Source organism: Wolffia australiana, chromosome 1, assembly GCF_029677425.1.
Source record: "Wolffia australiana isolate 7733 chromosome 1, ASM2967742v1".
In the NCBI taxonomy this organism is placed as follows: Eukaryota; Viridiplantae; Streptophyta; class Magnoliopsida; order Alismatales; family Araceae; genus Wolffia; species Wolffia australiana.
In genome coordinates, this window is record NC_135835.1 from 23,879,081 (window position 1) to 23,951,169 (window position 72,089).

General features: G+C 39.9%; 2 protein-coding genes across 2 annotated transcripts; one reads left to right on the forward strand and one right to left on the reverse strand.

Annotated features, from left to right (window-relative positions):
- The first annotated feature begins 10,953 nt into the window (after nucleotides 1–10,953).
- On the forward strand, nucleotides 10,954–40,416 carry CHR5 (chromatin remodeling 5). The gene is made up of 31 exons (XM_078585737.1): nucleotides 10,954–11,282; nucleotides 11,719–12,402; nucleotides 13,003–13,055; nucleotides 14,656–15,099; nucleotides 16,057–16,290; nucleotides 16,431–16,514; nucleotides 23,841–23,900; nucleotides 23,987–24,090; nucleotides 24,659–24,710; nucleotides 25,537–25,600; nucleotides 27,559–27,652; nucleotides 27,745–27,832; nucleotides 27,908–28,042; nucleotides 28,890–29,081; nucleotides 29,161–29,228; nucleotides 29,762–29,855; nucleotides 33,145–33,269; nucleotides 33,366–33,429; nucleotides 36,225–36,437; nucleotides 36,562–36,804; nucleotides 36,914–37,024; nucleotides 37,119–37,208; nucleotides 37,305–37,487; nucleotides 37,564–37,644; nucleotides 37,756–37,995; nucleotides 38,081–38,230; nucleotides 38,310–38,487; nucleotides 38,592–38,773; nucleotides 39,384–39,722; nucleotides 39,799–39,889; nucleotides 39,950–40,416. Exons 2-31 carry the CDS (start codon nucleotides 11,790–11,792, stop codon nucleotides 40,324–40,326), a joined length of 5,046 nt encoding a protein of 1,681 aa, XP_078441863.1. The 5' UTR covers nucleotides 10,954–11,282; nucleotides 11,719–11,789; the 3' UTR covers nucleotides 40,327–40,416.
- A 985-nt stretch (nucleotides 40,417–41,401) lies between these two features.
- AGT (alanine:glyoxylate aminotransferase) lies at nucleotides 41,402–47,277 on the reverse strand. The gene is made up of 6 exons (XM_078585749.1): nucleotides 47,138–47,277; nucleotides 45,856–46,066; nucleotides 44,650–44,934; nucleotides 43,191–43,557; nucleotides 42,257–42,467; nucleotides 41,402–41,689 (listed from the first exon to the last, which is right to left on the reverse strand). Exons 2-6 carry the CDS (start codon nucleotides 46,058–46,060, stop codon nucleotides 41,552–41,554), a joined length of 1,206 nt encoding a protein of 401 aa, XP_078441875.1. The 5' UTR covers nucleotides 46,061–46,066; nucleotides 47,138–47,277; the 3' UTR covers nucleotides 41,402–41,551.
- Nucleotides 47,278–72,089: the final 24,812 nt, after the last annotated feature.

Sequence of the window (72,089 nt, forward strand, 5' to 3'; positions counted from 1 at the left end):
AACAAATACAAGGAAAGAGAAAAAAAGGTCAAGTAGGGTCATTTGTAAAATAATTCCATGTAATTATTCTTTTCCTCTCTATTTTTTTGTTATTCTGAATATGCTCTTGCATTGGCTAGACAGAAAAGTAAGAAACTAAGATTTAGCTTATTTCACCTGCTTAATGTAAATTTTCTGAAGTTAAATTTCAATATCTTCTTTGGTTGGATTGAAAAATGTCTGATCCTGGTGAAGTATTAGGGTCCACACTTAACATGAATCATTGAGGGCTCATTAAATAATCATTAACGTTGTAGGAGCATAGCTGTATAGTTTCCCCCTCCCTTTTATTTGTTTTCTCTTTCATCCCATCATCATGCCTCTCTAAAGGCTTGTTCCCCATATTTATATCTCTAAAACATTAGTTTATATCCCTAAATTTTCATAAAAATTCAACCACTTCCATCTTCATCATTGCCTTTAGTACTTCTTCTTTCTTAATCTATCTCTTTAATTCCCCTAGTCTCGTTCAAATACAATCCATCGTATCTCGTTTTGGACTGCCTCCCTATCCCTCGTTTTCCTTTGTAAAAATCATCAAAATATCATTACTCTAATCCCCAAACCCTAATTCTATCCTCATTCTCTATGGCCCACGCTAAAGGAGGCTGCACACCTAGCCTTGTGGTGTCAGGCATGGCCCCGTGAACCGACTGAAACGGAAGGCCAAACAATAGTAAGTATAAAAATGGGGTGATTTAATATGAAGTTAAACCTATTGTTTATGGTTAAAAATGCAAAATTATATGTAATCTTAAATTTATTAATTTATGAAAACTATAGTATGAGACATAGGTCAGTCCATAGTAACTCAGTCGTAAAACTCTAAATTGATATTCAGTTATAAAGAAGTTGTGGAAAGAAATGTTTCTAGGGACATTTTCAGGATTTTCAAAGCGATAATATCTTTTATAGTTTTATTTGATACCAAAAGATCAAATATGCACTTTATATATGATAATTATGTCCCCGCCATTGATCAGACGTAGACTGTACGATGTTGGGTACAACGCATTTACAGTCGCATGAGAAATTGGGGAAGGAATTGCCCATCAAATAGAAAAAAGTAGGACTAAGCAAAATTTTGGTGCAGTCCAGAGATAATCCTTAGAACAAAATGCGATCTATTGTGAATAATTTTTTTTTAATTTGGGAGATGAAAATTTGAACCAAGAGAAAGAGATAAGTTCTACAATAAGAGAGAGAAAATATAGAAATTGATGTAATGAAAGAAAGTGGATAAATATTGGCCAAAGTATTTTCTTACAACAATTTGAGATGTATCTAAGAATATAAGATATGGATCTTCTTAAAAAGCATGATGGAGTAAATTTTCTCCTTTTAATATTTTTTTAAGATGAAGTGCGATGTGCCCTAACTATCAAGATCTTGCAATACCATGTACCTGTTGCTATGCCTTAGCATTTTGAAAAAAGTCCAATAAATAAATAAATAAATAAATTAGAAACTTACAAAATCGCATCAAAATATAGGAAAAGTTTAACTCTAGCAGTAAATTGTATCCTTCATGGGTAATTCATATAGTTATTTGATAATATTGTCTAATATCTGTTATTAGATAACTAAAGTTATTAATTAAACTGATACCTAAGCCTAAAGGGTCACATAAGATCTATGGGTGTTGTGAATATACTTAAGTTATAAAGAATTTATTAAAAGTTTTGGGTTTTGAGCTTGTGTTTGAGACAAAACATGGATGATTTGTGAAAACACGTAATCAAATATTAATGTCTCTCTAAAACCAATGATCAAATCACCTTGTCTCAATTCTTTGAGTGAGACATTTTTATGTGACCCTTTAAATTCACGCAATCACGCATTTTTATGTCTCTCTAAAACGTTGTCTCAATTCATCCACGCAATTTTTATTTATTTTTCAATTAAATTCTCTCCTTCATCTTGGTGATCTCTATTATTGGTCCAGCGTAATCATTACATCATTACAATTGCATCGTGAGTGGATAGGAGACAATGGGAGAAGAGAGAAGAAAAGGAGAACCTGAAAATTATATCCTATATGTTTTATGGGATTTTGTAATCAATAGCCATAACCTGCTAATGCAATGGACAGTCAACTTCTACATTATCGGTGCTAGATAAATGATGCTAAACTGAAATGTCTATTTGAGAATGATAAAAATATCTATATGATTTTTTAAGCAATCAATGCATGTAGTTAAATCAGAAACAGCTCATACTAGTTGTTTAATTCGCATATCAGGCTCTATAGTGCTTACGTCAAGCATCACACCTCTCTTAGAATTTGCATTTCTCTAATTACAATTAATAGCATCATAATAGACGTCATTTTCTGCTAACAAGTCCAAAATTCCAATTACTCGATCTAAATATTTATGCATAAATGTACCTCCGATTGTTGCGTCTATCGTCATTCTGACCTGATACCTCTGTCATGAATAAAACTTTTGAATATTTTCCCAATATTCTATCCCATGGCGTGGTTTTTTTCGTGTTAACTCATTTAACCTCTCCCATACTTCACCTAGGGATTCGTTGGGTCGTTGACAAAATTCTCTTATCACTCGTTGATATGAATTTGTTTTTCCAAAGGAATAATTTTTTAAGGAATGTGATTTCCATTTCCTTCCATGAATCACAGTCTAAAAATAGAGATATAAACCAACTTCTAGCGTTATCTCTAAAACTGAAGGAAAATAATCACTTTTTTATAGCCTCATTCATAATATTACGAAAGTGAAACATTTGAAAAATCAAAGTAATTTATTGAAAATGTTTGTATGGCTCTTCTTGACATAAACCATTTAAGCTAGGAAGAGACTGAATCATATGGTGATCAAATTTGAAATATGTGCCCCCATATATACAAGCGTCAATCTTACTAAGTGGCTCATACCCTGGATGAGTAGAATATTCATTTAATCTTCATCATCTATTTCCTTCTTTTTAAAAATAAAAAAATCTTCAGGATGATCATTTGTATTATGTGAAGCCTCCCCTTTATCTTCTTCACTTTCATTTTTTTGCTTAAGTGATTGTCTACCATTCATGATGTGATATGTTCTAAAATGCATAACGATTAAAGAATGTTGGAGATGAAAATCATACATTCTCTTCATATCTCCCTAGTCTTGTGGAGTTGATGTTGGGTTCTAGAGGTCTTGATTTGGATGAACACGATGATTACATCCAGTGAAAGACTTTAATGGAATCGCAAAGGCATCAACAAAATCAAGAAATTAATCACTTGTACAAGGATCGTATATGTGATTTCTTGGATCCCGGAGTGAGACAGGTCGAGATGCTCAAATGTGAAGCCTCTAGACGTTTTCACGTGATCCTCGACTCGTTAGATCTCCTCCTTCTCATTGTCTAGCCCCGTTCAACCTCCGTCATTGTCATAACGCCGTCCCAATCACATCTAGAGTGGAGAGGAGGTTTTGAGATAAGAGAAAAGAAGGGAAAGGCCCCTAAAAAATTTTCATCTAGGTGAATTTCATTTAGGGCCTTTCCCTATTTATACTTATTGTGTATTTTTCATAAAAACTCTCAAAACTTAAGTATATCTTCCAAGTCTAAAAGATCATTTGTGTGTGACCTTCTACTCTGATGTATCAGTCTAGTTAATGACTCGAGCAGCCCAACAATCTTTATTGACCTTCCAAATTAATTAAGTTTATCATCATATAAAATAATTAATTCTGGATCAATTTAACCAAAGAGATAGGTTGAGTCTCCAACACGTGGGTGCCAAGCTACACCTCGTGCTCTAAAAGATACAAAGGAATATGTATCGACACACTCATTGAACATGATTGTCATCGGTTATTGTGTATGTTTAGTCCCTTATCCACTTGACACTCGAAGCAGGACTTAAGGTATGGGCAACTATCTAATCCTAATCGATCATGCAAGTTAGTACTAATGCGTTTGGAAATCATCAGAAAATTCTTATATGAAATTTCACTACATTGGCCAAGTACTTCATCTCATCCTCTTCCTTGAGTTGTCACCTCTTATACGGAGGGAGGACGATCCCATCTTGACCACTCAATCATCTTCGTGAACTTCTTGATGCACATGGACTAAGACTATTTAAAATCCCACGATTAGGACTTATAAGTCATAGTCAAAGTACAACTATCCGTCCACAATACGTCTTTGGTGCCTCAGGTCTAAGGACTACTAACACAACCGTGAAAAGAATCAATTTGATTGTGAGTTCGGTATAATATTATTCAGAGATTCATACGAATCAATTCAGAGAACTCTTTCTATTAAAGAGCACCCACTTTTTACCCTTAATGTCTCCACACTAATGGCTAGGGGACTAGCCATACTCGTCACATGAGTGAGGCTAGATAGTGCTATTCTATCCAGATACTTTGATGCCCATCATATAGAAACCATGCCTAAAGACTAGTGATCTCTGTATTATAAGTCTGATCATTTATTCGTGGACTTCATTATAAGAAACACACGTGCACTATAATGTATATGTTCTATTAATGAACATGGAACGAGATATATAATGTGTGATTGGCTTTTCGACCACACATATTTCCATCAAAACCTTGGTGGTACCCCATTTATTACATTATTATCAAGCCAGTCCATTCCTTGGTGAGACTTCATGGTGAGAATATCAAATAGATCTTCAAGGAGATTGGGTGTAGCAAAAGAAAATATCCAACTTCATAGTTATCACCTGGATAGGTCTAGAGGCCTAGCATGTAAGTGGCTGGAAAAATGCTTTCATGGGCCAACTTAAAGCTAGAATCAATTACGCATTGGGTGATAAGATCATTTCTGAATTCTATTTCAACATGACATGATTTATATTGATTCCACCCCATTTTTTGTTTAAATAATCAATCATAGCCTAAGAAAACCCAACAAAAGAAAGAGGCTAAACCTATATTAATTAAATGGATTTTATTTTTACATTAGTTTGACATAGGAAAAGAGATATGAAGCAATGTGAGTTATAGCCGATAACCTATCTAGGATAAATGTCTTGATTTTTTTACCTATTGAAAAATGAATTTTCTAATTACAATTACTAACCATTCATGTGAGGAATTTTCCTTGGATTGTATGCGTTTTCAATTTTCTTGTGGCAGGTCAAATTCCTCATCAATGAAAGTTCAATAAGAGGAAGAAGTTTCTAAAGCTTATTTGATTCTAGTATCTATCATAACATGAACAGTTATATAGGGACTCACTAAAATGCTAAGGATATGTTCTAGAGTTGTCATTCATGTCCAAGTGTAGACCATTTTCTTCCAAGATTGCTGCACGTAAGGTACTTGAATGTGGATGGAATTAACCTTCAAGTTTTTAAGGATATTTGTGATAGCTATGTTAATGCCTTTCATTTCATGAATCCTTAAACACAGGGATGAGATATCATGTCTGATGGGTTTGGTACATTCTCATGGCTATAGATTATGCCTCCAAGTGGGTAAAGATCATAGCCACTAGTGTCAAAAATTTTTAATCAAGATGAATCCAGACATCATCAGAATTGAATGGCATACATTATTCATTTTATTGAGGGCTATACATAACATGGCCCTCATGTATCATTCCACAAACCCAACATTAGTAAAATATTGAAATTGACTCAGACCAATATTACTCAGATCTTGGCATGCCAATTTTCTAGCATGTTTTACATGCTCTAGACACCCCCCTAGTTTTCTCTCCAAGACTTTTCACCCACTCCTACCAGCTTGCTAAGGTTCACATTATTTACTAACATAAAACCACCTTCATTTCCTTGCCTTGGGCCTAATACACAAATCTCATGTGCCCTTCATTCCTAAACATAAAATTATCATTAAAGTATTTATTATATATTAGTTATATCATTTGTTTATAAAATAAAATTAGGAAAATCTGGAAATAAGGGAAATTTATAATAACCAAGGGAAATCCAAAGTAATTTTGGGATTCATATTTTCCACTAAGGTTTCTAAAGTAGTAGAGAATTGATAACCAGAATCTTGCTGCATAAATAATTACAATATGTATAAAATAAATGATAGGTGGGTTATTTAATCTTGATAGATAATCCAAAATCATTTTCATACTGAGAATAAGGTGAAATGAAACAAATTCAACAAAAAAACCAAGCGTTATTTTATCACCTTGTGAAGAAAAGATTTTGGTGTAAAATTGTTCCTTCGACAAGTTTCTTCAAGCCATTCATATGTCCTGCCTCTAGATGTATCCATGCAATCTATTGAACATTGGATATCCTCTTGATCTTTTTGAACACCTCTTGAAATTTTAGCAAATATTATCACCATAGAGTTATTCTTGAGAGGGTAAAGTTTTCGAGAGGGAGAATAAGAGGCGGGTGTCCTAGCTTGGATTGCATGGGATCCTGAAATTTCTGGCTCTGCTTATATAATTCATAGAAGTTCTTATAATTTGGAACATATCTACCACCATCCATAGATCTCATGTGTGCAACTCTTTGGGCTCATGTATTTGTCTAGTTAACAACTTTAATGAAGTAATAAAATTTATAATTAATAACTAACTATACTGACATTTATGTCAATTAATTAATGATGAACTTGACCCAATCATTAGGTTTAGTTTCCACCTGTGAGGTACCAAGCTAACACCTTGTGTTCTAGAATATACATTACAGGAAATCTGATGCAGGATGACTATGAGGCAGGATGACTAGGGGAGACGGATGCAGGATGACGAGGGGAAACTGGGTACTAGGACGATTTAAGGTTAGGGTAGGATAAAACAGACCACGAATCACACAATCAAACTTGAGGATTTAAATCCGGTGAAAATAATGATGGTGCAGCCCCTTTCCTCGTCGAGGGGGGGAGTACTGTCTTACAACCACCGCGGTGAAATAAAGCACCAAGGTCAATAAATTTGAACGGATGATCGCGAGAAGATTCAAAGGCCTATCAGTCTATTCGCTTGAAGATTCAAAATCCAAAACTAATCCGGTGGGAGTTGATAAACACTCGAAGAATACTGGATGAAGAACATGATAACCAAAGAGAGCAGAAAATACCTCTGCACCAGAGTAGTGCGTCGTGGCGATGCTGGAAATATAAGCGCGTTGTTGGCGGGGGTGATTGACGTGTGCTTTGACAGGGTGTCGCAGATCCAACTGCACGGTTAGTTGGCACGGGGTCAAGGGGGGAGTAACCCCCTTGCGAGGTTCGGGGCAGCGCCCCAAAACCTAAATGATAAACGGGGCATGCACTTGCAGAATGAAGGATTTGAAGCTGGGGATGCTGATTTTAGGGATCGTGTGGGCGCAAGGTGGCTGCGTGGCTGAGCGGCTGTGCGCTGCGGCCGTGAAGGGCGGGCGGCTGCATGCGGGCGGCCTACGTGTGGGCGGGCGACCTATGTGCGAGCGGGCGGCCTGCATGGAGGGAGGCTTGCGCGTGCGAGTGGCTTGTGCGTAGAGGCGCACTCTAGTCGTCCTGCCTACGGGCGACGTGCAGATGTTCATCAATAAGATTAGGGTAGTGGCAGTGGCAGCAGTAGTGGCGGCGGCAGCAGTAGTGGCGGCGGCAGCTTGGAAGGGGAGAAGATTAGGGTAAATTTCTCAATAAGAAAACTTCAACTCTTGAAATGAAATTCACCGAGTGTTTCAAGCAACTTTGGCCTATGTATAGGCCTTGGAGGAAAGAGAAAGTAAGAGTAAAAAAGACAAAAATAGACAACGTATCACATCAAAGGGCAGTTCTGGAGTTTGCATTGATGACGTGTCATGACATGGGATGTGTTGTGTGGAGGTGGAGGCACGTCTGGTTCCAATGTGCAGCCGTGGTCGCCACCAAAATCAACTCTCTCAGTGACTCTTTATCATCAACTATGCATCGGTAAACTTCATATTTGCAATGATCCTAAATGAATCAGGGTATGATTCGATGGAAAGATATATGGCCAACAAGCCAATTCCACATTCCATTTCTTGTTTAATGTTCACTGATAAATTATATGCATGTGTGATGCTTATAATGAAGTCTAAGAACAAATAATATAACTAAGAAAATTGTTTGTCTCTAAACATATTTCAAAATATTCCTATTCATTGGACACTTGAGAAGGACATCACAATATCTAGATAAAATTACATAATCTAATACAACTTTTGTGATGATCATGGGATATCACATAATCCTTAGTATGAAGACACTTAATATAGATAGTGGGTGTTATTTTTGAGAAAGAGTTCATCAAAAATTCGTCCATATAAACCCCTGAATGCTTTTATACAAAACTGTCAATCAGGTTGGTTCACATCATGATTGTGTAAGTGGTTCTTAGATATGGGACACTAAAGACATCATGTACATGTATGGTTGAATTTTGTCTGTGACTTATTAGTCCCTAATCAAAGGATTCCAAAAGCTACTTTACTGGGATCACTCTTTTATAATACCATGTTAATTAAATTTCTTAATCAATGAATTCATCATTAACATCACAAGAGAATGATAATGAGTGAATTGTTATTCCAATGAATTTAAATGATACATAAAAATGTGATTGTTTTGAAGGCCATGTAAAGTACATAACTGATGGTATGCACTATTCTATTAATTTATTTGCATCAAATTAACCAAAATGACTTATAACTGCATGCACGATATGCATATTTTCAAGATTCAACCAACATAAAACTGGATTGGCACATGTGAGAATCTAATTAAACATTTCGCTATGGGCACAAAACACCAAATAACACTAGTCGAATCACCAAAGATAGAATATAGTCAGTTCATCATTTATGTTGGAACAATAGTCTAAAATGTATCAGAATTTCATTTTGCATTTTATTTCATCAGAATTATTATTTATTATATTACAAAATGAAGCTTTTTAGAAATATGTGAGCAGAGTCTCTATAAGAACTAGGAGAAAATGGCATACTAAATCATGCTTATAGTCTTCATGTCTTCCCATAAGCCTAAGAATGATTTAATACTATTAGAAATCATGATTTATGTTTTCATTACTATATGATTATCTTATTTTTGAACATTTCTTGAACAGTTTCTGAATTTTTTGATGATCAAACTAAGAATGGTGGGGGGCTCAAGGTGGTTGGAAGGTATGGGATGATGGGGGAGAATGACAGAAAGAGGGAGAGGTATGAAAATGTAGAGATGAGTGGGGAGAGTGAGGGGAATGGGCGAGAGGATGATGATATTATGGGGCAGGAGAGTAAGGGGGATGGGAGGAGGTGGTGGGCTTTATGGCAGTTAAAGAAATATAAAAAGGTTTGCATAGAAAAAATTAAAAGCAATTGTATATAAATATTTGAAACTGGATAAAAGACATGAGGTTTGAATCACATTGCACATAATAAAATCTGAAATCATTTTATTGCCCCTGAATGAGTTTACATGATCAGCTCGTGTCTAGTTTAAAGGAGAAGGGACAATGAGAGAAGGGGTTCAAAAAAGAAGACTTGGATGGGTATTTCTCAGTTCTGACTTTTGGTTTTATTCCAATTTGATTTTTTTATAAAAAATACATTACACTTTATATCCTTTGATATCGTATACAGCTCATGTTTTTGAACCTCCAAACACGTGTACTAGTGTACTTAATAACTCCATGACCCACATATATGTTTACTGTTTTTGCCGACCCATGGACTACTTCATCATGGGTCAATGCAATCCAATGGACTGCTTTGGAAGGCACAACATAATTTAGTTGACACTTTCATAGAACATGTTTATCACTGATAACCATGTATGTATGATACCTCAATTATAATGACTTTAGGCACGATCAAATATCAGACATTTATTGGTCATCATAACTTAGGAATGACGCAATGGAAAATCATCAAAAAATCTTTTTATCCTTAGAATAATTAAAATGTTGATTGGGGGGACAATGATGACTGGTCTAATGATGTCAACAGGGGAGGGCACAATGGCATACTTTTTGTTGAAGAGATGTCCAATTAAATATGACAATTTACTTTTCTAGATTGTGATCAAATTATTTAGTGGGCACAAAATTACCTGGTCTACAAGTGGAAGAATAATATTTCTGTAATCATATATAGTTCCACAAATGTCATTTTGAGGAGAAGGGGATAATGTTCCACATCAACTTTCGTCTCATGCTGTTGGTATTTGCTATAACAAGGGTGTTCAAATAAATGACACAAGAATACACTTCTGTAATTACCATTGTAATTGCTAACTCGAATCTGTAATTTTTTAGATTCCCATATTTATTGGATATGTAATAATATAGCGCATATAGAAATATAAATTTGATATATAAAATTATGCTCGTAAGAATAAAAATATTAATGAATATACAAGTACATCCAAAGATAAACTGCCAATTGGCTATGTTTACAAGTAAATCATGCGGATGCCTCTCTTTCTACATAAATTACTTCGATTTGTAATTTTGTGCCTGATGAATCAATTTCAAACTACAAATAACATGCAAAATTTTATATACTATTTCATGTCCACTATAGTCTAGAGATATGCATACAAATTATCGATTTTAAACTACAAATAACGTACATATCAAATATATATCAGTATCTATACACATTCATAAAAGTGATCTTATTGAACCAAAACTTGGTCATCCCTTCCTCACGTGTCTGGCATCCGTCGCCGAGGGTCACACGTGCGAAGATAATCTAAAGCGCAAACCCTGGTCAAAACAGAAATTTACCGAAATAGCCTCGCACGGGGTACGTGGCCGAATAAAAAGGCGCTTAAGAAATTTACCCCTTTCACGGAACAAGAAAAATAGCCGACGTGGCGCGTTCATCGTCAGCCACGGTACCGCTCCGAGAACCGAGTCAGGAGCGATTCCGACTCGTTAAAAAAACTCTATTTTACCCGCCCAACGCAGAAAAAACATCCCTAAATTTTCACGAAGCCGGAAAAACAGCAAAAGCTCAGCGTTAGCCTCTCTTTCTCCCCTTCTCTCTCTTCTCTCTCTCTTCTTTCTCTCTCTTCTTTCTCTCTCTTCGGCCTGGAGCAGTCTCCGCCGGCGCCTGGCCAGGTCCATGCCCAGGCGTTGAATCTCCACTGCATACGATTGCCGGAGGGAAGTTGAATCTTCAATCTCGGTTTTTGCTTCGGTTTTCTCGCTTCGCCGCTGACTGTCTCAGTTGCCGCCGTCAGCGCCGCCAATCGTCCGAGTTCCGTCGTGGGTCGCGCCGCCGCCGACGCGCTGGTTCTTCGATCATCTAGGCATGATTTTACTTTGCCGGTTGCCGAGTTTTGGTTGAAATTCTGCTGCTGGGTTGAGTTTTAAAGCTTTTTTTTTTGGGTTTTGCGTTTGTTCCTCGCTTCATCTCTTGCAAGTAGCTTTTCGGATGTCTGATTGATCCGATTACTGTTTTTCTCCAATCCCCCGGCCGATTTATTCATCTCTGGGAAGGATTTGATCGGGCTTTGCTTCATTACTTTAAAGGGTTTTTTGTTGCTCCAAAGACTCGGCCGTTGGCTTCTCCCCGAGTCTTTTTCTTGCTTATCGATGGAATTACACTTCCTCCGTGAGCTTTTCCCCCGTGTGGTTGTAATTTTAGTGTCTGTGGAATGTTGAGAGTCAAAAGAATGTATATTGTTAATGTTCGGCTCACAAGAATGTTAGCTTATGATTTTTTTTTTTTCTGATTTATCGCAGAGGGTGACGCAGTTCTGAATCTCCGTAATCACTGTCATCTGTGAATTTGGATTATTTTCCATGTGCGGAGAATGGCGTTCTTCAGGAATGTGGGGTATGACTTAAATGAGACGGCAGGGGACAATGATAATGGCAACTCTTGCGGTTCTACTGGAAATGGCGATGAGGAGGCGGGTTCAAGTGAGGAGACTGATATGAAAGTTGAAGAACAGTACAGGAATGGATTACAGCGCTTGAATCCAGGTGAAGTGTTGGGGAATGAAGCGTCTGAGGCTAATGGTGTAGGTAGAGGAGTAAGGAGAACAGCTCTTGTTGGGAAGTGGGGTTCATCATTTTGGAAAGACTGCCAACCTATGTGGGGTTCAGAAAATGTAGAATTGGATTCAGACCAGAGTGAACGTGTCTCCGAAGCTGGGTCGGTTGAAGAATATGATAATCATAAAAACGATGGTACCCATTTTGATAACCCGGCTAGTGAGATGTTATCTGATGAATATTACGAACAGGACGGGGAAGAACAAAGTGATTTTTTGCAGTACAGAGAAACAAAACGAGGTGTTAGCTCCCAGACGGCGTTGTCAGCTAAGGCTACGTCTTCTGGAAGGATTCCCAAACACTCAAAGTCTGCCAATAGAGAAGAATATAATTATGATGAAGATTATGAAGATGAAGATGAGGAGGAAGGTGTGGCCAAAACCCATCAGTGTCTTGTTTTAGATCGGATTGTTTCTTGTCTTTACAAATAATTTTACTTTAACAAAGTGTCATAGTTCACCTTTATAAATATAAATTTTCATTTCTAGTTAAAAATCTTGATGCAGCGGCTTTCTGTTATGGACTGTATTTCAGATTGAGAAGAATGTGATTATTTGAAATACAAGTGAAATATAATCTTTGAACGACAAGATATCAATTAAGAACTCAGCAAGTAAAAAAACTTAGAAATTCGTATTCATTGCCAAATCCTCTCGTGCGACCCATGCTTTAACATTCTGTACATGGACTGGGGGATACCTGATTGGTATCGATAATCCGAGTAAGTTATCTATATTTCAATTTGACTTCTTACTACATAAAATTCTTTAGTCCCGTGGAACCAAATCCGTAGTTTGGATATATCAAAATTCATATGTTTTCTATTTCAAACATCTTTTTGCTTCTGTATGCCCAATTTAGTGAATATTGCGGTTCAAACCAAATAGATGGTATTCTCTTGGTGCTTTTCTGTTTTCATTTGTTAAATGTGAGAAAATTTTAAAACTTTTTGTATCTATCTTGATGCAGAAGACGACCCTCATGATGTTGACTTCGATCCTACATTTTCTGCCAAAAAAAAGGTACTTGCATTTTCTAGGACAAGTTCTCAATCTGTTTTTCTTCTGTACATTTATTCTGCTTTAATTGTTGCAAGGCCGCGAATTGTTTTTATCAATTCGGCACTCCTTGTATTCCAGAGGATGTTCTAAAATACTCTTGATGTAATCATCATCTGGGAAATTTGAAGACCCATGGTATAATATAAGATAATTTAATAACCTAATAGCCTTTTTCTATTTGAACTCATTTCAATGTTCTATTTTTTGAGTCACACTATGTTTTAGGCGGTCATTCTTTTATTCTATCATAATTTGCTCCTCATCTGGGCAATTTTGAAGACTTGATTGCATATTATGCGAGATCATTAGACTACCATATGTTCTGTAATGATCTAATCACATATGAAATATCTTACGCTTTTCCTTACATTTTGTCCATAACGCTTCACATACTTTTTTCATTTTCCCTTGCAATTTTCTCTAACTTCGCATGCAGTACAGTCATGTTCTATGTTAAGTGAAACAATCATCACCTGCAAAGAAAAACCTGGACACCACTATCGAAGTGAAAAACAATGTTACAGTTTCTTGCTCTCTGTTTAACCGGCCTGTAGACAACGTTTTATGTGTTTTTGTCTTTGTGACATGCCTTTGACTATGACAGGGCTTTTTCCAAGAGCTGAGTGATTCAATGTAATGCACACAGGCTTTTAGGATCTAAATTTCTTTCCGTTTATCCTTGAGTATTGGGATGGCCTGCTGAATAACTCATAAACATGTCAATGCCATCATCCCAACCTCTAATATTGATTAGTTTCTTAATGTTTTTCCACCTGGTTGGAAATGAAATTGTACGGTGAAGTATTGAAAGTTTGCTCGCTTAATTCAGACAGGGAACCAAGGTCACCTGTGCGAGTAGCGAATAACTATTGAGAGTTGTGGTTCATTGTTGATCAATGGAACGCATAAATAAATTACAGAAACTTATCTTGGTTAAACTATAAATTAAGGAGCGTGGTGGATGTGTCGCTGGGTCTACCAAAACAAAAGATATTGTTCCCAAAGATATTTGGTTGACTGCCTTAAATCATCTTTCAGAAAAAATAAGATATTGTTCCATCCTAAAATGCAAATGCAAGTGTATCAGCACATCAGAAAAAAATGCTTCGGTAAATCTGTAAGTGGATAAGTGTGCATACATATGGGATTCACTAGTACCCAAATTCCCGTTGAATATTGTCTCTAGTGATAGAGTAGTTCATTTATTGCCACTAACTTTGAAACTTATTGAGAATGTTGATTTTTTTATGAATTTATCTTAATGAATCATCCCTATCCGCGAAGAACATTAACTTAGAATTTCTTCATTTTGAAGAGCCAGACTTCCAGGAGTCATATGACTTATTTTTATCCCAGTTCTTTTAAAAGTATGAACTCCTCTGGAAATATCATTTTGATTTCCTTTTGATTCTTTAGTTCAAAGTGGCTAGGGTCCACAGCCACTGTGTTTTCTAAAGTTATACGTGTTAATTATTGGTTGTTTCCTTTTTTTTAAAAATTGGAGTACACTTACTGCTGAAATAACAACAGGATTGACTGAATGCTAACTGTTGAACGGCAGGAAAACATGTCAGAAAGTGATGACTTTCAAGAGAATGATGATGAGGAAGATGATGAAGACTATGCTGATGTCTCCGAAGAGGATGATATCGATTTTACCTCCAAACGTGGTAGCTATGTACGGAAACCTGGTCGTCGTTCAAAACCTATTCGGCAAAGTAAGACTGTCCCACTCCAAAACCGTGGAAAAAAAATGATGGGATCATTTGAAGAAGATTCGTCTGATAACAATTCAGAGGAGGATAGTTTTGAAGAATTCAATCACAGATCCAAAAAATTATCACGGTTTTCAACAAAGAGCAGTGATCGTGTTTCTGGGAATGCAAATCTATCTTCTCGCAGTGGGGAGCTTCGAACATCTGGCAGGGTGGTGAGAAAAGTATCTTACGTGGAAAGTGAAGAAAGTGAAGAGGTTGAAGAAGACAAGTCTCAAAAGACCTTGAAGGTTTTGGATTTTCTTTGTTCGATCTTCTCTTTTGTTACCAGATTCTCGGCATTCTTGATCTGTCTTTGTTTATATCATTCAATTTTTCAAATCTCATGAAATTTTTTTCATAAATGAGAAGAGATGATTAATGTTCTAGAGACTTGAAAATGATCTATGTTCTTCTTTAAGTTTTTCTTTATTGATCACTGCTGGAAAATGTGGAACATCAAAGACTAGTCGAAGTGTTTCTTTTTAAGTTCTGCAGGAAAAGTAGTATAATTCCACCATTACTCTTGTCCAAATTTTTTTCATACCCTTGGTTGTACAAGTTCCCAAGTAGTTAGTTTTTCTTTTTTTTTGGAAGATGATTTAAGGTGGTCACCCGACAAAGCAGTAACCACCCAAATGTGCACGTGAAGAGCCCTAAAGCTCTACTCATTTATGATCAACCACTTCCCTATCTGTTTACACCTGGGGGGAACCATGACGCCATGAGGCTCTCCACCTTGTGGGCAAGCCTGTCCGAAGAATCCTGGCTTCCCACCCACTAAATACCATCTTTAGTGTTTATTTAGTACAAAAAATTGACAAACTTTTCAGTTCAAGTTTTCAAAAACTAAAGGTTATAGTTTTTAGTTGTCTCATTATAGCGTGTGATGCAGACGTATTACAAAGGTGGTGTTTATTCCTTTTTCATGGATCATAGTAATTATAATCTGCTTGATCTTTGGATTAATTTTTTTCATCAGTTTTGTGCTTGTGATTCACGTGTTCAGTTTACTTATACATAGTTGTTTTCTTCTCAATATTTCTGCTTCTTTCTTTGAGACTACCATCACTCTGTTTGTTTTCTTCCTCTATTTGAAAAAACAGACTTTGGTGGAAGTACATTATAATTTACCTTCCGCGTTTAGATTCTGATTGCTGTTTCATGCCATGTTGGAACCTTGATTTTTTTGCCGTTTCTGGCTTCAGGTTCTCCAAGAAGATGCTGAAGACGATGATGGAGACTCAATCGAGAGGGTTCTTTGGCATCAACCCATGGGGACTGCGGAGGATGCGATACGGAACAACATATCAACACAGCCTGCCGTGATTAGCAATGTTCCTGTCACTGAGCCGGATTGGACGTCCATAGAACTTTTCATTAAGTGGAAAGGCCAATCTCACTTACACTGTGAATGGAAGTCCTACTTCGAGCTCCAAAACGTAATTTTTTTAACTTCTTAGAGTGATTTTATAAATTATTTGGGGCCTCATTTATTTAGAGGGTGTTTCGCCCGTTCTCTGGGCATTTATGGCCAATCGAAGCAGTTTTCATTAGTTATTTATTATGCTCTCACGTGCAGCTCACTGGGTTCAAGAAAGTTCTGAACTACATAAAGAGGGCCAAAGAAGAGTGGAGGTACAAGAAGTCTTTATCGCGTGAGGAGGTAATCAGTCAAGTTTTTGTTTCCTTATTTCTAAATAATCAGAGGCTCGCACGACACCTGATGTGTCATTAAAGAATCTTCTGGATTGATAGTTAGTGTTGGGATACTTCATTTAGGAGGAAGGCATCTTTAAACCAGCAAATTTCATCTTATTTTGATTATTATGCATTAACTTCCTGACCCAGATTTCTTTGACTTTTGTGAGTAAATTTCATATGATAAACTATTTTTGTGCCAAGTGGTACCTTTCGGTAGTTGATACAGGGCACAAATATTGTGGTTCTCGTATTTTGGTTCCTGCTGGCTACCACTAGTCCTCCTGATGAGCTAATTCCTAGTTGGGAAAGAAGGAAAAAACTCTACAATTTTTCTTTACAATTAGACCTGGTTTTAATATCAGGTATTAGTGCCTTATAGATGGGCTAATTTCCATTAAACTGTATCCGACTATGTTACCCATACACAATAGATGCCATTGGCTAACATGATAGAACGCCATTGGCTGACATTTCCTATCAGTCTACTTGGGATTATCGACTGCCCGCCATCGTGAAAGAGGGAAAAGGGTTTATAACTTTTTGACGTGCTAAGGGGAGTGGTCTGTGGTTAGTGCCTAAAAAATCATTACTCTGATGTGGTGTTTTTGGGTTACTTCATTCAGTTATATCATAGTAATCCGCTGAGGCTTGAAGTTTGTCTAGCTAGACTCAGGGTGTCGGCATTAATGAGTTTTATATTATTGTATGGTAAGGAGAATCTTTTATTTTCATGCTGGAACAGCATGTCGAGTCTACTCTTGGCTGACACATTGTCAGACCAGAAAGTGAGGATTATATGAAGATGAAGCAGTCCTTGCTACATCTATCTACACTGCGTGGGACACAACGGGTTGGGGGTGGATTGGCACGTCCTCCTCTGTTGGGGATGCTGACAGGTGGCTCAGACACAGACAATTAGAGGAGAAACAGATGACCATCCCTTCTTTCCATGCCATTTGAAAACAAAAGATTCCTCTAAAGGTGACACTTTTTGGTCAATCGTCAGGAAGAAGTTGTTCCCAAAAGACTCAAAAGAATGTGTTTTGTGCACAGGAGGTGATGAAGGCTGCTCCCTTCTCTTCTTTGAATGTGCTTTCACCCTGGCAATGTGGCCCAACAACCAAACAGAGTGGTGGATGTCTCTCATAGGCGTTCTGGGATTCTACACAGGAGCGTGGTTGACCCTTTTGATCCATTAGGCTATATGGCTGTATCGGAATGTGTCAAGAGAGGAAGGAAGAAGATAATGACATAACTCAATAGAGTACATGGCTGGGTATACATATACCCTAGGAGAGAGAGAATGATAAGAGGGCTAATGGGCTTATAGAATAGGGCCCATTAGCCCATGAGGCTGACTATCTCACTAACACCCCCCCGCAAGCGAAGTATGGATGTCATCCATGCCGAGCTTGGACACTGCACGTTGCAGGAGAGGTCGAGATAGTCCTTTGGTAAGGACATCAGCAGCTTGATCAGCGGATGGAACAAATTCCAAGTCAAAGATGCCCTCGTCCACGCGCTCCTTGAAGAAGTAGCGGTGGAGTTCCATATGCTTGATCCGTCCCTGTTGGCCAGGGTTCTTTGCCAAGGCGATTGCCGACTTGTTGTCGCAGTAGAAGTGGATCAGGCCGGAATACTCCACACGAAGGTCATGGAGAATTCCGTATATCCACTGGCCTTCAGAGGCCCCATCGGCAAGTGCCCGGTATTCGGCTTCAGCACTGGAGCGGGACACTTTGTCCTGCTTGCTGCTCTTCCAACTGACAAGACTGCCGAAGACAAAAGTGCAGTACCCCGTGGTGGAACGACAGTCCACAACTGAGCCGGCAAAGTCCGCATCCGTGTACACCTTCACGGTCCGCTCCATACTCCGAGGAAAGAACAAGCCCTTCCCGGGGCAGCCCTTTAGGTACGCAAGTACCCGGTTGGCCGCCTGACGATGGATCTCCCGCGGAGAGTGCATGAACTGACTGAGGAGGTTGACGGCGAAACTGATGTCGGGGCGGGTGTGGGTCAAGTACAGGAGTTTCCCCACCACCTGCTGGTACTGATATGCGTTCACCGGTGCTGAGTCCTCCCCCTTATCCAACTTGACGTTAGGGTCGATGGGAGTAGTAACCGGTGCACACTCAGTCATTCCGGTCAAGGCCAGTAGGTCAACGGCATACTTCTGCTGTGACACAAAGATCCCCCGGGGGGAGTAGGCCACCTCAAGGCCGAGGAAGTAGCGAAGAGGCCCGAGGGCCTTGATTTCGAACTCCTTGGCCAACGCAGAGCTGAGGCGGCCGGCCTCTGCAGAATCGGACCCCGTAATGAGGATGTCGTCGACGTACACGGCCAAGATGGAGACACCCGCGGAACTGTGACGGAAGAATAGGGAGGCATCCCCATTGCTCTGAGTGTAGCCCTCGGTCTTCATGACCGAAGAGAATCGACCGAACCACATCCGCGGTGACTGTTTCAGTCCATAGAGAGACTTCCGCAGCCGGCAAACGGTGCCCGGGGGGCCAAGGGTATACCCGGGAGGTGGCTGCATGTACACCTCCTCCGTCAAGTCACCGTGGAGAAAAAGCATTCTTCACATTGAACTGTCGTATCGGCCAGTCGGAATGAGCCGCAAGCGCCAAGAGGAGACAGACTGTTTCCATCTTCGCCACAGGAGAGAAGGTCTCGAAGTAGTCCACGCCATACGACTGAGTAAACCCCCGAGCCACAAGTTGAGACTTGAGGCGCTCGAGAGTACCATCAGCATGATGCTTCTTGGCATGAATCCACTTGCAATCCACCGCCCTCTTGCCAGGAGGAAGTGGGACGACTTCCCAAGTGTGGTTCTTGAGCAAGGACTGCATCTCCTCATCCATCGCCACTTTCCAATTAGGAGAAGCAAGAGCATCGGATAGGCGACGAGGGAGGGGATGCGACTCGATGTGAGAAAGAAAGGACCGGTAGGAAGGGCTTAGCCGATCAAAAGAGAGATAGTGAGATAAGGGGTAGAGAGGTGTGCGAGCGCACTGACGAACCCCTTTCCGAAGGGCGATAGGCCATCCCAACTGAGCATCATCATCAGTAGACGAGGGTGACGCATCGTCCGACGGAGGAGCGAAAGCAAAAGAGGGAGAAGAAGATAGCTCCCCGGGGGTAGGGGGAGGCTCCCCGGGGGAAGATGGTGCACTAGGAGAAGGATACGGTGCACCAAGAGTAGGAGGTAGCTCCCCGGGGTGAGAGGTGGACTGCCCGGGGTTAGGAGGTGCACTAGGGGGAGGATACGGTGCACCGGGAGGTGAGACGGTAGGAGGCAAGGGAGAGAAGGTGGCTGGGGACGGCGACGGTGGAGGAATGGGTCCCACAAACGGGAAGGGTTCCAAGGAAGGAGTCGAAGACGCCTCAACCAGCGGAAGGCGTGGCGGTAGAATCACGAGTAAGACTCATGCTCGGCAAAGGTGACGCTTGCCGAGATGAAAAATCTCCGAGACGGAGGGTGGTAGCAACGGTAACCTTTCTGGAGAGAAGCGTGCCCGGCGAAGACGCACCGAGAGCTCGAGCATCGAGCCGTGCGAGTGGGAGCCGTATCGTGGGCGTCGCGTGCACCCGAAGATGCGAGGAGGAGTCCAGTCCGCAGTGAGAGATGGGGAACGCCGTGGAGAGACGATCCAGTGGGCTGACAAACCCGAGGGGCTGGGAGGAGGCGGTTTACGAGATGGGTACTCGTTAAGACCGCCTCACTGTCGCCCACGGAACAGAATAGTTCAGCAGAAGGTGCACGGGCGGTCGACGTGACATACCCGATCCGACGTTCTGCCATACCGTTCTGTTCCGGGGTGGCCACACAAGAGGACTCGTGGAGAATTCCATGGTCAGCAAAGTACGTGGCCAGCTCGGTGTTGACGAAGTCCCGGGCGTTATCGGAGCGGAAGCGCTGAATACCTCGGCCAAACTGAGTACGAACCATGGTGCAGAAGTGACGGACCGTCGGAGCAACCTCAGATTTGGCGGTCAACAAGTAGATCCATGTGTAGCGGGTGGCCTCGTCAACAAAGATCTGAAAGTATCGGTGGCCCTTTAGGCTAGCCTGCGGGGCGGGTCCCCAAACATCACTATGGATGCGAAATAATGGAGTGGAGGAGTGCGAGGTGGACGGAGAGAAAGATGAACGACGGTGCTTCGCCAGTTGACAGGCATCACACACGATAGTCTGAAGGTCCAATCCAGTACACATCGAAGGAAAGAGAAGCTGTAAAACTGAAAATGGCGGGTGACCCAGCCGTTGGTGAGCCAACTGGAGACGTCCCATACGCTGCACATCCGCCGGTCGGAGTTGGCGGTGAAGCAGGAAGCACCGAGCGCCCCATCGTCCAACAACAGCAACCCGTTCTCCGCCTAATCGGTGTAGTCCGACCCACCTTGTCAGATAGAAACATCCCGTCAGGCTGGAGGTGAAAAGAACAGGACAAACTGTCAACCAAACGCTGAGGAGACATAAGTATAGCTCGCAGGGCGGGGACATGAAGAACATTGCTGACCACTCCGAGGCCGTCTACAAACACTGCCCCAATTCCAGCAACACGCAACCGTCCACCACCGGCTGTAATAACTGTACGGTCCCCACTATGCCTTTCGTAGGATCCAAACCGGTCATTGAACGGGGTCATGTGTTCGGTTGCCCCCGAATCAAGAACCCAGCTCGTATCCGATACGAGAGGCGAGTAAGAAGCCGTACCACAATACCACTGTTCAGACTGAGGGAGAGAGAACGCACCAAATCCACCAAAATGTGCCATCGACTGAGTCGGAGTCTGCATAGTAGCCACTTGGTCACGGAGACGGGCCAAGTCGGCTTGGAGCTGCTCAAGAGTCGCCGGGCTGGTAGAAGAGGTAGAGGAGGAGGCAACCATAGCTTTCCCTTCGGTAGCCTCCTTTTTCCGGTTGTCGTACTGACGCTTCTTGCACCACTTGCGGAGATGTCCAGGCTTGCTGCAGTAGGAGCAAATCAGCCCGGAGGGGGCCGCCTCCGCGGGGGGAGCAGGAGCGGGCGAGGGAGGCCGGGCGAGGAGGGCAGTCGAGTCACGAGCTGCCTCCGAGGAGAGTGCCAATGACATGAAAAGGACTCTCCTCTTCCTGGAGTTCCTTCACCAAGTCATCAATGGAAGGAAGGCCTTCCTTGCGATGGAGGGCACGGCGCCGAGTGTCGTCATACTCCTTGTTTAGGCCATAAAGAAACCCCAAGAGGCGTAGGCGAAGAGTGTTCTGGAATGACTTGCACGTCGGATCATCCGTCGGCAAGTAGTAGTCCACCTCGTCCCACAGCTTCTTGTGTTCCAGCGCATAGTCCGAGATGGACAGTGCGCCTTGGCGAAAGTTGCTGGCTTTAGCAACGAGCATAAAGAGGCGCCAGTTGTCCCCTTCGCGGCCGCAGAATTTGTTGGCCTGGTCCCAAAAACCCTTCACGGTGGCGCAGCGAGGGAACCTTTCACGGAACGAGGGTGCCAGGGAGGTCGTGTAGAGCCATCCAAGGACGAAGTGTTCCTCGGCTTCCCACGCCGCATAGTGTGGATGGGTCGATGGAAGCGGGGCTTGTGTGCAATGCTTGAACAGTTGGCGCGCCTTGAGAGTAGTCTCGACAAAGTGACGCCACTGTAACAAATTCGGGCCCTGGAGACACGTCGTGTCGGGAACCGCCGGCAGAGAATGAGTAACCTTGTGTGACAAGGGTTCTCGTTGAAAGTCTGCATCGGTGAAGCCATCATCTGGGACGGCCGGTTGACGCGTCTGGCCCGTGGAGTAAAGTTCCTCCGACATCAGAGCCGTGGTCTCTACGGAGACGGCTGTTGTGACTGAGGTTGCGGCCCGTGCTGCGGCTGCGGCTGCGGCTGCAAGCTGCGGCTGCGGCGGCGGCGGCTGCTTCGGCGGCTGCTGCGGCTGCTTCGGCGGCTGCTGCTTCGGCGGCTGCTGCGGCTTCTGCTGCTGCTTCGGTGGCGGCGGCTGCTTCGACGGCTACTGCGGCTTCTGCTGCTGCTTCGGCGGCTGCTGAGGCCGCTGGCTGCGGCTGCGTGCGACTTCGGCTGGCGCGCGGCTGCGGCTGCGGCTGTGCGCGGCTGCGGCTGTGCGCGGCTGCGGCTGTGCGCGGTTGCGGCTGCGGCTGCGGCTGTGCGCGGTTGCGGCTGCGGCTGTGCGCGGCTGTGGCTGGCACGCGGCTGCGGCTGCGGCTCTGCGCGGTTGCGGCTGCGGCTGTGCACGGCTGCGGCTGTGCGCGGTTGCGGCTGTCTTGTTGCGGCTGCGGCTGTCGCGTTGCGGCTGCGGCTGCGCGCGGCTGCGCGGCTGCGGCTGTGGCTGCGCGCGGCTGGCGCGGCTGCGGCTGCGGCTGCGCGGCTGCTGCTGTCTTGGCGCTGCTGCTGTCTTGCGCGCTGCGGCTGTGCGCGGCTGCGGCTGTGCGCGGCTGCGGCTGTGCGCGGCTGCGGCTGGCGCGCAGCTATGGCTGGCACTCGGCTGCGGCTGCGGTTCCGGCTAGGGCTGCGGCTGCGGCTGCGGTTCCGGCTAGGGCTGCGGCTGCGGCTGGTTCTCCGGAAGCTCCGCGGGCTGGCTACAGCTCGCGCTGTGGCTGATCCGTCGGTCACGCTCCGGATTCGCTAGACAGCGAGAGGGTGATGTCAAACCCTAGATGGAAGAGCTCTGGAGCTCTGATACCATGTCAAGAGAGGAAGGAAGAAGATAATGACATAACTCAATAGAGTACATGGCTGGGTATACATATACCCTCGGAGAGAGAGAATGATAAGAGGGCTAATGGGCTTATAGAATAGGGCCCATTAGCCCATGAGGCTGACTATCTCACTAACAGAATGAGTTTATCTTCACAGGATGTGTGGCGCCACTGGATGATGTTGTAAAACTGCTGCAAGTCTGGCATCTGCATGAATTAAAGGGCCACGAATAGAAGGCACTGGGGCCCGTTAGGTCTCATGCATTCTCAAAGACCATATCTATCCATCTTGTTGGGAGGATCACCTAGTTGTCTTCCTCTTGTTTTTCAAAAAAAAAGTGCTCGCTTGGGCTTATGAGTTCAGCATAAGATTTTGGCTTAAGTGTTCTCGTCTCTACTTCTTTAATTTTTTTCACACGACAACACATGTTTTCTTTTAGATGCCAATTTTATATGAAACTTAAAGTTCTCATTCGTTGCTGGTGTTGGGGCTTTTTGGCTCTGTTTCCAACTTTTTTCTTTAGATCTTCTTTTCGATTGCATCTGTTTGGTGGCCATACTTTTCATGGCTTATTTTTCCCACACCAGGCAGAGGTTCACGACGTCAACCGAGAAATGGAGTTAGATCTCTTAAAACAATATAGTCAGGTAAATATTGTGTTCCTACACGTTAGCAGTTTTCTTCGATTGTTTCGCTGTTGACCAAGTTTCTTATTGATGTGTCAAATATTCAGGTTGAAAGAATATTTTCCGATAGAATATTGAAGGCAGATTCAGATGAGATTGTGGTTGAGTATTTAGTTAAGTGGCGGGGCTTATCGTATGCTGAGGCAACCTGGTACGATGTTATTCTTTTTTTTCACATTCGGATGTCCAAATGTCACTTATATAACTGTTTTTCTCTCAAATTTCTTTACTGAGCGATGAATGTCGGTAGCACTTGCAATATACTTAATGTTTTATTGAGCGTAGTTCTAACATGTTTCTTTGTTGCACAGTCAGTTATCCTCTTATTAGGTTGCATACCGCGGCACAAATTATTGTTAGTATATTGCTTGGAAGCATAACAATTCTTGTTGTTAGTGGTCTCTTTCTCTAAACCGTTCGATTTTTAGCCTCTTTACATTGGCATAAAGAAAAATTAAAAATTATGTAGTTGTAAATTTCAACCAGTATGTCAAAATAACTAGTTACTTGTAGGCATCTCTTACCAATCTAGTCATTCTTCAGCTTCAAGTTGTAATTTCAGATAAGCCACTATAGCTTTATTCACCACGGCTTCTTTAGAGTGAACGGCTTTACTTTATCCTCTCTTTTCTCTAATTTGCTTGTCCACTTTGCTCTTAGAGCAATATTATTTTTGCCCTTTGAGCTGTTTGTTGAGTTGTACTTTATTTGTTTCTCAGGGAGAAGGATACAGATATTGCTTTTGCTCAAGATGCTATTGACGAGTACAAGGTAATGTATGTATTTTATGGCATGACGTCTGGGTTCAGAAGCCGAAATATATATATATATATATTTATATTTCTTAATATATATAATATTTTGAAGATGTTCAGAAGTACATTTAGTAATTTTTCTGTTTTAACTCATACTCGTGAAAATTTCTCAATGTGCAATCTTTATGCGAATTCGACAGAACATGAAATGTTTTTTTTTTGAAAAGTAGAGGATGAAATGTATCATAAATGCATGGGTGCAACTAGTTTGAATCTTAATTTGACGACTTCAAGTGGTTGATTGAATGCAAGTTTTCCAACTTCCATTTAATCAAAAAAATGTTACTGACCTCAACCACCAGAATTCTTCTCAAGAGACTGTCTGAATTAATCTACTTGTAAGAACCATTCTGTTCAAGTTTCTGTGAGTACGAAAGCGAGAGACAGACTTTACATTCTCTACTGCTATTAGTTGGACCTTTGTGTTAAATTTCCAAAATGCCTCCAGTCAATGGCATATACTTCTTTTCCCTAAAACTTTCCTGGGGTTTTTTATGCGTGGCTTGATTTTTATGCTATTGTGGCTTGATTTATTTAACGGAGTGATTGCAGTTGTGTGATCCCTTTTATTATGGGATATTTTTTCGTTTCCACCAAGTAAAACATAGAATAAATACGGTAGACTATCACAATAGTCAGTTTTTACCACTCAGATCCAAGTCGCTAATCGCCAAAAAGTGAATAGTGCGGCTCTATGTTATTTACTTCGTTGGTCTTGGCTTTGGAGTACGATTTTTGTGGTTCTTGTTGCGACCCTTAAAAGATAAATTTTCATGTGACAGGCTCGCGAGGTCGCCATGTCTTTCCAAGGAAAGACTGTAGACTATCAGAGGAAAAAAAGCAGAGGTCACTCTCAGTCCTTTTGATGCCATATTTTGATTAAATCTAAATATATATTTTTTCATACTTCCCTGCATTTATTTTTATTTTGTCTATTTTCACTGTAAACTTCTATGATGGTTCTATTCCTTTTTCATAAGGGCTGGGAATTTTGGTAAACAATTTTTTTTAAAGAAAATACGAAAGATCGTCCAAGGTCGGGGATGAACCCATTTTTTGGTGAACAAGAAGTAGACAAGAGAAATGTAGTGGACGTTTTAATGTGCTGTGACTATTAGTGATTTAGGTTTAGATTTTTGACTAGTTAAGTTGAGCTCTACAAATTCTTGATGAGACTGAATATTCAATATGAAAATATGTGGTGTCAGATATTCAAGAAAATATTTGGATGTGTAGAAGAAGCTATCAGACTTGTGGGAGAGGAAGAAGAGAGACATGGGAATAAGTTAACTATGAAGATATTTGGATGTGTAGCATTTGGCCATGTACACAGTCCAGGTAGCAAACTCAATCCAAGAGCAGAAAGATATGTTTTTGTGGGCTACTCCTCAACTCAGAGAGGGTATAAATGCTATCTGCCAGGTCAGAAGAGAATCATAGTTTCTGCTGATGTGATATTTAATGAACATCAGATGTTTTATGGTTAACCAGCAGAGACCGTCTATGGTAGCTCATTACAGTGCCGAGAGAAAATATTGACTTGTATCTATTACAAGAGCTGCCAATATGCAGGAAGGAGCAGTAAATCTGGTGGCAGACCATCTGCAGCAGCACCAGATGTCTTCCTTCAACAGTGCTCTAGCCTGCTACCCACCAGATCTCTCCACTTTCTCAATCACCAGTTACCAATCATGATTGAAAGCCGATCGCTGGTTAGTAGTAGGCCCAAATAATGCATGGGCAGTGTTGCAATGAGCATTCCCGAATCCTCAGAGCATTGGACCTCCTCTTGTGATAACCTAAACACAACAAAGGCCGGTTGCGGGCGGCTTATTTTGGGGAATTTAAAGATAGACAAATAGATTCAACACCAGGAAGGTTTATAACTTCCTCCATGGAGCCCTCCATAAAAAATGTGGTGTGGTATGCATATTTCAGCTATGGGTACCTTTTGGAAACTTGCCTCCTGGAAACTCCTCAACAAGCTGTGTGAGTAGGATGAAAAGTAAGGGCATACAACCCTTTCGGAAACAAGCTTCAATCATACCTGTAGCAAGGGCATACAACCATAGGATGAAAAATAACAGTGGTTATGCATGTCTCTACCTGCCCCTTTTTGTGGATGAATCCATACCCCCTTTGAGTTCCAATTGAGACACAGTAAGTGGTAACACATCAATTATACTCTGGACGCCCATTTGGCAGGGAAGCCTTTCCTCATGGAAGGTAGCTTTTGCAAAGTCTACCTTCCGCATCAAACCTCTGGTGCCTTTTCTGTGCCACACAGCTAGAATCACTCTTGCCACTACTGCACCATCCACCAACTTCCTACCCATAATGAAGGTTGACTGAAAAGGTATTTTTCCCAATCACCTCCCTTAACCTGTTTTCTAGGATGTTTCCTGTGATGAAGGAGATGGACTGAAAATATCCAACTCTAAATGCCCCTGTGATGAAGAAATAAGTGTGATTGGTTGATTCTCTCCATTCCATAATTCTTCTTCTGAACTCCAATATGGCCATCACTTTTGTCTCGACTTACTCCAGTGACTCACTGAAGAAAAACACTGGAACGCCATCCCGTCTTTGAGCCCTTATCACTCTGTGCAGAAATGCTGTAGATAGGTTTATATGATAGTGTGTTATTAGTTAACTTTTTCTATCTTTTTACTTAAGTTTCTTCTCTGGTCTATCCTGGTCTTTACTTGATTTTGTGCCTTTTGCGCTGTTCATGATTACTTGATGAGCTCACGTCTTGAATTTTTGATACTCACTTCCTCTACGGAACTCTTCGCTATGTTTAGACAGTTTGAGAAAGCTTGTTGAACAGCCGGAGTGGTTGAAGGGGGGAACACTCCGTGATTATCAGCTTGAGGGTCTTAATTTCCTGGTTAATAGGTATCACTTTTTTTGCATTTTTCTTTTTATGGGCACCGTTAAGTTTTTAGAAAGGTTTATGAATTGTTAACTTGTTTTTTCCTGAATATCAGTTGGAGAAATGACACCAATGTTATTCTTGCTGACGAGATGGGCCTCGGTAAAACTGTTCAGTCAGTGTCCATGCTAGGATTCCTTCAGGTGATAATTTTTCATTTTTCATCATCTATCTGTAAAATAGGATTCTTATTGAAACTCGTTTTCTCCTTATTTCAGAATACCCAACAGCTTCGGGGGCCATTTCTGGTAGTGGTACCGCTATCTACACTATCAAACTGGGCTAAGGAGTTTCGAAAGTGGCTACCTGAGATGAATATCATATTGTATGTTGGAAACCGGGCTAGTAGAGAGGTTGGTTGTTACTATCTCTGTTTTAGTCCTGTATCAGACTTAATGCTTGAACTTTAACTGTGTTACAGAGTTATCGCTTGGAATGGTTAAGTTATAAATGTTTATATGATTCCTATCTTTGGCCGGAACAATCTGATTATTGTTTATATGATTCCTATCACTCAAGACATGTGTTTCTCTCTGACCTTTCGTTCTCCTGAAAAATATAATTTAATCACCCAATGCTGCAGCGGGCCAGAAGGAGTCGGGAATGGGAATTTATCGTCCTTTTGATTTGTTGAAGAAATAATAGAGACATGCGTTTGATTTTGGAACAAACCGCCGTTAAACCTGCAACAGTTATGTCAAACAAAGTAACTGATAATGACTAATGAGTTCTTTAATCGTTATAAGCTAGTGCAGGTGTGCAACTTCTCCATAAGTTTTAGAAAGATAGTCGGTGTTGTAACTCAACATTAAAATGTATTCCTCTTGCTTTCCAAGAGGGTACCTCCACCAGTGTTTGAATTCCTTTCTGTGCTAATGAATGCCCCATATAATCACCTATAATGCATACTGTACTTTGTCATATCTTCTAAATCTTATTCTTCACGGATAAAATTTCTCTATTAATTTACAACTTCGTGATCCAACGAACTGATCTGAATACTGGGGGATACTATGTTTCTGGCGCAGATAATATGAGCTGGTCACTCAACACTCTTTCACCTGACTTAACTATTTCATTTTCGTTTGATTGGATGCTATGAATTATAAAACGTATTTGTATCCACAAACTTAAATTTCTTAAGGACTGGGCCCTATCATAACTTGAAGCTCTAAACTTATGCCATTTACTTTTTTGCAGATTTGTCAGCAGTATGAATTTTATACTGACAAAAATGGAGGCAGACAGATTAAGTTTAATGTCTTATTGACTACATATGAAGTAATCCTGAAAGATAAATCCATACTCTCCAAGATAAAATGGACCTACCTTATGGTTGATGAGGCTCACAGATTGAAGAATTGTGAATCATCATTATATACTAGTCTTCTGGTATTACACTCTCCTTTCTGGTATGACATAGGATGTATGTTTAATTTCTGTGTCTGACCCAAAGCTTTCTTCTGTGCAGGAATTCAGCACGAAGAATAAGTTACTTATTACTGGCACTCCGCTTCAAAATAGTGTTGAAGAATTATGGTGCGTTTTACCAGTTTTCATCTTATCCTTTGTGAACGCCTCACAGCTATCCTTTCTTTTTGTAAAAAACTTTCATCTGATTATTGTGGCTGTGATAAAGGTATTTACGTATTTTCAGAGTTAGAGAATTCTCGATGCAAAAACAAATGCGCCCAGCTTTGGCAATTTTATTCACGTTTTTAATTATCTCTTTCTCTTGCACATTACCTTCGTCACCAAATTTCCATAAATTTGCTTTCAGAAGTGTTCTTAGATCTTCCTTTAAGTTAACATGTCATCTTTTGAGCTCATTTACTTCCATATTAACTGCATTTGTATTCTGATTTTGCTCGAAATTTAGAGTTGAATCTCTCAATTTGCATTGTGGAACATGATGATATCTTTGATAGGCTTCAATCAGTTTGATTAACTCTCCATGGAGTAGAAACTAGCGATTTTCATTGAATTGTTTCTTTAGATCTTTCAATGTGGTTTTTAATTTCGTGTCCGAACTATCAGTCCTTTATTTTTAGTGCCACCTTTTTTTTCTGAAGGTCGCTGCTGCATTTTCTTGATTCCTCCAAATTTAACAACAAGGATGAGTTTGTTGAGAAGTATAAGAATCTGAGTTCATTCAACGAGATTGAGGTATGTAAACAGCATCAATTCTATTTTTTGGGGCCATTACCTGTCTAGACTGTGGTCATCCACTCGTTCAATCGCTAGTATACGAATTTTTCATACCTTTTATCTCCAGATTGCTTGACACTATTCTTGTTAGGAATAGCGTTTTTTCCTTTTGAAGTTCATGTACTAACTTTATGAGGGGATAGATGTAAAACATTATATATATTGGGTTGTTTGACCTAAAATGATGCGGGCTTTCTTCTTCAAAACATTCCCACTGCCACCATCGACAGGTGTCTCCAGGGAGCTGGTCAGAAATAGTCATCATTTTCTGAAAATTCTCACTGCCTGCAGCCTGCTACCTGGTTAATATCCTTACCATCACAGGATCTGCGCAGGTCTCACATGGTGTCTGCCATTCCTGTCTTTTCTTCCTCCGTTTGTAACTCATCGTCTTAGCATTACTTCTTCCTTGACCAGTTCCTCGGTTCTAGTTGAGTGAGAGGCTCCAATCGCAGATCAATCATATGAGCAAGTGTAAACGATGTCATCTGTCACGCAGAGTGGGGATTGCATGTGGCTGCCCACATTCAAAGATGGTAGACTGCCGTGGCCTATAAATAAGACAGGGCCAGATCCTTCAAAAGGGGCTCTCTTTCCGATAAGCAAGGTTTGACTACAGTCAAGGTGGGAGAGTGAAGGATCATTGAGCATCCTGGAGTAGCGGCATCAATCTGATCCTGGAAAAGGTGGGAGAGTGCAGGATTCTTTTGTTGTCCTCTTGTCTTCTCCTACATTCTCAAGACGAGTATCTTTCGTTCTTGGATTCTGAAAAGGATTTGCTGGATATTGTCATTCGCATGGCACTATTCAGTCGATTAACTTGGCTGACATAGATATACGATAGAAGAGTGTATCACTGAGAAGCTGTAAACTGATGTATGAAGGCGGAGGCACGTTTCTGTTAACCTCTCATTCTTTTATGTGACGTGCATTCAAATGAGCTGGGATCTCATGTCAACAATTGGCCCACACAATGATCAAATAAGTGTACTACGGGAATTCAGACAGAAACCAAACTGTGGCTAGAAGATATAGGGAGATGGGAGAATACAGTGGCAATGACAACTGGTTGGATTTGGCCTGCTGTGTTCCAGCGGCAGATCGCTGATAGATGCCTCATGATGATAAATGAGAGGAAGATAAGTGAGGGAAGAAAGGAGAGAAAAGATGTAGAAAGAAAGATAGAACAAAATCAATGACAGGAGGCCCTGATCAGAACCTGTACTCCCCTCGGGAGGATTTCCCTCCCAAATTCGTCTTCTAACTTGTTGTTTTCCCTTCTTTGGGGTGTACTACGTTATTCAAAGGGAGCTATTCTGAGAGAAATGCCGGACATATTGTGATAACTTCCCTGACGTGACCTCCTCCCAAGTCATCGTTAATTCTCCTTTGGCCCTGATCAGGATTACATTGGACCATGATGTTAGTGGCAGTTCTTAGTTCTTTTCTTCTGACATTGATAAAGGCAGTGGAGTCTATCAGTTTCCAATGAGCTGAAAAATCAGGAAAATGTTGCCATTAGTACTTGAGGCCCTTTCCGTATTTGTATTAGATTGTTTTCTACTGATTGTTGATTTTATTGTGCATATTGGGTTAAAGAAATGTGGAGAGCTGGATGTTATACTGAAATGGGAGTGAGGTCTAACTTGCATGCTGGAGAGGAATAAGAAACTTTTGTTCCAACTTGCAAACTGCGTATATATATATATTTTTGAATCAAATAAAAGGCAGTCATCCGACGAGTCGGTAACTACCCGAGAAGTACATGGGCCCCAGAGCCCGTGTGATACATGCTTAACCACTCCTCTCTCTATTCCCCCTCGTGGGAACCATGCCGCAACGAGGTTATCGACCTCATGGGTGAGTCCGTCCAGTGAGGCCTGCCTCCCCCTGAAAACCACATTGTTTCAATGTAGCCGTATTCCCCAGAGCACCGTCAGTGCAAACTGCGTATATTATTATTCGATGTCACCCACATAGTATTTATGATTCTATGAGTGGTCCCAATACGATACTCTCTTATTACACCCAGAAGGACAGTTTCATAATTAACAGAGAAGGGATGATTAGGCCGATAAAAGAAAGAATGGGAAGACGAATGTCACTAAAAGCAAGCTCCGTTGTCTGGCATCATGCATATCAAAAGTGACGGTACTAAAATGCAAATAATTTTTTTGAAAGAAACTGAAGAGCCAATAATGTATGAATGCTTCCTTAGCTTTCTGATTCCTCCAATCTCGGATCAATAAGATGTCGGGTTAGAACCTTAGCCTTGAGTGTCAGCCCCCCAAACTGTGTATAATCTGTAAAATATCTGTGTCGGCAAGTTTATCGTTTTCTGGAAATTTAGATGAAGACCTGATTCTTGCTCCATCGCTTCCATGTAGAAGCCAGGCTGAGGCCTTTCCTGATGATAAACCTTAGTTATTGTACCTACAGAGTAGAGCTAATCTGCCTCTGTTCGTGCACAAAGATGCAATATCAGTAACATAAGCAACCTCTAACCCAAATCAGAGTTTGGCGACAGAACAGAGAATCTTCAAAGTGTGTACTAACTATGAAAATTGACTTAGACTTGTATCGAGGAAGAGGGGTAGAGGAGGGATCGATTGTAGGGGTCAGGAATTGACTGGGGAACAGCTGCCTGAAGATGTAGTGGCGGCATCATAATTATGACGACAGGGATCGCCATGCGATGAGGAAGGAGACACTGATCAGAGATTATGTAGGCATTGGTAGTAGGACAAGCCAGCTGAATATCCTGTGATGCAATCGCAGGAGGAAGGGGATCGGATGGTCCAGGGATTGAGCCAAGCTTACCTTTTAAAGAGAAGTCTGCAATTTTTTAAGGAAAACCTCACACAGAGGAAAATGGCCCAAATGTCCCTAATATAGGATTCTATATAACTCTCAGAATTCTTCTCGTCTCCTATTCTGCTTGTCCCCCTTGTTTATACAGTAGCTGTCTCCTGATTCACGTAAGTCTAATGAAGTCATTCGGTCATCTGTGTCTTCTCTTCCTCTGGGAGTAATTCTTCTTTGGCATTGTATCCGTTTCGTCCAAATGAGATATTCCTTGGGGAACTTTTGGTGTGCCACCCTAACTTGGTCGCGCACGCTTATTAGATATTTTTTCTGTTGATGTCAAATTTCCTGTACATTGCTGCACTTAGCATTTTGCTTTTCCAATTCCATTGAAGGAACACTATATAAGCGTGACAAGTAATTATCCTTTTTATTTTTAAAGCTCGCTAATCTTCACAAAGAGTTGAGACCTCATATCCTACGAAGAGTTATAAAAGACGTTGAGAAGTCTCTGCCTCCCAAAATAGAGCGTATTCTTCGGGTGGAAATGTCACCCCTGCAGAAACAGTAAGTATTAATGGTTACTGAGAAAGTTTTTCGTTCATTTTTCTCCATTTCCTTGTCAGATTCCACATTTTGATATTTCTTGATGCCAAATTTTAGGTACTACAAGTGGATTTTGGAGCGTAACTTTCACAGCCTTAACAAGGGCGTGCGCGGAAATCAGGTCTGCGCAAGCATTAGTTCTATTTACATCCTCCAATTTCACCACTAATGTTTGTCCTGTTTACTTTCTGGAGTTTTTTTTTGTGCCTATTTCATGTAGGTTATTGAATTCTAACACTAGTTAGTAAATTGTGATTTTCATCAAGATAGCTACGGCAGTCAAATAACTTATTGAGCCGGGCCAAAGGAGTGCATGTTTCCTCTCTATCTTTCCTTCCAAGATCGTTCATCTTTTAGAGACTTGTATCATGTTCACTAAGTGGTATGGATCTCTCTAAATATCCTATCAGATAACGCCAAAAGGTGAGAGGAAACAATCCTTCAATTAGCGCCAATAAAATATAAGACCGAATCTATGCGCTGAGACAAATTCCAAGAATGACGAAGAAATAGTTCAGAAGAATGGTGGAGGAACAATAGAAGGATAATAGGGGCGTTGCAGGATGGGCTGCATCCTCGTCAGAGAGCTCATCGGATTGAGTGTCCCTCTGCTGGATCTCAGAGAGTTTTTGCTGCTTCAGCCTGCTCTGCCCAGTCAGCCCTTTTAATTATAGAATTGGTATCCCACTCATAATAGGGGCCTGATCGTGCTTCCTTTCTAATGTGTGGCATCCTCAAGTAATCCTTGGGGAGGTTAATATCACTAATATTTTTTTTTTGAAAAGTTATTTTAGGCGGTCACCCGACAAAGCGGTAACCACCCAGAGTTACTTGTGAAGATAGCTAAAACTCCCCTCACTACCTGGCCAACCCCTTCTTATCTGATTACCCCATTAGCGAACCAGGATGCTATGAGGCCCCTGACCTCGTGGGGGAGCCCATCCTTGAACACCTTACCCCCCTTAAATATTGCCGCATTGTGGTGTTGCCAAATTGCCCTGAGCAATGTCATCGCTTGACCCCCCTCCTCCCTCCTCCTTGGGTCCCTTGCCTTATGAAATCCCAGAAGACCCCCTCTGATGTCACATTCGCCACCAGTTGTGCTTGGGTGGCAGAGATCAAACGGGCGAAAGGGCATGCAAAGAATAAGTGGTTGCAATCTTCGTCACCATTTTTGCATAAAGTGCATGTCTCGGAGGTATCAGGATACATCCTCCCGCGGAAGACGTGTGTCACGAGTCTCTTGCGCAGTAAGGGCCATCCAAAAATCTTAACTTTTAGTGGAACCTTGAGGCGCCAAATGGCCCGACATTCCTGCATAGTTGGTTGATACTCAATTCCCTGGCTTATCCTCATGTAGGCCTTCCAAACCGAAAAGGGAGTGCCTGTCCAAACCCATCAGTCTTGTTCGCCATGTCTTGGCCGGCACTGAATCAAAGCTTGTTGCATGCCTAAGAAGTCTGCCACCCTCTGGTCTGACAGAGCACTCTTTACCCTCAGATTCTATATGTTGTCCCAACATTCCGCCACTGTGTCATCGGGGCATCTGGCCAGCACATAGAGCTGAGGGAATGTCTCCCTCAAAGGGCCATCCAAAGACCACAGGTCTTTCCAAGAGCAAAATAGGGAGCCATCGTCAAGTCGGGAAGAGAAGAAGCCTCTAACTTGGGGGAAAATCTGTCTAAGGCCCTGCCAGAAGGGCGACATTCCTCTACCTGGGGTCGTTTTCTCATCCCAGTATAAACCCCAACCATTGCTGTCTCGCAGAATTTGGATGGCTAGGTCCTTCCAAGAGTGCATGAGCTGTGTCACCCACTTTGTTAGTAATGCTGTGTTCATGCATTGTAGGTGTAGAACGCCCAAGCCTCCTTGTTTGGTAGGTCTACAGACGATATCCCATGCCACCAGTGACAGCCCTTGACCCTGGTTGAGTCCGATGCCTTTCCACAAGAAACAACGCATCATGCCTTCAAGTCTCTGATCGATTCCTACTGGCATCTTGAACACTGAGAGGTGGAAGATGGGAATTGATGACAGTACCAAACTCACTAGCACTAATCAACCTCCTCTGGACAGTACCTTGGCGTGCCATCCTTCCAGCTTTCTCTCGACCTTCTCTACTGTAAGCATTGCCATCCTTCCAGTATCACTAATATTTTCATTCCAGGGGATCCATTGTAAGCATTGCTTATTCCCCTTGGGATCTTGCCTTGTTGGTTTCTAATTTGTGGGAATTCTAAGAAATAAGAATGATGATGAGATGAGGCATGGTTTGAAGTTTCCCTATGAAATCCTAACTTTTCTATGCTCGGGTCATTACAGAGTTGGCGTTATCATTTGTTTTTGGAAAAAGTTAGGGAAGGTCACCCGTGATCAGTGGTCCTCCCTATATGATTAACAAATTGAAAGGTACAAATACAGCCTAGACCCAAGGATCCTCAAACCCTCTGTTCACTTCCTTAAAAACAAACCTAGACTAAGCTCTCCACATGGTGCACTATGCTGACCAGTGACACCTGCCAGAGATGGCAAAATCATGTTTATGCCCATTGAAGCTGGGTATTTATGTATGTTAACTTCTTGGATCGAATCAGAGTCACTGGCGGAACCAGACAAGAGAAGAACAAGAGAAATGCAATTTTTTCATTCAACACAAAAAACCTTACAATTACAATCGCATGCACAATGATTTATAATCGCCGTCTAACGGCTCGTTTTTCTAATGGCTAGTTAACGGCTAGTTTGATCAGCCGTTAGTTGTAGATAGTGGGCTCAATAGGGCCCGATATGGAGCATAATGGAGCCCAATAATTATTAAGATAAAGCCCAATATTTCGGCCCATATCTTCAACAATGTGCGTTGCATTTTATATTGTTTCATCAGTCTGATTATCTTTTTTGCTTGTAATTTTTCAGGTTTCTCTTCTCAATGTTGTTGTTGAGCTGAAGAAGTGCTGTAATCATCCATTCTTATTTGAAAGTGCTGATCACGGCTATGGCGGTGATGCAAATACGAGTGACAGCTCTAAAGTTGAACGCATAATATTGAGTAGTGGGAAGCTTGTGATTCTCGACAAATTACTGATTCGATTGAAAGAGACGAAGCATCGTGTTCTAATTTTTTCTCAGGTCAGATTAATTGTCATTTTGTCTGAAAGATTTCTTTGCTTTAGAATATCAAGTTATCCCAAATATATTATAGATTTTGAATTAATAATTTATTGAAATTAATTACATAGCTGTTGTTGCGTAGATGGTTAAGATGCTGGATATACTTGCTGAGTACTTATCTTTGAGAGGATTCCAATTTCAAAGGCTGGATGGTAGTACAAGGGCAGACCTCCGTCAGCAGGCAATGGAACACTTCAATGCTCCTGGGAGTGATGACTTTTGTTTCCTTCTCTCTACTCGAGCTGGAGGCCTAGGCATCAATCTTGCCACCGCTGACACAGTCATTATTTTTGATTCTGACTGGAACCCTCAGAATGATCTTCAGGTCATTAATAAACTTAATGATACGATATATTCATTAAAGTAATTTTTTCTTTATTCCAAAATATTTAGGCAGTACGTAATGTATGTCTACTTCAATTTGCTTCTTTCAGGCAATGAGCCGGGCTCATAGAATTGGCCAGGTCGAGGTTGTCAATATTTACAGATTTGTCACCAGCAGAAGTGTTGAAGAAGATATCCTTGAGCGGGCTAAAAAAAAGATGGTACTCTAAAGCGGCTATTTTTTTCACTCACAGATCCCAGAATTAAAGAGGTGTATACTTCCAATAAAAAATTAATCGCTTGCCTGGGTTTTAGGTCCTTGATCATTTGGTCATTCAGAAGCTAAACGCAGAGGGTCGTCTGGAAATGAAAGAAGCAAAGAAGGGTACCTCTATGTTTGACAAGGTATCAATAATATATGTATACATATACATATATATATATATATAATTTTCTGTTGACTGTTTTGCGATTACATTTATTAATGGTTTATCCTCGCAGAATGAACTCTCTGCAATTTTGAGGTTTGGAGCCGAAGAACTTTTCAAGGAAGACAGAAATGATGAAGAAAGCAAGCAGAGGATGGAAAGCATGGACATCGATGAGATTCTCGAGAGAGCTGAGAAGGTGGAGCAAAAGGGAGCTGATTTGGAAACAAGGAGTGAATTACTCAGTGCGTTCAAGGCAAGACGTGGAACACATGGTTTATTCCCGAGTTCATTTACTTTATTTGCCAATTAGATATCTGTTCTCTCTACAGGTTGCAAATTTCTGTAGTGCCGAGGACGATGGCACCTTTTGGAGCCGTCTGATTCAGCCAGATGTTGTTGGACAAGATGAGGTGCGAACTGTTACTTTTTTTCTGTTTTCTGTTTTCATGGTTCTTATTTATTTTTTATTTTTAATTTCTTCAAAAAAGTTATTTAATTCCTTGCTTGTTTACTTACCTTAGAAAGCGTTAGCTCCGCGTGCGGCTCGTAATACTAAGAGTTATGCGGAGATAAACCAAACGGAAAAGCCAACCAAAAGAAGAAATAGAGTTGAAGTGCAAGAAAGGCCTCGTAGGCACACCACCAGAAACAGTGAAGTTTCTACCCATACCCTTCCGATGATTGAAGGCTCTTCCGCTCATGTCCGAGACTGGTCATATGGTAATCTATCAAAGAAAGACGCATCACAGTTTGTCCGAGCCGTAAGTTCTATCTTCAGCCCATTAGCTCCGTTCTTCCAAAATACCAAAAAATCTAAAATATCAAAGGATCTATTGATCACATCAGGTGAAGAAGTTTGGTGACCGTATCGACCTGATTGTTGGAGAGGTTGGGGGTGTTCTCCGATCCGCACCACAAGAAATTCAAACTGAGTTGTTTGATTCCTTGATCGACGGTTGCAGAGAAGCCACCAAGGAAGACAACATAAGCACCAAGGTCTGATTCCTCTTCTTGCTTCTCTTTCTCTCCTTATCCTTGGGAGGTGACAATCTTCAATGACATCTTCTTTACGCAGGGGCCTCTTCTAGACTTCTTTGGCGTCCCAGTGCGGGCAACAGAGCTATTGGATCGTGTAGAAGGCCTTCAACTGCTAGAGAAGCGAATCAGACGTTGCAAGGATCCTCCCAAGGAATTCCGCTTGGTCACCAACAACAAAAGCCCTCAATGGGCCAAAGGCTGTGGTTGGAGCCAAGGTAATCTAATCCATCTTCCCCTACAAGAAAAAAATAATGATATTAAGTCCCCACTTTTTGTTGCCATAGCCATGTTCTTATTATTCTTCTTTCTTTTCCGCCAGTTGATGATGCAAGACTGCTTCTCGGAGTCTACTACCACGGCTTTGGTAATTGGGAGAAGATAAGACTAGACGCGTCACTTGGACTCACAAGGAAGATCGCCCCATGTAATCTTGGGGAAGGCGAGACCTTCCTACCCCGGGCCCCCAACCTTGATAGCCGAGCCACCAACCTCATGCAAAAGGTATTACTTACAGTTAACTTTGGGACGATTATGATCTGTCATCTGTTCTGTCCCTTACTAGTGTCTATCCTGAAATGTGACGGGTGACTGACCAAAATGCCATTCTGTCCTGTTCTGCCCATCTTATGCCATCGTCTGTTGTCTGTCCCTGCATCTTACAGTGCACTATCATCCTGGGCGGGATGAAATTGCAGGCTCTTTGATAGATGACTGACCAAAATGCCGTTCTGATGTCCTTTCTATTCTGCCGTTGGTTGTCTTTTCCCAAGCCTTACAGTGAGTCATCTTCCTAATTGGAACAAGATGGTTCCGGACAGGCTTCATCCTCGTCCTTGTTTAGGAAATTTTTGTCCCATCCCAAGATTGTTCTGGAAAAGACATTAATGGAATTTTAGTTCACGACATTACCATCAGTGCCTGTCTGGATGGCATGTTGGGCTGAACTGCTGAATTTCTGTATAATTAGGTTTAGTTTTCCTGTAAAGGTCTATCGACCCTTCTATCGTTCAGGTTCTGGGATGAGACACATTAGCCGTCCCATTTTCTTCTGCACACAGAATAAGCATTTTAGAAACCTGATTATTTTGAAATTTTATTTCTTATTCTTCAGGAGTTTACTACCATCAACCGGAAGACCACAAAGGGGAAAGGCGTGAAACTCGAGCGTGAGAGAGTGCTTAAACAGCAGAATGGGCGTGTTAAGGAAACACCAGTGAAGCCTGCCAAATCTCCAAAGCTTGTGGCTAAAGCTGCAGACCGGAAACGGAAGAAAGTGGAGGCCCAAGCAAAAGAAGAAGGCGAGTTGTCAGAGTCGGAGCAAGAACGCTATCAACAATTCAAGGAAGAAAAGTGGATGGAGTGGTGTTCAGATGTTATGGAGTCAGAACAACAGACTCTCAAACGGTTGGAGAGACTGCAATCCACCAGTCTCGTCCTTCCCAGGGAGAAGGTCAATCAGTCAATGAAGAAACCAGCTCAAAACCAACAGTTTATTTGGATCCTGACCCGATATATTCTTTTCCCAGGTTCTGTCGCGGATCCGAAAGTATCTGCAACTGCTGGGGACGAAGATTGACCAGATTGTTGATGAGCATGGGGAGTCCTACAAGCAATCCAGTAAGTAATTAATCACCGTATTTTTTTTGGTTTTTTTTTTTAACTTTTCTGCTTTTACAGGGATGGCGATGAGGTTGTGGAACTATGTGTCCACATTTTCCAACTTGTCGGGGGATAGGCTGTTTGAGATCTATGCTAAGCTAAAGGAGGAGCAGGGGGATGCAGGCGCTGGGCCGTCACATAGGGACGGTGGGCCCGGCCCACCAGGCCAGGAGGAGGGCCGCGGGTCTTTGGGCCGGGGCCTCCGGCGAAAGTTCCCGTCCCAGCGTGCAGAGGGGAACTCCTACAGAGGAGCTGCCAAGTCTGAGGCCTGGAAACGGCGGCGGAGGGGCGACGCTGAGGTCAGCGAGGGGTTAACCTTTGCCGGAATTCTTGGATCAGGCCCACCGCCTCCTCGGTCGGGCCGGTCTCAGCGTGGCCGCAACCCTCGGACTTGATACGATTACTTGGCCCCGGCACAAGCAAAGAACAGATCCCTTCCCCCAATATTCTTTCTTTTTGCCCATCATAAATAAATTTTCTGCTTCTGCCTTGCTTCCACATAGGTTAATTGCTTGCAGTTAAGCTTTTTGAAAGCCTGCCAATTTAGACAGATTAGTCTGGATAAAGATGTGTGTACTGATATCAAATTAAAGATGTGTTCGACTAGGACATTGGAAAACTGGAGAATACATTTTGATGTCTACTGCTACTGCTGCAGGCTCGAATGCGCGCCAGAATTAGGGTGTTGAGTCCAAATTCCTCCACCAACATTACTTTCCGTTAATATAATAAAGTTGGGTCATAAATGAGTGCTCCATATGCCCCACTAAAGTCTTGCGACACTATAGTCTTGTGGCAATGGAGAGGTAAAATTCCTACCCCAAATTTGAACATCTCATAGCATAATGGGTCTGCGGCAGTAAAACAATTGTCCATTGGGGACAAATTTCTGCATCGAAATGTACACTAACCATAGTTAATTAATACACCCTTGAGATGTTTGCAATATAATATCCATTTACATATTTTTGTTTTGTTTCTTGAAAAATTTATGTTTTTTTTTCTGTTCAGTACCATCAGTTTCCTTGCAAGATACGTCAGATTTATTCCTTGCAAAATTAGGCCAAGCTTCAATTATATTGTTCTTAGCAATTTTTCCCTTCTTCGTTGTTTCTTGACAAGTTATGACCATTTTTTTCAAAATTTTGTTATTTCATCTCTATATATGGGTCGATACCCTTGGTTGTGCTGATGATTGCCATATGCTAAGTCATGAGGAAATGAGGCTATATATGGGTCCAGTTGGCTCAATGGCACATGTTAGCAAAAGACCAGCAAAAGCCCGCTGTTTGAGAGCCCAAAATCTGGGTTAGTATTTATCTCTTTGCACATGTATCAGTTTTTATTTATTTCTCTTTTTTCTGTCCCACTCCAATCCAGAATAGTCTCTTCTCTGGTGCTGCAACTGGGGTGAGTAGGTCAGGGACCCCATGAGAGATCTACTTGAACCAGGGGAATCGACTCCCAAACTAGAGAGATAAATATGGTTCAGAATCAAATCAGTCTGTGGAGAGTACAAGGGCAGTAATGTAGAGGGGAGAAAATAAAATATCGGTTTATGAAATGAAAGTTTGGCCTTTTTTTACAGGCGGTCTGGGGGGTTTGACTCTCTGGCTCAGCTCAGACCCTGGAAGGAATGAGGGGGGTGTTGTTCAGGAGGTATGCCGCGGCGGCCGCCACCCCACTGCCGAGCTTCACTGGGTAACCCACGTCCCGCAGCACCATCTCCACTCCACTCAGGCACCCCAGCAGTTGCAGCTGCAACCCAAACCAAAACCGTGTTTAGATTCATGATAAAATGCATTTTATATAGACAGATGTTTAGTTTGGGTATAGGGAGGAAGAGAGAGAGGCTGATAAGTGTGGTTTGGGGAGGAGAGAGAAAGAGAGAGTTTGATTAGTGTGGGTATAGAGAGAGATAGAGAGAGAATGATTAGTGTGGGTCCAGAGAGGGAGTCTGATTAGTGTGGGTCTAGGGATGCATAGAGAGGTCTGATTACTTTGGATGAAGAGAGGGAGAATCTGATTTGTGGGCATGGGAAGGAGAGTTTAATTAGTGTGGGTGTGTAGGGGGGAGAGAGAGAAAGGGTGATTGCATGAAAAGGTGAGATGAGACAGAGGACGGTGTGGGAGAGTTAGTAGTGGTAAATTGGACAAGGCACATTTAGAGAGGCACAGAAGGGATGCTTGGGTCAGAAGAGTGAGAGAAAGGGTGATTATTTGAAACAGAAGGTATTGAAATAAGAAATAGTGAGAGTTATTGTGTGTGAGAGAATGAGAGGCTTAGAGAGTGAGAGTGCTGGTCATTGAGAGAGAGAGAGTTACCTCATTGACGTTACCAAGATGGCCTATTCTAAAGACCTTCCCAGCTACCTTGTTCAGCCCAAGCCCTAAGCTTAGATTGTAGCGCTTCCATGCCCTTCGGACTATCTCAACACTGTCGATGTGGCTTGGCACCAGCACTGCTGTTACTGTGTCGCTGAACCACTCCTCCTTCTGTGTACAGTTCTTCAATCCCCACGCCTCTACAGCCAACCTGCAAATGAAAAGAGAGTTCAATTAATTGCTTTTCCCCATTTTCTTCTCCCCCAACAGTAGAGAACTCGAATCGCCATGTAATTAAGCCTGATGGGGCTGACTGTGAAGTCAACACCCAGCAAAGAATATTTTACAATCAGAAACTGTGCCCTTGGTATCAACTATGACTTTTAGCATAATGGTAGACACTTGAAAATCTTAACATGGTACGATAGCCCATGTGGAGGGCTTGAATCCTAGGAATATGACACTGAGCCATAGCTTGCAGGTGTTCAGGGAAAATGTCAAAGTCAACACCCTACCAAGAATATTTTAAGAACAGAAGTTGTTCCCTTGCTGTCAACTATAACTGATAGCATAGTGGCATGCATTTGAATCTAAACACAGTATCAGAGCACAGATGGAGGGTTTGAATCGCATGAACAAGCCATTCAGTCTTAGATAAGAAGTGCTCAGGGAAAATATTGAAGTCAACACGCTCCCAATACCATTTTAAGAGCAAAAGCATCGCCTTGCCATCCACTATAGCTTTTAGCTTAGTGGTGAGCGCTTGAATCTTAAAATGGTATCATAGCCTGTGTGGATGGTTTGAATTCTAGGCACAACACATTGAGCCTTAGCTGCAAGTGTTGGGGGTATTGGCCAACCAGAGAAAGGTTTATGAGCAAAAGTAGCACCCTTCCTATCTGATATAGCTTTTAGAATAATGATAAGCCCTGACCTTGTGGCAGTGCCAAGGCGATTGTGACGGCGGATAACGTTGTCAAGGCCCTCCTCAAAGATGAGATCAAGGGCAGCGCGGAGCCCGTATAGGAGCTGGATTGAGGGGGTGTATGGCCAGTAAGTGCCAAGCTTGTAGAACTTGAGATAGTCGTTCCAGTCGAAGAAGACGCGCACAGACTTGGCAGTTTTGGAGGCTTCGAGGGCCTTAGGGCTGGCGCAGACGATACCCATACCCGTGGGCATGGAGAGAGCCTTCTGGGACCCTGTCAGGGCAACATCCACACCCCACTCGTCCATGCGGAAGTCAATTGCACAGATTGATGACACCCCATCTACCAGCAGCAGGGCTGGGTGTCTGTGATCATCTGCACAGGAGTCACCAAGACAACATTAGACAGATATATATGATTGCGTGAAGATAAATGTTGACGAAAAGGGATGCAGACAAGGATGCATGTTGATGGATATATTGTTGGTAGATCAAATGATGGAGAGATAGACGGATAGAGATAGATTGAGGGATATATTGACATGGAGATATATAGAGCCTTATATAGATAGATAGCTCGGTAGAGAAGTAGATAGAGAGAGAGATATATATAGGTAGAAAGATATAAATAGATAGATAGATAGGTACAAAGATATAAATAGATAGATAGATATGTAGAAAGATATAAATAGATAGAAAGAGAGATATACAGAGATAAGTGACCTCCCAGGATATCAAACCCACTTGGAGATAGATCCAACGGGCTTGCCAGAGTGGATAGCAGGAGTCATTAACTCCACAGTAAAGTGAGCCAGGGATAGAGGAATTCGAGATTGTGACTTTGGACTCCCCGTGACGAAAGTTAGAGATAAAAATGTGCTACAACTTGTATTTACTACAAATTACCATGTAAAATTTTTTTGGAACAGTTGAATATTAACAAGGAACCCAGAAAAAAAAGTGACAAAGAAAAAGAGTGAGGTAGAAATAGAGAGACCCACAGAAATATAGATATATAGGGACATAATAGGGAGAGATGAGAATTATCGAAAGGTATGGGAAACTGATAACCTGGATTGATAGTAGGGATGAGGTGTAGAGAGATGATGGTACAAGAGAGAGTAGATAATACAGATACCTAGAATTAGATACGGCCAGATACACAGGATATGACAAGTTTGACGGAAAGCAGACAGATAAGTTCGAAGCATTGACGCCTGGAAATGAGAATTAGAAAGAGAATGGGACCAAGGGAATGGTGGTAGGTAGATCGATTCATAGGTAGGTTTAAGCTTGCAAGCCATTTTGAATGATGATCGCCGAAAATATATGATGAGTTGGAAGAGAAAATGAGTGGATTTGGATTTATTGAAGTTATTTTGTTTGATAGCATAATGAAGATTGAAATGGACAGTGACTTGGATAAGTTATTTACATGAAAAGCTACATGAAAAGAGGGAGAACTTACCGAGAATCTTTCTCACTGTTGCCAAATTGTTGGTCACGCCTGTGGCTGTTTCATTGTGGACGATGCAGATGGCTTTGATAGTATGCAAAGGATCTGCTGCGAGCTTCTCTGCCAAGACATCAAGATTGGCGCCTTGGCCCCAGTCGCTCTCCACTACGTCCACTTTGAAGTTGAGCCGCTGCTGCTGGTCGATCCAGAGAAGACTGAACTGCCCAATGAGGAATGATACAATTCTGTCCCCAGGCGACAGCGTGTTCGTCAGCGCACTCTCCCATGCTCCCGTTCCTGCACATTGCCAAACCCACAAAGATCTCAACTTTATCACAAAATCTTCAAAACCAAGTATTTTTTTAGTGTTTCTAGCTTGCATTCATCAGGAGAAAAGACAATTCCCCCCCAGATTGACGTTAAATTTCAGTTGATGTATAAAAAATGAAGCAGGACTGGGGGTATGGGAACAGAACAAAAGCCATCGTGTCCAACCCTTCAATCTTTTCCTGTCTATTACAGATACTGTTGTTTCGTTTCAATCCAGTTACAGGATTTGGACAGAACAGGTGGCAGCACTAATAAGATTTAGGTGCCTACCATGCTACTTTCCCTCTTAAATCTTTCTAAGTAGAATGTTGAATCCTTCAACATTCCCCCTTCAATACCTACTGCCGCCGTTCTACAAACTCAGCATATCCCCCACTAGGATGGGATTTGAACCCACAACCAGGGATCTGATACCATATCAAGATTTAAGTATCTACAACTGTGCTAAAAGTTATAGAAGATAGCAAGGGCGCTAAATTTTTCTTCTTTGACTCCCAATATTTCTCCTTTAGATCCCTGCCGCAGGCCTACACTGCAGCTCTGCCCCATAGACTCAATCTACCTCAGCATGCGCACAGTGGGATGGGATTTGAACCCTCAGATTGGGCTCTGATACCATACAAAGATTTAATGGCCGAGTACAATGCTAAAAAATATAGCTCATGGCAAGGTGGCTACTTCTCTTTAATTTTTCTAGCCAGGATGTTGATTCTCAACAGCCAAGCCTGTAAAATAGATTCACCGGGCTAAATCCAAGCCTGTAAAATAGATCAAGACGGATGACTGATAATGGAGATGATGAAGCTAGCTAGCTAGATAGATAGATAGATAGAGATTAAGCTGTGCAAACAAGGTTGAAGATAGATAGATAGATAGATAGATAGATACCAGTGGTGGGAATGATGAAGGGAGTGCCAGTTGTTGTCTTGAAGAGCTTCTTCACGTCCTCGAGGAGAACCTTGGTCAATGCGGGCACGGCAGGGGAGCGATAATCTTCATTGTTCCTGGTCATGGCGCGAATCACGGGTTCGGGGATGTTAACCGGGCCAGGCACAAAGAGGTGATTCCTCCCCGGTCCATAAACGTAGTCCATTTTTCCCTTTCACCAGAAAAAAAAACAAAGAAATTCAGCGAATCCCCTCGATGGAAACACAGCAACAGCTAGGCTTTAATTGCGTTGAACAGACAAAAAATACGGCGTTAATTACAAGTGGGTTTTTCAGTTTGTTCACTTGGCGAAGAAATCGCTCTTCGATCTCCGTCTATATGAAAGTGGGTTTTGCAAAAGAATTGACCAAGTATCAGATTCAAGCTTCCCGCAAAGACTTAGTCATAGTTGCGACGGCGATTCAAGAACAAATTCGAACTCTTTTTTACTTATCATCGGTCTGCTACCCCCGGACCATCCGTGAAACAAGGTGAACAAGAAGATGAACAAATTCCACAGAGAGAGAGAGAAGAGGATAGAGAAAGGGGCTGATTGAGAGGAAGAGAGAACAAGGGAAAGGGAAGAAGAGAGAGTAAAGAGCTGATAGTGAGAAAGATCAAGAGAAGAAGAAGAAGCTGAGAGAGAGAGAGAACAACGGAGAGAGAAGATGATAGAGAAAGAGGCTGATAGAGTGGAAGAAGAGAGAGAAGAGCTGATAGAGAGCAAGATCAAGAGAGAAGCAGAATATTCAAATAGATAGAGAGATATAGAGAGAGATCGATAGAGAGAGACACAGATAGATAGATAGATAGAGGGTGAGAGAGAGATAGATAGATAGATAGAGAGAGAGAGAAAGAGAGATATATAGAGAGAGATAGATAGATAAATATATATAGAGAGAGATAGATAGACAGATAGAAAAGGGCCTGATGAAGAGGAAGAGAGAGCGAGCGAGAGGGAAGAAGAGAGAGAAAAGAGCTGATAAGAGCAAGAGCGAGAAGACAAAGACGAAGAAGAAAAAAAAAGATAAAAGAGCTGACAGAGAGCAAGACCAAGAAGACGAAGACGAAGAAGAAGGAAGCGACGCAGAAAGAGAGAGAGAGAGAGGGAGAGGGAGAGAGAGAGAGAGAGAGAGAGAGAGAGAGAGAGAGAGAGAGAGAGAGAGAGAGAGAGAGAGAGAGAGAGAGAGAGAGAGAGAGAGAGAGAGAGAGAGGGAGAGAGAGAGAGAGAGAGAGAGAGCACCTGAGGATTTCCGGACTAGAACACCGAGGAGTTGGCACAGAAACAGGAGACCCGCAAGGCCTCCGGCAAGAACTAAGCGCCGAAGCTACTACACCGCACCCGGATAATTCGGAGGACGAGAAGCTAAGCCTGAACCAACAAAGCCGAGGCAAGCCCAGCATTTAAAGGGCCACGCATGGCCGCCCACCCCACCCTTACAAAGACCCCACCCCTCCCCCTCTACGTGGCAGATAAGCACCTCTCCCGCCACCAACTTACGCTCCTCCTCCGTACCATCTCCTTGGACAAAAACCCGAGCGAACGTCTCCCGCCTCATAGTAGCGGGTGGCCGAGCGCTCAGCGCGAGAAGATAATACCAGTCTTCGCCACACACTCTTACGGCTATCCTCTCTCTATGGGAGACAACCCATACAACGTCATGCACTTTGACCACCCACTCTTTTTTCTAGTCTTTTACTTTATCGATACTATTCTTCTCTCTCTCTCTCTCTCTCTCTCTATCCCTATCCTTTGTTTGTCTTCTTCTCCTCCTTGTTCTTGATTGATTTGGACCAGAGAACCCGGAAGATCATTCCGGAGAAGGTTTCAATGGATAGAAAAATCGCCACTGGGGACGAGGATATATGCTGGGTATTTGCTCCCGAGATAGCGCGTTAAAAAAAAAAGGCTTACGGCACTTGGGGAATGCCGAGTTATTGGAAGGGGCCTCCCAGCTCAGATATTTTCTACTATTTTATGAACCCATCGAGTTGTCCTCATAAAAAAATTGGATTATTTAGCGTTAGTTCTGGATTGATTTATGCGGTTTGTAGTTCTTTAGCTGGTTCTTTCTGGTGTATATTTTTCTTCTGAGAAAGCCCTATCATAGATCTTTAGTTCTGTGTTCCCGCTCTTCCTTGTTTGATGTCAAAATTCTTATCTTTAAATCTCAATTCGTATTTTCTTCTATGTATAATAAACGGATGCTGTAAGTAGAGAGGGTAATCAGCCCTATCTCTTTGACTACACAGAATAATATTTAATTGTGATTTGATAAATATTTATTTTTGTGCATTTTCCTGACTGGTATGCATTATCATTCATTCATGAAATAAGACAAAAATAATGGATGACAACTTGATGTAGATAAGTACTAGCCCAAAAAATCTGCCTATACCCACCATAAACTATATGTCGATAGAATGAATTCATCCAACAACATAATATATGTTGGGCTTTAGTATTAAAACATCATGCTACAACTTGGAGGATATCAACATCAACACAGCTTAAACTCGAGTAATTAATCAGCATGGATTTAGAGAAATTTGTCACACCAACATCTGACATGTTTATCAGATTTACCTATCATCTATTAGAAAAAATGGATGTGATGAACATTTACAAGACTTATTATGTTATATTCTCTGATAGAACAGAATGAAGATGCAATATACCCATTATTCCATGTCATTTACTTTACTTTTGGTTTTCTAAAAACCCTTCATTTTTTGTGGAAGCATAGGACCATCCCAATAGAATTGAATATAGTCTTTCTTTGAAAAAAAAAGATGAATCAAACCTGGAGCATCTTAAAACTAGCCAAGTTACAACATCAATAATATCTACTTAAATCCAGTTTACAATCGTTTTGTTAGATTGACAATGGATCCCTGTACGTCTGGTTGATTCCAAGGCAATAGTACATTCTTCGTCTCATTTAGTTTTCATTAATAAAAATGTGTTTATTATTACACACCTGTAATCTCTCAGTTACATCCAAGAATATGCAACAATTATTGAATTATTATTAGATCATTCAGAAGTGATCAATCATATTTAATCATACACTCAAAAAATTTCTTACTCATTGGATATTCTAAAATGACATCAAAATATCCATCTATAATAGCATCATTCACTCATGCTCATATTTATAGGGTGGTTGACCTGGTAACCATTTGCATGGAGACACTCGGAAGAGATAGTGGATAGTATTTTGGGAAGAGTTCAATGCATGTCTATATGAATCCACATATGGTTTTATATCTGACAGCCAATCTCATTTGGTCATGTTATTGTAGGGCGACTAGTCCAAAGCCCTGAGGTCCTAACGACATCTTGTAGGCTTGAATTTTGTAAAACGATGTGTGGTCCAGTTGTAATGGCGCTGACCCATGACCAGCAGGTCGTGAGTTCAACTCCCATTGGACATAAAAATGATTCCTTTATTTTTGAGCCACATTGGGTGAGTCTCGTTGGCCCCTTCATGTAGGTCGTGGTGCCCATGTGACCCCATCGCGTACATTGTGGCACCTACATGGCCAGGCCACATAGGAAGGGACCATAAGTGGTGCTCGCCATGCGTGCAAGAAGCCTAAGTGGCACCAAAATGTGGGCTGGCTGCCTATGGGGTGCCCACTATGTGTGTGAGCTGCCTAGGTGCTGCTGCTGTTGGGTTCTGTGCCTTGGTTTGTCCAAGGAAAACACGTTTCCATGGATGCAGAAGCGTGTTGATCGATTCACCATCGATCTATAAAACGAAACATTGAATGTACCTTGTGGGGAACTCATTCCACCCTTGATTTTGCCTCTCTGATATCGTTCTGAAGCCGTTCACGCGTTCAACCTCTAGAAGTATCCACGCGATCACTCGCCACTTGGATCTCCACATCTTCTTCTTCGATTCGTCTTGCAAATCTAGAAGATCTCCTCACCATGAAGACACTCTCCCTTGGATGAGTGGAGAAGAGACTGGAGAAAGGGAGGGCCTCTCAAATTAAGCTTGCATGGGTGCTTAAAATGAGACCCCTTTCCCTCTTTATATTTCACTTAAGGTTTTTCTCAAAAACCCTACAAAGTAAAATATATCCACCAACGCCCTTATGACCTTATGCGTGTAACCCTTTAGGCCCATGTATCATTCTAGTTAATAACTTTAGTGGCCCAATAATATTTATTGTTCAACCTTATTAGTTAACTATATCAACATATAGATTAATTGAATAAAGATTGATTTAATCCAATTGATAGATTAATTTTCCAGCCCGTGGGGTGTCAAGCTACACCTCATGCACTAGAAGATACCGAGTAGTCTCAAACTCTATCATGGAACCTTTACTGTCATCGGTTACCATATATGTATAATCCATCATCCACGCGAGACTCTCGAATGACTTAGGGTACGATTTATCGTCAAACCCTAATCCGTCATTCAATTAGTACTAATGTGTAATGGGGATCATTGGAGAACGTCTTCTCTAATATCTTCACTACCTTGGCCAGGGATTTTTCTGCATTGTCTTCCTTGAGTCAATCTCCTCTTATACCTAGGGCGGATGATCCCATCTTGACCACTTAATCATTTCCGTAAGCTTCTAACTACACCCAATCTATAACTTATTTGAATCTCATGATTAGAGGCTCGTAAGTCATAGTCAAGATGTAGTCGTCCACTCACGAGATGTCCTTGGTGTCTCAAGTCAATGGATCACTTATACAACCCTGACTTGAACCAACATGAATGAAGATTGGGTATAGTACCATTCAGGGATTTGTACGGATCAATTCAGTGAACTCTTTCTCCAAAGAGCACCCACTATCTGTCTTTAGTGTCACCACTCTAATAGCCACAAACAAGATCAGCTATTCTATCTGGATAATTTGATGTCCGTGTCGACTATCCATCGAATAGGAATATTTGAAATACATGTTTAAAGACTAGTGGTCACTGTATTATGATCTCATCATAATTTACTAAGTCATTGCACGTATTCATGGTCTTCATTATAAACATCACACAGAATAATAATGAATGCAAAAAAATTATTCAATGAACTTAAATAAACATAGTAGTCTGAATGGCTTGACTATCACATAATATCCATCAGCTGCTACCCATGTGTTCCACGCATGCAAACACACATACAACATGCCTAGGTTGCAACCACCACGCATGCCTACGGTGGTGAAAGACATGCCTACGGTGGCCCAAGGTGACTCCTACCACAATTGTCGTGGGCCTAGGTGGTTCAACCATGGGAGCCATCCCTCAAGGTGGCACCCACCTGGGTTGTGTTTCCGATATGAACTTTGACTCTTGTCATCACTAGATTCCATCCAAACTTAGCTTAATTATAGTGTGTTCAAGAGGAGATCACCCACCCTTACAATGAAATATATTGCTAAGGTAATTGCAGTATTGTTAAAATGACTTAAATAATGATTTTACACTACAGTAAATCTATCTACGATGGCCATCTATGATTTAATATTTCACCATAACTTGAGTTATTCTAGGATTGTCAAAGAGGCGATGGATTGTATGTACATGGTAACTGATGAGATACAGTTTCCATGGATTAGTTGATGAACTCCTCTATAACCAAATACAGCTTAGCATCCCTTGGGGTAAAAATTGTACAAAAGCTGTAATAAGTTGAACTGTAATTTATTGGTAGACAAGTTGGATATCATAAAAGGGCTGGATATATAGAGTCACTAATTATACTGCTACATAAGCCTAGAGTGTCACCCACAAGGATTATTCTACATCATGAGATACACTTAAGTTATATTGAAAAAATCCCATCTTAGAAAAATCGGGAAAAATCTATAGAAATAATTCACCCATAAAAGTCCTTCATTTGACCAAAATGGTGACAAGGTCATGCTAGAGTGATGGTGATGCCTATCATGAAAAACATGAGGAGGTTTGACATGCAACTACATGAGATATTTAGGGGCCAGAAACTTGTGTGGCTGATGAAAACTCATTCAGGAACCAAATTAATTGTTGATCCAAGGTGATTCAATGATCATAACTTTGATTTAATTTGAAAGTATGCTTTGATTAGTTTTTTTGGGAGTATCGTTTCAGACTATTCAATCATGGGCAAACCCAAAAATTCCTCATAAATTAAGCTAGTATAAACATATATTTTTTGATATTGTGGCAAAAGCCACTTATTTTTAAAGGGAGACAAAGGAGGATAAAATCATTTATCATATTTTTTATTATGTATACATAGTTTTTGTTGTACACAACAGCGACAGAGAAAATGACATATGTTAGGGAATTGTAATTCATGATGAATAGTATATAAATCTTAAATCCTTTTTAGTATTCTGAATTCACTTTTATTTCAATAATATTGTTGGGAACTCAAGATTGTGTAGTTCTCCTTAGACCCTCACGTGAAGATAATGTAGAGTAAACCTAGGTAAAAATAAACAAGGGACTAACCTTATATTTACCTTGTTATTTTAGAAGTTTCTTATCAATATTTAATGAAAATTTAAATATTTTTAAATCATAACATGTTAAATGTACAAGTACTAAATTTAGAGATCAATCAAACTGGGAAAAAATGATAACAAAAACTAATAAAATTTATTTACTGGTATAACCTCATTATTGATCATATTTAACTTTATTGAAACTATTTAATGCGTAGCCAAAATTGGCCTAAATTAAGAAATAATGATACTGTTATTATTTTAAAACTAGAGAGGTAGATAAAGTCTTTATCTTATTAATATTACACTTTGTACATCAGAGTTCATATTTGGTAGATAGGAAGATACATTGCACAAATACTAATGAGGTTAACATACTATGAGTGACTCATTAACTTAATTGATAGTTGTCTTTTTTAATGAAGGAAAATAATAAGCATTATTGAATTATTATTTTTGAGATTGTAAAAAGATAGACATTTTTCTTTTTTGTTAAGGAAGAGCGAATCAATTTTTCAGTTATAAAATGTCGAAGTTTATGAAAATGTGACGATCTACAATATGAAAAAAATTTAAAATATGAAAGTGATAAAAATGGTGAAGAATAATGTATTTAATGACTTCATTATGTTCTATTATATATAAATTATTACTAATTGATATATGTACTGAAAAAATGCAATGAAAATCAGATATGGAGTATTTTTGCATAATTGAACTCAAAAGTACATATAGAATCAGAATAAATTTGTTGTGAAGAGCACTTATTTTACTGTCAATGATACCATGATGACAAATGTTTTCCATCGGAAATAAAGAGTTAAAGTGATATTGACGTCAAATATAAATAACATATTGATTAAAAAAATAAGGACACGAAAGATGCGTCAATTCAATAAGTGGAAGGCTTGGTAAAAAAGCTAAAGAACTGATCAATTTGGGGGGTAATTTTTCTTAATTAATTGATTTTACATTGTCTATAGTCATAGGAATAATGTTTTTCTTATTTCATAGCATTTATAAGTCAGAAAGATAATACCATGAAAACATACTATCTAGGACAAGAGTACGGATTGTTGCAAGCCTAAAAATGGTGTGATTAAGTGAAAGTTTAATTGTGTTGTTTGGATTTAAGGATATAAAATAAATTTATAAAATTCCCTTTTTCAAAATATAGGAAGTATAGAATGATAAGGGGGTCGATCACAAAGAGGTAATTGTCCTTAAAATCTGAATTTTATGTCTCTAGGAGCTAGAAATTTTATGAACTAATGGAATGCCTAATAAATAGAAAGATGATGCTAAATGAGAGAAGGGGATCAAGCAATTTGTACCTGCTCCTGAAGATTCAGATCAGCTGAATGAATGATGAAAATGATTGTAGTGTTTAGGGCTATCCTCTTGAAAGGATCTATACCAAAGTGAAGAAATGGATGGAAAGAAATCCTACCCCTTCTTGATATTGATTATCCCTTAAGGAAATCAATATCTTGAAGGGAAACTGAATACAACTGCTAAACAAGCTGTAGTTACTAATATATTCAATTTAAAGGAGATCCCAAAAATGGTAGATGACCTAGCTAATTTGTTTTTTATTTTTGATTGGACTCTTGAACTAAGGTGATGCTTTCCCCTCAATAACTCCTCCAAGAGCATGAATATTTTGCCCATGCTTGGCATTTTGGCGACAAACAAGAAGAAGAACAAGAGGGAAAAAGAAACTCACCAGATTAAGTCAGGAACTGCAGAAAAATTTGACTCCAAAAGCTTGATAGGTCCTTCCTGGCCAACTCGGGTTGGGGCAAGTTTGAAGTGGTTTTGCCCCCTTCCAGACATTATTTTACAAATACCCAGTAGATTGAAAAATCAGAAAATGAAAAAACTACCCTCAAAATTTCAGGTCAATCTGGTGGTCGGATCTTGAGATATCAAGGTTTCAATTTCTGTGAATCATGGTCATCCAAATTCTTCATTTTCTCTCTCTTCCAGCTATCGCCAGCTCATCTTGCCTTCCACGTGAAGGAAAAAATTTCTCTGCGAATCTGGTGTTGGAAAATGTTAGGAAATGCGGAAAAGGTTCAGAAAAAGTCAGGAAACACCATTAGTAATTATAAATAAGTAGTATTTGCTTCTATAATTAATTTCCTCATGAATCTAAAGTCAAATAAATCTGTAGCAATTCCAGAAAATCTTGAAAAATCATAAATTCACACTAAAGGCAATTTTAATCAGTTTAAACCATGATAATATGCAAATATAGACATTTAGATGCAGATATCTATGATTATGCACAATATTTCTTCCATTGTTTGCATGCTATCAATTGTCACTAATTTTTTACTTATCCTTGTGTCCATCTTTATGCCATCTCAGTATTAGCTTTACAATTTTTTGTTCCATCTAATACATAGTGTTTGAAGGATCTTTCAGAAACATCACTAAGTGCTTCCCATTTTAGAATAAATCAATTTTTGAGCCACCCTCATATAATAATTGAGTATGAAAATAAAAATAAAATTTTAATACATAAATAACAGTATTTTTAAAAATTTATCTGGATTTATCCAAAAATAATTTAAAAATCAAATCCGTTATAAATATTAAAATATAAATTTAATAAGTTACTTTTTAGCCCTAATCAATTTATAGTTCAACTATGATTTTCCTGCATGAAATTGGGGAATGGAAAATTTTTCCTGACTGATGATAAATTTTAATCATTCACACACTTGGGAAAAGGTAAAATATCATAATTAAAATAATTTATTGCTTTAATATTTATATTTTCAGAATTATTGTACTTTAAAATATGTGTGATATTTAAAGATAGTTAAATGGCACAAATATACAATGAATAATCTCCATAGTGTCTTTATTTTTCATGATGAATATCCTAAAAAGGTCCATGATCTCTACAAAAAATTCTGAGTTTTGAATTTAAAAATTTGATCCTGCTTCTATTCTCTTCGTGTGAGATTATCGTGTTGGAAGATATCCAAAATATAGATTTTTCTAATGCCAACATCCAAATACAGAAACTCTTACAGTCACAATGGTGACAGTGTTTTTTTGGCACATGCCAAGGCCAAATACACAACTTGCCAGGCATAACCACTGGCTACATTTCATTTTAGGGTTGGAACCACTCTTGGTACCTAATTTTTTTGTTGATAACATGATAAATGAATGGACATTTAGATACATTTTAAATGATTATGGTATTATTAATTCAGAATTCATCATGTTATTATTTGAATTAACTAAATATTTATGCATGAGCTATAAATTCTAATTTTTCACATTATGGTTATTTTTGACTTGTTTGAAATTAAGAAGTTTTATTACTGATGATTATTTATAGTTTCACATGTGTAGAAATTCACAGGAATGAGAAGATACAATTCTTCAAGAGTTGGAGAATTTTTTAGAGTTGAGTGATTCTCAAAAGGGGACTTGAAAGGAACAGAATGGTGTTTTAGGCCTTCAAATGAGAAATCAGAAGAAGATGGTCCACTACCGCACCTGTCCATTGGGCTCTCAAAAGCCTTCCAAAGAAAGAAGTTGAAGATTACAAGGGGAAGCTCTCAACCCATGGAGAAAAAGAGGCAAAATGGCAAGAAAAGAAAATTGAAAATACCTTAAGGATTATTTTTCTAATTATTACAGAACATAAATACTGTTTCTCCATCATTTCCCCTCATTCTGGATGTGCTCTAGCAAGTGGTTGGCTCGGACAGGGCATATTTCAGAATCCAGGTTGTTCAGCCTGCTTAATGTAAGTTTCTTGATGTTTTCATTCAATCTCATCTCTTGTTTGCATTGAAAAAATGCCTGATCCTGGAAAAATATAATGATACAGACTTGAGAGGAAGAATTGAGGGCTCACCTGACTTACATTGAGGTTTTAGGAATCTAGATTTCCATTTTCACATCATCATCCCTCCATTTACCTTTAAAATCCATCATTTTCTCATTCTAAACACTCAATTCCCCTACTTGATCTCTCTAGAATCATTTAATTCTCTATATATATCTTCATCCATATCCCCCATTGATGCCCTAAAAATTTCATAAAAACTCTCCTTCATTTGCATCTTCAAATTCCATCTCAGACTTTTTCTACACCATCTCTTCATTTTCTCTCTCTATCTCTTCATTTCAGTCATATTATCTCTCTAAAACCGTTTCCAGTCTCTCTCTAGATCATCCTTCATTCTTCCTTTCTATTTTGAAAACGAATAGTGTTTGAATTCCATCACTTAGGGCAAAAAAAGTGGTGTGTGCAAGACTTAGTCAAATTGACTAAGTCTTGACCATATTGGGTCAAGCCCAATAGGGCTCAGCCCATTTGGCTAAGTCTTGGCTTAGCCAAATTTGGCTGAACCGTAGTGGGCTGACCCACTAAGGCCAGCCCTATACAGGCCACATTAGGCCTGTCGGCCCATCCGATATGCTGTCGCCGCCGCTGCTCCGCTAGTGCTTCGTCCACGCTCTGCCGTCGCTATTGGCGATCGCCAGAAAAGATATTTTCCATATTTCTGCATTTAAAAATTCTAAAAAAAAAGAAAATCCCTAAAATTAATATAATCAATTTTTAGTGTTTTTAACATCTAAAAAATTCTAAAAAGTATTTGATTTTTGTTTTTAATATTTCTAGTGGTTTATGTGTAAATAAAATTCCATAAAAATCAAAAAAAATTCTGAAATTAAATTTCTGCCTCTCTGTGGATGGACCCCTTACTTGCCCTATATTAATTATACAGTATTTAGGTGAAATGTTTTTATAAACATTGTTGATTATGTCTGAATCAAAACAATGACATAAAACCCCTAAATTTGGATTTATCAGTTGTCTTACCAAATCAATTTTCTGGTTCCCCCTTAAAACACGCCGTTGCTTAACCATGCTAAGCTAAATAATCACACTTTGGAATTGGGGAACTCAAATAAAATAGATACATCATCCATTTTATTTATGCAATGTGGGTAAGTCAATCTGGTTCTCACCTTTACAATGACATTAATTAATTAAAATATTAGTTTATCAGATCAATAAAATTTCAATCAAATTGAACCATAATCAATACAATGATACGTACAAAAAATTTTAATTTTTATAATTGTAAATCTTCCATATTCCCATTATACTAAACCATGAGACTTGGAACTGATCATTTTATCAGAACCCACTAGCCTGATCAGAAACTACACCAGTGATTTTGATTGGTAGCCATCACCCGTGAAGTATTGGACTGTTGTACCGAATTCCAACCCTCATACATTATGTCATCACATAAATAATTTGATACTATGATAAGGTGATAGTGGAGACAAGAGACCAGTGGCTTGAATAATTGATAGCAGGCAGTCTTGGTGCACATGAACACAAGTGTAACATGATGATAGGCAGAAAATAATGTATTTTTTCACAAATTCACAGCCCGGCGGAAGCTTGGGTGGACAAAAAAAGCAGTCTTGGCATGTTTCCATGAATGCATGTTGGAAATGTTTTTATAAGGTAGATGGGTGAAGAATGGATGCCATAGCTGGTGAAAGATGAGTGGGGTGAAGAAGTGATGACATCATGAATGTAGTAAGGAGAATATTAGGTAGGGAAATCCCATACATGATAGCATTCAAATAAATTACAATAATTTATTGGTGAATAATGAAGGGATTATGCCTATATACATAGCAATAAGTGGTTATCATAAGTAAAACACACTATATTTTTCATAAATTATTAATACATCCTCATTTCATTCAAATCACAGTGGAGATGATCCACTCTCCACCACCAATCATAACATTATATAGGAATAGGATTTATCATTAGATTTGATTAAATGTCAGATCCAAAAACACTTGACATCCTGATTGATAATATCAAATCTATTTCGATTAATGCTCAGCCGGTGCTTAGCCTATCTTTTCTGTTTTATTTCATTTTATTCTTCTTCTGATTCAATTTTTCTTGTTCTATTATTTGTTTCATAACTGAAGGTGCACGACTTTAGGAGCAGCACACCAGAATGGGAGTGAAAGAAGTAAAAGAAGAAATAAAAGAAATAGAGGCACAAGTTGACAAGGGGCGAGTTTATGAACGAAGAAACTAAAAAATGAAGTTTTAAAAAATATGTATCAAGCTGAGTGAGGATGAAGTCCTGAAGTTCAAGTGCCATCATAATCATGAACTATATCCCTCAGTAAAATATAGTCCTTTTGGCAAGAAAAGATCAAGACGTCTTAAGGGAAGAAAATTTGTGGGCACATCACACATAATAGATAGATACTCTGAATGTTAAGTAAAGACTAATGATGAGCAAGACAAACAGATAAGTGACTTGTCCAGACATGCTCTTCTTATTATTTAAATCTTTTCTCAACTGTGGGTTAAGAGGGGTGAGGGTATGAGCAGGACAAGAAATGAAGTCAATTTATAATATGCAAATGAATAAATAACTGAATGACTTATATGCCATCATGGATGAATGCTGGGGATAATGGCATGTTGCTTTCCACCTTATCTGATGAATTTACTTTGTTACGTTGTCGACATATAACATCCCAGAACCAAATGGATTTATTGACATCTTATTCTCAATCTGTTTGAATGTTGTCTCTATATCTATTATAAATGTGAGAGTCTCTTTCCACCTAGGTCATAATATGTACATCTGCTCATTTAATATGTAGTCAGTCTGTTCTTCTGATTAAAATCAAGTACTATTCATTTGATAAACCAGTGATTATCATCACCTTCATTTATCCATTGGATAACCTCAATGGATATCATCACTTACTTTGTTTACATAATAAATTTGTAAGATATTTACAGATTAAATGAGCTTCCTAGAATGACTCCAGAATAAGATTTCATTTCTGAAATAACTGCTAAAACAATGTCTATCTGGTGCAAGAAAGAGTTTGATGCATGACGACTAAGGGAGACAGGATTGATGACGAGGGGTGGAAGACGTGGAGCGGCTACGGGAGAGACGACTAAGGAGACGGGTATGACAACGACAGTGGAGGATGATAGACAGGTTTGGGTAGAGGAATAAAACAGGCCACAAATTAACACGTTCGAATTCGAAAACCTAAAACTGATGAAATGATGGTGGTGCAGCCCCGTTCTTCGTCGAGGGCAGGAGTACTGTCTTCAACCACCGCGACGATGCCGAAGCACCAAAACCAATACTCGAATTCACATCGCGGAAAATCTCTCGAGAGGAAGAATTTTAGCGGAAGGACAGAGAAACTCAAATCAAATCTAACGACGGTGGAAGAATTCTAGTGGAACACTAGACGAAAAACACTCGACACCAAAGAGTTCAGGCGTACCTCGGCACCGGAGTGCATGAAGAGGTTAAGGGGAATTCTGATCGTAACGAGACTGGATGTTCCGGGCGTTGAATGGCCCACTGGACGAGAGGATCTGGATGTTCCGGGCATTGAACGGCCCTGGCAAGGAGCGTGTGGAAGAGCGATGAACACGGACAATCGGCGGGCAGAGGCAACGGAGCGTGCACGGGCAGGATTGCGTGGGCGCCGGCGAGGGCGATTCGCGCAAGCGCCGATGGGACTGGTGCACGTGGGCGCTTGCACGGTTGGCGCGCGTAGGCGGCCTGGCCAGGGTGACCGGCGCTGGGCACTGGTGTAGGCGGCCTTGGGCGGCCCTGGGCGGGCGGCCTTGGGCTGTCCTGGGCGGGCGGCCTAGGACGGCTCTTGGCGGGCGGCCCTGGGCTGTCCTGGGGGGGCGGCGTTGGGCAGCCCTGGGTGGGCAGCCTTAGGCTGTCCTGGGCGGCGGCCTTGGGCGGGCAGCCTTGGGCTGTCCTGGGCTGTCCTGCGCGGGCAGCCTTGGGTGGCCCTGGGTGGGCGGCCTTGGGCTATCCTGGGAGGACGGCCTTGGACGGCCCTTGGCGGGCTGCCTAGGGCTCTTCGGGGTGGGCAACCTTGGGCGGCCTTGGGCTGTCTTGGGCGGGCAGCCTTGGACGGTTCTAGGCGGGCGGCCTTGGGTGTCTAGCGACAACAGAGCGCCCTTGGGTGGGCGACCGACACCACGTGGCTGAACCCTAGGGCTGACGAACCAAGAAGAAGAGAGGGAAGGAGAGAGAGAGAGAGAGAGAGAGAGAGAGAGAGAGAGAGAGAGAGAGAGAAAGAGAGAGAACAGAGGAAGAAGAAGGAAGAGTGGGGAGGAGGCTGGCGACGGCGGTTGAGAGGAGACGGTATAGGGGAGGCTGGGCAGTCCTCCAAGAAGAGTTAAAACAAACTCAATTCTTGAATAATGACTGCCTAACTATTTCTTGAAACATTGGCCTATACATATAGGCCTTGGAGGAAAGAGAAAATACAGTTAAAAGAAATAAAATAAAGACGAGCGACGTGAAGAACAATGCGGTTTCGCGTCACGTCAGGGGGCAGCTCTGGATCTGCCTTTGGCGACGCATCAGGACGCGTGAAGGAGCGTGCGTGGGTGGAGACGTGCCTGATGCTGGCGTGTTGATTTGATCCGGTGACATGTCTGATGCTGACGTGTTGACTTGATCCGGTGACAATGGTGGCATGTCTTCAGCGGTCGTTTTAACTTTCAATGACAGTGATGACGCGTCCAATGTCGATGCGTTGACGTCGTCGCCACCAGACTTAAATCATGACCTTTTTCAAACGAAAGTTATAGAGATAGCTCCTAAATTCACATCATTGAACCTGCTGGTGAACTTGTTGATGCCAGATGTCATTCGGGACGTCGTCGGATGGGTACCTAGACAATGCTGTAATACCAAGAAGATGATGGACATCGTCGACGATGTCGTCCGATGGGTAATTCACTTAGGGAAATGTAGCTACATGATGCGGTGAACCAATGCAGATGTATGTGCAAGCCTCGACTTGTGGGGTTTTGCCGAAAGCCAAGCTCCGGGGTGGACGACCGGTGATGATAACGGTGACCTTCTGACACTTGTTAGAGAAACGACGGTGACTATAGTGTCAAGCAGAATAATTACGTTAGCGCTCGTACGTAACGGACGGGCTTGACCTGTACCTAAGAATTCAGTTGTGTCGTAGTTTTCAAGATATAGAATCTCACCTAATATAAACTGAGCTTGGTGAAGTGGAGCCAAAATTATATTGTAAAAGGTAAGGTATCTGATGAGAAGAGGAGAACAATGATCCTCGTCGATGGTGTCGCTCGTTGCCAGGTCTTTGTTAGTGCAAGGGCTAGTGCAGACAGGTGTAGTTGGAGCAAGTTGGAGATGGCTAGATATCGCTCGACTGGCGGCTAGATACAGCACAAGAGATGACGCTGGAGGTCAGAGCCGAGATAGAGAGAGGCGTGGTAAAGAGGTGGCACGGGCAAATGTCCAAATCTCAATGACGCGACCGGATTGGAGATCGGTGCAGCTTGAGCGCGTCCTATAACGTTTGTCGATGCAAATGTGGTCATCGCATAATGCTTCAGCACCGAGCAGCGATAACTGTGGCAACAGTAGTACCGAGTACAGTGGGGTGTTGGCACGCGAGGTGGTAGCAACGGGGTAGGCGACATCACCGTCGGCTACGGAAAGGGCATGCACAATCTGTACAGCCGCATAGAGGTGCAAGAGTAGCATGTATGGCTCCACTGATTCTTGGAGCTCCGGCCCACAGATGCGGGCCATGCACTTGATCCTGCGGCAACTCAGCAGAGCAAATGGTCGACTCAGGGCGACATGTGTGCTATGATGCGCATCAGTTGAGTTGACTACGGTAGGGTGAATCACTGATGCATGCTGGGCAAACACGACAAGACTATGCAGAGTCACGATGGCTCATCAGATTCACGGGCTGCCAAGACACAACCGCACGCCTGCATTAAGGCGTTGCACGAGGGACTTGTTGCGTTGTAACATGGAGCTGATGGAGGTCAACATTGGAGAGCTGCAGCTGTTTGTCTTGGGGTGGAGGGTAGCCCACAGGCGAATGATGGCTACTAGCATTTAATACATTCCACACCATGTGGTTCAAATTGGTGTCACAAAATCACAACGGTGCGGACCATGCCGGGCAGCTCGCGGCTAGGCTGAAGCGCATGACGTGCGCCCAAATGGGTCGGGGAACACGCATTCTGATGGCTCGATGACAGAGGTTGGCGCAGGCTGGCGAGTCGAGCGATGTCCTCTCTCCTTGTTCTTCAGCCCTCTCTTCCTCACTCCTTTCTCTTTATGAGACCAAGGTCTGAAAAACTAACTAATTCCATATGTCGGGATCCCCCCCCCCCTTCTTAACACAAAACTAACTAATTCCATATGTTTGAGGCACGTACGGTGACACAAAATGACACAGCACACGATTGTACGAACATGCCACTACAAACACGGAGACAACGAACAGGAACACGAACACGGTAAAACAACAAACATAAGAAGCTCGTACTGATGAAAATTAAAACAGCGAGAATGCAGACATGCTTTACCCGGGGTTTTCGAACCTGGGTGTCTTCACTAGCGCCTTGGCGTGCCGGTCAGGCTGGACGCGAACCGGCGGGGCCGTCGATGAAATATTTTAAAATCATTTAAGTTTCTGAAATTGTCGCATTAGAATTAAATAAAAGACTGATGATAAATTTATTTTTTGTGTTTTGGAAATTCCCTTTTTCTTTCTCTCTAAATTTCTTCATCATGCATATTATTTCCTACAGTCCCATCATGACATTTTACATGATTTCATCTAGGATATACACCTTTTGTCAATATATGTTCACCCAAATGTAGTTAGATTATTAATTTATAGAGTAATAGTAGCCTTAATATATATCAAGTTAAACCAAATTTAGAATACATTATTTTTTCTATTTGATTATCTTAAGGTTCTAATAACATTCAAATCAGTCTCTTAACCCATGAAGTTTTTGACCATGTCCGATTAATGATTAGAAATGTGAATAATTTAGCTGATGGAATAAGTGTATTCTTAATAAATCCATATATCAGCCACTTTTAATCCATTTACACCTAATAAGGTGCTAAAGGATCCAAGTAGATAGGCCTAAGGCAAGAAACTGAAGATCAGAGATGGTGATTGGGGGGGAGGAGATCTGAAGCCGAAGAGGAAAGAAAAACCAAAGGAAAACCAAGGAGAGTAGAGGAGATGAGAAGGCATCAGCATATTGGTTTGATGACAAAGGAGTAATAACATCCGGATAGGGATAGGAATAACCAAGGGACCCATTATTTCTGTTATGCATCCTCACTCTACCTTATTCTAGTGGTTAGACATCAAGTACTACAAGTAATAAATTATAGTTTATTTCCAGTACATATTGGGCACAAAGAAATAAGGTCAACATACGGGCGGAGAATCCAAAAAACAATACACACATGAAGCAAGAAAACAATAGGGCATGTATAAAGTGCTTAGGGATTAAGGAGCACAAAGGTTGCAGATGCAACGTGACACATGTAGTCATAGTTTTTTAAAGTCTCTTATAATGGCGGAAAGGCAATTTGGTACACTAACGTGCATGAGAAACTAGGTGCAGGGTACACAAACTGAGCAAGACAAGATTGCAACACATGGGCCTAAGGAACGTGCAGCTAGTCCACAATTACTAGTGTGCACTTGTAGGGTACAAGTGAAGTGAGTATGGAATAGCCAGTACATGAATTAGGTGTTACTGTGGTGGATATGTTGACATGGTTGATGTGTTAACCTAGTAAAGAGGATGATATTGATCTAAGGTCATATTTCTTGGGGTTGACATAGTAAAAAAGCTGATGTGGTGAACATGGTGACATGAACAAAGGCATAATATTTCTTGGAGCTAACATGGCATGAAGATGAGGTGCTCTAGAACCCCGAGGAATGAGTTAATTCTCTCGCTGAACTTTTATTGTCATTTGTTACGATCTATTTGGAAGGACTTAAGATATGATTAATGATAAAACCTAATAAGCGATTGTGGTTTCAATTAATGCATGAAAAAACATCAACGCATCTATTTCAATTACTCTAGCTAAGGATTTTATTCCATATTCATACCATAAATCTCCTCTAATACTAAATGCACAAAATCACATATTAACCATATAATATTCTTCGTAGGCTTCTTGGTACATCCAAGCTAGGATTAATTTAACTCTTGATGTTAGAGACTTGTAGGTCATAGTCATAACATGATTTCCTACTCACTAGTTGTCTTTGGTGTTTCAGATTTAAGGACGACATACAAAACCATGACCTGAGTATCTATTGATCAATTCTGTGAACTCTTTTAGATAATAGCACCCACCAACTATCATTAGTATCTGCACACTAATGGTCATCAGATCAGATATACCCATCCAATGAACCACATTATATAGTGATATTATTTACATCTATTTAAATGTTTTTTCAAAGTGCCCTTCAAATAGTAATATGTAGAGTAAACATATGAAAATAACTAATCAATTTGTTATAATTGCATAAGAATTCACTTATTCATAGCACGTGTTTACGGACTCCATCTATAACCATCATCATACTTTGATTATAATTGATATATTAGATTAATTAATGTGAATGATATATGGAATATATGATTTTCTTGAAGGCCACTTAGCTTTCTAATAATCACAGAAATAGAGTTTTCATAAGTCTATACACTTAAAAATATTATCCATTTCTTAGAAAGCTTTTGTGTGTAAATCTCTAGACCCATGTATACTTATTGGTTTGTATTTTTGTAATTTCATCCATTTTATGGAAACAAGTGGGGAATCATAGATATATATGGAGTAATATATTGATGATGTGAATGGAGTGAGGCAAAGTGTACCAAATTGTCCAGAATTGAAACTTAATATATTTCTCTTTATATGGCTTAAAACATCAGAAATATGTGATTTTGAAAAACATTTAAAGGGGAATATTTTACAAGATAAATTATGATGATTATATTAACTATTTTGAACCTTACACATACTAGTTGATTTGGTTTTTAATTAATAATGTGATAAGGTTCAGTAGGATACCAAGAATCAATCAGCATAAATACTCCTTCATATGGCCATGTAAATGGTCCTTTCTCTATGCTAAAACAATGATAAAAGAGGAAACCATCATATGATCTCTCCTATTTCATTTTTGAAATGTGCATTCACTACAAACTGCTTCTCGAAGATTCATTACTTTGAAAATTCCTCATAATTTCATTTGTGTCATCATCTATAATCAAGCTTAGGTTTCCATGGAAAAATATTCTTATTTTCCATCTGTTTTTCTTATTTCATGATTTATGAAAGCAGTATTGAATCATCTCAAAGTTTTCTTTAATCTCACAATCTTCAATGAACATCTTATCAGAGTTTTTAGTTGATAATTTCCCATTTATGGTTCAAATCTGTGTTGTTGTTGATTAGATTTTAATCAATAAAATTTTACAGCGATACTCGTGTAATAACTCTAGCTAGTGGATGAGTAAAGTTCCACTTCAGAGGGAATGGATCATAGGGATTTAACTGTCTCAAAATATTTTTTTGGGTAAAATGAGAAGGGTACATAAAGGGTAAGGTATACTAATGTATTGGAAATGGTGTGACGAGAGGGATGTACTTAGTATTTAACTAGGGTGTGACACTATGTAGGAAAGATGAAGTGAACTGGATGATTGGAATTCAGGGAGTAAGAGAAAGGTGTAGGGGGAAGATGGTGGATGGAGGAGTAGCGTGAGAATGCTAGGAGAGGAAGGTAGTGATTCAGGGGTTTTGATTTAAATGGAGAAGAGAACAAGGGATAAGATCATGATGATGTAGATTATCTGTGAATAGGATGATGATGGATGGTGATCGTGATGTGGATCAAACAAAAATATGTAATCGAGAATTACAATGGGAAGGAAGAGGCTTACCTTAGATCCATATCCTCTTTTTTGGTTGACACTCTTCAAGCACTCCCCAAGAAAACTTTAATGGACCTTAAAAAATCTCACTCTCTTTTAATCTGCCTCTCTAGGAGAAGTGAGTTCAAAGATCTAGGGTGCAATTGATATATTCAACCATATGGATGGATGTAGAAGAGAAAAATGAGCTGTGCTTAAAAATTCAATTCGATGGGCTTTCTGGATTGTGGGATATCAACCCCTAAAGTTGGAAAAATTCTAGCAATTGATATAATCTAAATATTTCTCTCTCCTCATCCTTGTCATTGCCACCAGGTTGCTTCTAGGGCTTTTCCCTTAAGTTTGACATTAATTTTGATAATTTGCCTTGATTATTATGTGTCATCCTCGATAAATAGCTGATGTCACGTCATGCGTCCCTGAAAGAAAAATACAAAAATTAACAATAATAACAGTAATTACTAATAATATTTAGAAAAGACATATATGATGTGGCAGCACATCAGCGCGTGCCGCATCAATGTGCTTTTCATTGAATCACCAATGTGTTTAAGACAAGCTTGTGCCATGTGTACATGTGTGTGTCACATATACACAGGGCCCCATGTGTATCATAACATATAGAATTTTCACTACATTTGTTGACTTTTTAATAGTAAAATAAGAAAAAAAATTTTAAGTTCCCTCGTCTGTCAAATGTGTATTTATTGTAAATTAAATCCTCTATTTTCTTATTGAACCACCCATACCTGTAATTAAATAATAAAAAATGTCTTTAATTATTGTTCATTATGGCATTGCTAATTGCAAAGCAATAATGGCACTGCTAATTGCAAAGCCATAAGGACATCTCCTAAGTGATTGAATGTCCCCAATCATTTATGATATTAAATAATTTTTTTATGCCAATCATTAACAATAATAATCTTCTGCTTGATGTTCAACGAATCAAACAACTTGTGGTGTGGCAAATTTGTAGCATTTTAATGTTTAATATATTCATATTCAATCAATTACAATTACAAAAAAATAGGATAAATATGTTTTCCCACATAGAAAATTCATTTCTTCATGAATAAAATGACAAAAAGTTTAAGGAAAATCATATGGTGGCTCAAAAGATTATTTTATTTTCAACATGACATTATAAAAATCATTAAAAATAGTCCAAATTTACAAGACTCAAAATATCATTCTAAAAATAGATTTAATTATTTTATGTTTGGTAACATGCATTTAATAAAAATTGAATGCATACATATATGTTAATATTATCATACTAACCTATTAAGAATTTCTGTTATCACTGATCTTAAGACAATTTGATTTATAATCACGATGCTTTGTTTCAAAGTTTGGGATATACGTTTCTTATTCACATTATTGTTTTACTAGATCTAAAACTCATAGGCCTTCATCAATTTAAAATATTTCCTAATTTGTTATAAATTTCTTGTACAATTTTACAAGGGAATATAATTTTCTACGAAGCTCTAATTTATACTTTCAGATCATAATGTTAAGTGTAAATAACTTCTTTGTGGAGTCATACCATGCATTTGTCTACGGTATTATTGATTTGTGAATACATCTTGTTCAAGAATGAAATTGTCATTGCAACATATTCAAGTAGTTGATCTGGGAAATTCAGCATTATGGAATTATTAATTAATTTAAAGAAACATCTCTCTGCAGTGATATGGTTTTGGGGATGTGAGGATATTGGAAATAAAAAACTTTGACTGAAGGAAGTAGGAGGTAAAAGTAATTCTAGGAGTATCTGGAGGTTTTCAGGAGAGTTATCAAGAATCAAGGAAGGAGTCAATATGAAAGACAATTGCGTTAATTTCGGTCACAAGTTGTAATCTGTAAACTTTGAAAACAGTTATTGTTAGGAGTCTTTTATAGTCCTCTAAGAGTGATGAATGAGACATCAGAGAAGTGCTATCCCAATTAGGTAAATGTTATTAGAGGATAAATATACATGATAGAAAAGAAATGGAAAGCACAGGCATCACTCATGGGTGTTAATCATCCCTTCTTAGTGCCTGTCACCACCACTTATTGACAACAGAAAATCAGAAAGTTTGATTGGGCTGTTATGCATTGAATTGTATTTAAGAGTATTCAATTGATGATTTTTAGCTATAAAAATCAACCACATATATATCCTCATGAAATATTTGATAACATGCAAACTATTGTATAAATATCATGCATAATCATAAATATCTGCCTCTAAATGTCCATATTTGCATGCTATCATGCTTTAAACTGATTAACTTTCTTTAATTGTGAATTCATGATTTCTGAAGATTTTCTGGATTTTTTACAGATTTGTTTTACTTAAGATTTATAAAGAAATTAATTTTCGAAGGAAAAGACTTATTATAATTACTAATGGTGTTTCCTGACTTTTCTGGACTTTTTATCACATTTTCCAACACCATATTTTCTGAGAGTTTCATTCCTTCACGTGGAAGGCAAGATGAGCTGGTGACAACTGGATGAGAAAGAAACTGAAGAATTCAGATCACCATGATTCAAGAAAATTTAAACATTGATATCTCAAGATCTGACCGTCAGATGGACCTGAAATTTTGGGGGTAGATGTCTTTTCCTGCTCTTTAAATCTCTGGGAGAGATTTGTAAAATAATGTCGGGAACAAGGGAAAAACCACTTCAAAATTGCCCCAACCCTAGATGGCCAGGAAGAACACATCAAGCTTTTGGAGTCAAATTTTCTGCAGTTCTTGAGTTAATCTGGTGAGTGTATTCTTCCCCTCTTGTTCTTCTTCTTGTTTGTTGCCAAAATTCCAACCATGTGTGAAATATCCATGCTTTAGGAGGAGTTATTGAGGGGGAGAGCATCACCATAGTTTAAGAGTGCAATCAAAAATCAAAAAACAAATTAGATAGGTCATCTACCACTTCTGGGATCTCATTTAGATTGAATAAATTAGTAACTACATCTTGTTTAGCACTTGTATTCAGTTTCCCTTCAAGATCTTGATTCCCCTCAAGGAAGAATCAATATCAAGAAGGGGTAGGATTTCTTTCCATCCATTTCTTCACTTAGGTATTGATCCTTTCAAGAGGATCAATCCCTAAATGCTACAATCATTCTCATCATTCATTCAGGTGATCTGAATCTTCAGGAGAAGGATCAAATTGCTTGACCCCCTTCTCTCATTCAGCATCATCTTTCTATTTATTAGGCATTCCATTAGTACATACGATTTCTGGCTCCTAGAAACATAAAATAAATTCAGATTTTAAGGACAGTTACCTCCTTGTGATTGAACCCTTTCTCATTCTATACTTCCTATATTTTTTAAAAAGGAAATTTTATAAATTTATTGCATAAATTTTTATCCAAACGACACGATTAAACTTACATTTAATCATCCCATTTTTAGGCTTATCAATATTATACAAATATTTATGCTCGAGGATGTAGACTTTATTACTCCTTGAAACATTTTTTTATAATAATGAATAAAAAACATGTGTTAATCATTTACCTCTCTAAAATACTTTTCTGTAGACAAAGTTACATATTATCAACTGGCACTACGTGGGTGTGAAATAGTATATCATATGGGCTTACTTCTAGCAGATTGATATTTTTTTATTGATAGATAGTAGATAACATTTTGTTAATTGCTAAGAAGATCCTAACTGTAATAAAATTTATGGAGGTAACATAGAAATGATAAATGATGATTGTTACAATTCAAGTATTTAAGTACTCTATTAATAGAGTATCGATTGAAATGATAAATGATGATAATTAAGATTCAAGTATTCAAGTACTCTATTTATAGAGTATCAATAGAAATGATAAATGATGAGAATTAAAATTCAAGTATCTAAGTACTCTATTAATAGAGTATTAATAGATTACATTTGACTAGTACTTCAATTTAGTACTAAAAAAAGTGCATTTTCACACAGCATGAACATGATAAAACTTTACTTTAGACTCATGGAATTTAAGTCGACACATATGATTCTGAGGTATGTGAAGTATTATTTTCTGAGGTTTGAATTTATACTACCTTTATTTTGGCATACTACCTGAACACCCTTCACTTATTCATTTTATAAAAAAAAATTTAAAGCTGATAATGATTTTAGACCAGCTTATATGACATAATGATAACCTAATACTGGTATTTATTTTAATATATTTTTAGGTATCTTGATTTTGTTTTCCAGCAAGAATAAGCCTGGTACAGTTCATGTTTTATGTTAGTATAAGTCTATATGGGTTTTTATTTTTAATAGTAAATTACGTTTTATCATATGTGTATCTAATTAAGCGAAATCTAAGACCATACAACAAAATTAACTCATGTCAGACTGGAATTTTAAATTACTCACCCAGTTTTCATATTTATTATATACAGTTAGGGATTAATTAGTGAACTTTAAACTAAATATTATTGTCTAAAAAATTCATATTTACTTTGAGCTTATTGTGTTTAAGGCTCTTTGAAACTAAATCTTACAGAACATTCATCATACTTCACATAATATCATTAAATTCAAACAAAATTGAAACATGATAAACTCACCCATGGTAAGAACTTTTATATGTAGAAATAACAAGAAATTATTATTATGAAACATTCACACATAAGTATCATTTGTAATATAAATGTGATAAAGCCTTTAATTACAAACAAATCAAATATGAAACACATTTTATATTTTAAAAATATGTTAAGAACTGTTTTCCAGTACTATCAATTATTTTCATCAAGATGAATGCATTCCAGTAGTTTTTTAGTATTGAGAAAAAATACTGGAGCTCTAATTTATAAAAATATACTATTAATTGAGCTTTTTTCTGTATTTCATGAACCTAATGCCAAATTAAGTTTTACGCTTAAAGTTGTCTCTGAAAGTTTTACCTTGAGCTGTGTTATTTTTCAAAGTTATTGAATATACGTGTATTAGATTTATTTGAAAAATATTTTATGGAAGTTTATAGTTTTATATATCATTTTCCGGTATGTTTTCTAACATTTCTGCTTATATGTATTATGAGCATGTGAGAAAGCTGGTAACCCTTGAGCTTTCATGCAACTTAATAAAAAAATTCACTTTTGTACCCCTCATTTGGTGAATTGGTATCATACATAATATCAATTTCCTTTGCTGTGAATAATCCTATAGGGCTTCATTAATCTACATAGTTGAATGACATTAAGGAGCAATGCATGGTGAAGCCCATGGGTCTATAAATTTTCAATACATGAAGTATGACATAGATGAATAGAGATATGTAAAAATATAAATTGATATGTTTACATAAAGAGATCTTTAATCTTATTATATGTTAATCAGATCAAGTATATAAATTTAAAACTCAAATTACCAGACAACATGAGGTTACCTTCATATAATCAGATAATGATATTAAATATATCAAAGTTTATTCAAATAAGATTGTGCATTGATGAATCTGAATTGAGCGGGTTTTAGATTTAAGAGATAATATTTATAATGGATTTTTGCTTAAAACTATATAATTAATATAGGATTAATAAGAGGTTGACGCAAAAGAAAGCTGAAACAGAAGTCTGATTTTTTTCTATCCATGAAATTAAGGGATATGAATTTACTTTTAAAAATGAATTTTTAAATTCTCTGAATTTAATTGATGTTTATTAAATATATGTTTATTAAACACATGAGTGGAGTCGACCAGGGCTTTGTAAATTTAATTGGATCATGTTAATTTTTGGTGGACTTCCTCATGGAGAGAATGTGAACCATTTACTAGATAGTCCACCATAAAAGAAGAACACCTAGGATTCTCTTTTAGGTGAAGGTTGATGAAATTGTTGGGTTTGCACTTTTAGA

What these genes read in the sequence shown, in the direction of transcription:
- AGT (XM_078585749.1), bottom strand. Translation starts at nt 46,060, where the DNA reads ATGGACTACGTTTATGGACCGGGGAGGAATCACCTCTTTGTGCCTGGC. An exon ending in CTTCATCATTCCCACCACTG is followed by an intron (nt 44,935 to 45,855) that starts GTATCTATCTAT and finishes GGCAATGTGCAG; the next exon opens with GAACGGGAGCATGGGAGAGT. An exon ending in ATCTTGGTAACGTCAATGAG is followed by an intron (nt 41,690 to 42,256) that starts GTAACTCTCTCT and finishes TTTGGGTTGCAG; the next exon opens with CTGCAACTGCTGGGGTGCCT.
- CHR5 (XM_078585737.1), top strand. Translation starts at nt 11,790, where the DNA reads ATGGCGTTCTTCAGGAATGTGGGGTATGACTTAAATGAGACGGCAGGG. An exon ending in CCTACTTCGAGCTCCAAAAC is followed by an intron (nt 16,291 to 16,430) that starts GTAATTTTTTTA and finishes TCTCACGTGCAG; the next exon opens with CTCACTGGGTTCAAGAAAGT. An exon ending in CCATGCTAGGATTCCTTCAG is followed by an intron (nt 27,833 to 27,907) that starts GTGATAATTTTT and finishes TCCTTATTTCAG; the next exon opens with AATACCCAACAGCTTCGGGG.